This window comes from Oryctolagus cuniculus, chromosome 2 (assembly GCF_051225735.1).
Source record: "Oryctolagus cuniculus isolate XC-2025 breed Fujian yellow rabbit chromosome 2, ASM5122573v1, whole genome shotgun sequence".
NCBI lineage: Eukaryota > Metazoa > Chordata > Mammalia > Lagomorpha > Leporidae > Oryctolagus > Oryctolagus cuniculus.
The window spans coordinates 198,355,326-198,424,538 of NC_142868.1; the positions used below are offsets into that span (position 1 = coordinate 198,355,326).

The 69,213-nt window shown below is 60.9% G+C and overlaps 1 long non-coding RNA gene across 8 annotated transcripts; it reads left to right on the top strand.

The window, feature by feature from the left end:
* The first annotated feature begins 4,581 nt into the window (after positions 1-4,581).
* LOC149128211 (uncharacterized) lies at positions 4,582-40,501 on the top strand. 8 transcript variants are annotated; one of them, XR_016230630.1, is made up of 3 exons: positions 4,582-4,756; positions 38,377-38,636; positions 40,244-40,501. It is a non-coding gene; the product is annotated as an uncharacterized LOC149128211 (long non-coding RNA). The 8 variants fall into 8 exon arrangements; XR_016230629.1 differs by having other exon boundaries at positions 38,377-38,515; positions 40,045-40,501; XR_016230626.1 differs by having other exon boundaries at positions 38,377-38,515.
* Positions 40,502-69,213: the final 28,712 nt, after the last annotated feature.

Sequence of the window (69,213 nt, forward strand, 5' to 3'; positions counted from 1 at the left end):
TGTCCCTGGGGAGGCAGCTGGAGGGCTGGAGGGTCCGTGGAGGCACACGCGGGGCTGCAGGCTGGGCCAAGCTGTCCAGCGGCCTGGACACCAGACGATGGCTCTGTCTCCTGCACGCCGAGCTGTGGGGCCAGCCTTCGCCGAGCTCCAGTCCTTGACGACCTTGAGAGTGCGTCCCGGCCCCGAGTGAGCACAGAATCCAGCTCTTTTGAAGTCACCCACGATCTGCTGCCCCTTTTGGGCACAGCTCCTCTCGGCTTTGAAGCTGCCTCGCTTAACAACAGGGCTCCACGTTATTAATTCCTCCGCACAGCAAGGGGCCGCTTTATGACACAGAAAGGGGGGCAAATATAATGACTATCTTGAGTAATCACTCTCCGACGGCTGGGAGTAGAGCCTTTAATTAATATTTCATCTGTAGCCCGGGAGGGCAGCTTGAATGGGTCCCTGTGCGCGGAGAGACCATGGGTGCGAGACACGGAGCCAGGGCGTGCTGCTTGGTTGTTTAGATGATTTCTAAAATTAAAAATCCTTAACCCATTAACCCATTACGAGTGGGAGGAAGAGACTCGAGGCGACACAGCTCTTGATGGAGGGGACAAAGGGCAGGCACCGGCTGTCACCCGTCTCAGCGGCCCTGATCGGAGCACGCTGGGCCACCTGCTCAAGGCAGGAGTGCGGGGCCCCGGGGCTGCTGGGCCAGTCACTGATCAAAGCTGGCCCCCTGGTCGTGGCCCACATGCCCGTGTGGCCGGCCCGGTCTGTACAGGTCGCTGGGTTTCAGGCTGCCACGGGAGGCGCCGTCTTTGATGTTTTCTGGAGCAGGGCCCTTGAGATGTTCCAAGTGCTTCTTGGGAGGGAGATTGGCCGAGAGACAGGCTGGGGGAGGGGGATAGGACGGTGGAGGGGGGAGGCCAAGGGCGTACGCCCAGGGCTTCCTCTGGGGAGGGCACGGAAGTCCCGAGTGGCCTGCCTGTGGTGTAGCGTGCTAGTCTGATGGTGGTAACACCCCTGAGACTGATGGCAGCCTGTGAACAGCACGGGCCCCTGCAGGTGCTCCTGGGCGCCTACCACGAACCTCCCGGAGCCCGATCCTGCTGCTAACCCAGGGGGAAGGCCGTGCGGGGGTCCCCGCGGGCGGATGGTGGAGCCTACTGACCCCCACCCTCTCCGCTCTTTCTGGATCCCACTTTAGACCCACAGGAGCCCTGAGCCTCCCCCAGGACATACCCACGCCCACGAGTGAATCACTTCACGGTAGCCGCCCCCGGGGATGATTTTACATATTCCTTCTCTTTCTGCTCCCGGAATGCTGTGGTTCTCTGTTCCCGGGCAAAGTGAGTTTTTCTTGAAAAAGAAAACGAAAAAAATCTCCGCTTAAAAGGTTTATCGCTGTTACGGACCACGAAAGAGGTTGCCTCGACTGGCACTCATCTTGGGATTTGTGGACGAGGTCCGCAGCCACGGTGCTGTGGGGAGAAGGGCCTGGGGGTTTGTGAATGGCCTGAGTCCTGCCCAGCTCCCTGGCCCCTGGACAGGGCTGGGGGGCAGCCGGGCAGCCGGAGGGGAGGCCAAGTCCATTCTGTTTCCTTTCCCTCCCTGCTGTGGGCCACGTCCAGGGAGCGGGCGGGCGGGAGGACGGTGACAGCAGCCCTCTGCAGTCCTGCCCGCTCCGTGTCGCTGGGATCCCTGGCCTTCCCACCTGCCCGCAGGGACACTGAGTCCAGGGAGATGAGGGGACGCCAGGCCGCTCAGGTCAGCCCAGGAGCCAAGGCCAGGGCACTGGCCCCTCCCCCAGGCACCGCCCGGTGTCTGCCTTGAATTGTTGGCAATGCCACCTGGTGAGGGCTTAGGGACTTGGGGCATCTGTGGGGCAGCCCTGGGCCCAGACCCTGCTGGAAGCGTTCTCTTCCATCTTTATATGTGCCTGGCGTGTGTGAGTACAGGCGTGTGCGTGGGCGGCGTGGGTGAGGTGTGGGGGACTGGTGTATGTGGTGCGTGGCCTGTGAGTGTGTGAGCGCCTGCACGTGCCTGTATGTGATGTGCTATGATGCGCTGGCACATGTCTATGGCAGAAGTAGATGCACACGCGTACTGCGTGGTGTGTGAAGTGTATATGCATACGCGTGAGTGTTCATGTGTGGTATATGACATTGCATGTGTGTGCACGCGTGTATGTTGTATGTGGAGTGTGTGTATGCTGTGGGTGGTTGATAAGTGCTTATATGAAGTGTGAACATGCGTGCACACGTAACTGTGCCATAGATAAGCATGTACGTGCGTGTGAAGTGCATGCATGCACATGTGTGTGTTGTGGTACATGCACTTGCATCCATGAGTCTTCACAGTGTGGTCCTGTGTCCCAGTGGCCAGCCCTGCTTATGGCGCACGGCTGGTGCACACCCGCGTGGCCGCCCCCGTCCGGCTGGGATCTTTGGCCACGAATTAGCCTTTTCCGTGGAGACGGCAGAAGGGAGAATGTTCTGCTCTGACCCGATCCACTTGCTGAGTCCCCTGGGGAGGGGGCTTCTTGGGGGGAGGGGAAGGGGTGGCTGGAGGAGGGAGGGCCCCTGCTGGGGAGCCGAGAGGGGTCGGCTCAAGCCGGTTAGCTGCCTGGGACCTGCGACGGCTCTCTTGGCAGAGAGAATCCGTGCAGCTCTGGGTTTGCTCTTTCTTTCCTGTCGGGGCTGTTTTCCCCGCGGGCACAGCCCCAGCCGTCTGCCTGGGGACTAGGCAGGTGGTGGCTGCAGGGCAGAGGTTCAGGGTGCCCCAGAGCTGGGCGTCCCCTCTGCAGGGGCCGTGTCTTCAAATCTGCAGGGACAGGGTGCTGGCGGCGGAGGGTGTCCGGCCAGGCTCTGAGAGGGTGGGAGACGGGCGGCCCAGAGTCAGGGCGCAGGCAGGAGAGGGCAGTCAGGTCATGGCTGCTCCTGGGCGGCTGCAGTGCCCCTTGGCTGGCCTCTGGCCTTCGCCAGTCCAGCTCTTGGCTGCCCCTTCCTGGGACAGCCAGGCGGCCTTGCCTTGTTCCTGCAGTTCCTGTCACACAAGCTGTCCCAGCAGGAGGGTTTGCAAATCAAGGGCCCCCAGCCCCCACCTGGGGTGGGGCAGGGCTCTGTTTGGGGAAGTCCTAAGCACAGCAGATAATCTCCCTGCTCCACCTGATATGTGGGGGCTGGGGAGCCTACCTTGGGGGAGGGGGACCCGGCCTGGGCACCGCAGCCGGCCAGCTCGGCACACTGCTTCCGAGGCGCGAGGTCCCGTGGGGCAGGCGTTGCGTCTACACGCTTAGGGGTTTGTGTCTGAAAGGGGGCAGAGGCGTGCCAGGTGGCTGTGCTGTCTCCTGGAGCCTCCTCTGGCTGTGGGCTGGACTGGCGGTCGGTGCTTCCTCTGCGGAGACGCCTGCCTCCTCCTCCTCCCGGCTGACCTCCTGCCTGCCTGGCACTGGCCTGCCTGCACACAGCTGGCACCTGCTCTGCTGGGGGTGGGGGTTGGCTGTGGTCGTCTGCACAGAGCTGTGCGCGCCCTGCCTGCTCACTGTAACTCAGACCGGGGGCCTTGCTTCCTGTGCTCTGGGGGTTCCCCAGCGCCTGGGCTTGGGCCCTGGCCTAGAGGGCGGCTGAAGCCGGGTCCCAGAGTGCCCGGAGCACGGCGGCTGCATTTCCGTGCCGCTGGCCTCAGGGAAAGTGCTTGCACTTGGGCCTGGCTCTGAGTCCTGGTTCTTCTGGTGCCACGTGACCCTGCGCTGGCGCCCGGAGCTCTCTGAGCCCTTGTCCCTGTGCTGCCTGCATGCCCAAGGGCCCCAGTGATGTGGACTGGGCAGGGCTCTGGGGCTGGTGGCCTTGTAGCTTGCAGCCCAGACAAGTGGCCTTGGGGCTCCCTTGAATTCTCCAGGGGCCTGTGACTGGACAGGGCGTTGCTCCCTCCTCCCTGGAGCCAAGAGGGCGCCCCTGTAGGAAGCAGCAAGGAGGCCCCGTAGGAATAGGGGGCCCAGCTGGCTCAGAGCACCATGAGGGGTGACCCCGGGGCCCAGGTTTAAGGTGGTGCCATTGCGGATCCCAGGCAGGGAGGGGAGGCAGCGCGGAGGCCTGGGCCAGCTGTTTCGGCCGGCGCCCGAGCTCACGCCCGAGCTCACCAAGCTGCTCACGATCCATTCAGCGTCTTGGGCAATGCAGAAGGACCAGGTGCAGGGCGCGCGGGCAGGGTTTCCGTTTCTGTTACCTGGGGCTTTCTGTCCAGCACCCTCCCCCCACGCGGCTCTCGCACAGGCCGGCGCATCCAGGTTCTTTCCAGAGGCCTCCAGCTGAGGAATGCTGGCGCAGGGGGGCCCAGCTGCCTGCTGCAAACCTTCCACTGGAAAGGCAGAGCCTGGGACAGTTTGGGGAGCAGGGTCGGGAGGCCCTGACCCGTGTGTCACCTTGGCCTTGGGGAAGTCCACGCCTCTGCTCTCACCCGACCTGGGGACAGCAAGGCTTCCTGTGGTGCTGGCATGCGGATTAAACCCAGGAGGCTGCAGGGTCTGGGCGGGGCCTGAGCAGGGGCGGCCCCTCTGTCTGACTCTGTGGCTCCCTCCCTGAAACAGCCTGGCACTCCGGTCACACTGTGTGGTCCCCGTCATCCCCTTTCACTGATGGGGGAACCGAGGCACGGAGCTGTGCAGTGCAGCACTCAGGACCTCGCGGCTGTGGCAGGAAGAGCTGGGGTTTGACTCCAGGCCGCCGGCTGTGGTGTCCTGTTCCATGCACTCTGCTCGCCCGGGCGGGTATGTGTGTATGTGTGTGTGTGTGTGCGCGCACGCGTGTCACGCCTCTGCACCTGCTTCAAGCGCCTGGCTGAGCTGTGCACGTCTGGACTTCCCCGGGTGTCTCAGGCAGCGGCACAACCCACAGGAGGCCGGGTCAGCTGCGGGAAGCCAGCTCCGAGCCTGCGGCCCGTTCTGCAGGTGGGCGCAGGGCCTGGGGGGCAGGCTGTGGGCTCACCCGGCGGTGCTTCCCAGCCCTGGCTTTGTCACGGGTCGGAGTAAGACGACGAGCTCCTGCTGCCATGGTGGGGTCAGCACTGGACGCTCAGACCTGCCCAGACGCTCCTGATCTGATTCGAGAGGGAGGAGGAAGCCAGGCCCAGCGCCCAGCCAGAGTCAGAGCTCCCACACAGCCAGCCAGCAAGGGGTCCCGCTGGGCCTTGTTTGTCGCAGGCTGGGGACGCAGTACGGGGTAAGGGAGTTCCTGGAGCAGGGTAAGGGGCCCGTCTGTGTCCCTGGCCCTGTCAGTGATTGGGGAGGGCCAAGATGAGGCTGTGGAAGGGCTAGCAGGCTGCAGGATGGGGACCGACTGGGGGGGGCAGGCAGGCCCTGCAGTGTCCCTGGCACTGGGGCAGGACTTCGGCAGTGCCCCGGAGTCTCCAAGCAGGTGTGCGTGTGGGGAAGCAAAGAGTAGGGGAGTCCAGGGCGTGCAGGTGCCGTCTGGGGAGGCGCAGGTAGGGGAGTCCAGGGCGTGCAGGTGCCGTCTGGGGAGGCACGGGTAGGGGAGTCCAGGGCGTGCAGGTGCCGTCTGGGGAGGCACGGGTAGGGGAGTCCAGGGCGTGCAGGTGCCGTCTGGGGAGGCGTGGGAGGCTGTGCGAGGAGCTTCCACACGGGGATGTGAGAGTCTACTGTTGCCGGCAGCTGTTGGCAGAGGCAGAGAGACCGGCTGCCATGTGGGGGCCGCACACTGGGCTTTCTAGGGTAGCAGTGCTCAGTGTTCCTGAGCTACAGGTGCGGAGTCTGGACCCCGCCCCCACCCACCCCAGACCAGTTCGGCCGGGGCCCAGGAATGTGCATTTTGGCATTGTAGGCATGCTTTTGGCACCCCGGGACACTCTGACACTTTGGCAGAAACACCTGTCTTAAAGCCTTCCAGTGGCCCACGCGTGACCTTGGGCTTCAGCAGGCACCCAGGAGGCACGGCTCCCACACTGGCCATTCTCGCCTGGCCGGCTGGAACTGGAGGCCGCCCCGGGAGCCGTGCAGGAGCACGGTGCCGGATCAGGTCCTCTCCTGGCTGAGCTGTGCCTCCTGCAGTTCGTTTCCTTTCTGTACTTCATATCCTCCCCTGCTCAAGGGAGTGTTTCAGACGGCTCGCGAGGGTGCAGCACAAACTAAAAGCAGGGTGAGAAAAAGATGGCAAATCCAAGCAGGGGACATGATGGAGGACGGTGACAGCACTCGGTTATCCGAGCTGCCACTGCGGTGAAATCCGTCCTGACTGCTCCCGGGGTTTAGGGCTACTCCGCGGACTGTGTGACAGCTGAGGGCCAAGGTGCTGGCGCTGCTTCCCAGCTGGCGTCGCTTCCGTGGCCAGAGCACCGGATGCACGGCTGAGCGGTGTAGCGACATGGCGTGCTCCTTAGCAGGCGTGCGGCGTCGCGGGGGCGCAGTCTGGCCGGCGCTGCGGTGACTCTGACCGCCCGAGGACGAGGGCCCCTCGGTCGCTGCCTAAGCCAGCTGGCTGCAGGGTCTTTGTCCTCTGTACCTGATCAGAGGTTCCCAGGCCCTAGTGGCTCACGGCCTCAGGTCAGCTCTACGGCGGCTACAGCAGCCGGAGGGGGACTTGGAGGCCCTTGAAGGGAAGGGGAGGCAACCATGGCGGGCTTTACCTTGGCTTTCGACAGAGAGAGAGGAACTGTGTCAGGAGCATTCCAGACAACAGGCCCCTGGAACGCCCATGCTGCGCACCTGTCCCCACACAACCCCTCCTGTCTTCCAGGCGGGACGAATCCTCTTAGGAGTGAGTGCAAGTAGAACAGGTTGGACGATGCCCACCACGACAGCAGACCCAGCCTCTGGGGAACCGGGGGGTGGGGTGGGCAGGAGCCATGGTGCGTCCTTGTCTTTAGAACCCCACCCGAGGGAGCCCGGTTCCGGAAGTCACTGCAAGACCTGTTGCAGCACAGCCAGGGTGTGGGCATGGTGCGGTCCATTCGCTTCCTGTGTGCTGTGTCTTCTCCCCACTGCTGGAGTCCCCTGGGAACGGGGTTCACCTGCAGCCCCTGGGGGCGAGGTCCCGACCTCTCTGAATAGCAGTCACTAAGCAAAGCCCAGAGGGCCCTGTGAGGATGGTCTGAGGTTGCCAAGTGCCAGGATCTGAGCTCCTTAGTGAGCCAAAGCGAGGGGTCTGCAGGAGGAGCAGCAGCTTCCAGCGACGCGTGCCTCCCCCACGGGCCCTTCTCTCCCAGGGACTGTCCTCCCTGTTCTCTCTGCCTCTCTTCCTCTCTCATGGCTCCCTCCACCCCTCAGGGCTTTGCACATTTGGTTCCTGTTGCAGGGTCCGGAAGCCCCTGGCCCTTGGCAGTGGTTGGAGCGGCAGTTAGGGTTCACCTGCCTGTGGCTTAGGGTTCACTTGCCTTGGGGCACGGGTGCTTGGAGGCACTGCCGGCTTTGAGATGCACTGTGACACCACGGCCCAGCAGCCACGAGTGTGCGGGCCTCTGTGCAAGGCTGGGTGGTGCACAGCCGAGTACTTTGGGGTGATCAGGGTTCACCAGGGATCTCCTGGGAGAGGGACCCTGCAGGAGGGGTGCATGTGTGTGTGCACATGAGGGCACTTCAAACAGTGCAAAGTGGGAAAAGTTCCCGAAAAAAGCACATTATGAACCAAATATGCATAGACTTCAGAAAGTGCTTTGCCCTAAAACATACTTATCTTTTCCCTCTCTGCTTGCTTTGGGAAGTACCCTCATATACACAGACAGGCATCGACACACACCTCTGTCTCTCTGTCCATCTTTCTATCTACCTATCCACCCAGAGATTTGTCTAAGGATGTGACGCACGGTCATGGCGCAGTCCAGAATGTGCAGGGTGGGGACGGGGGGAGGGGCCGGTGTTCCTGTCCCTCCTGGCACAGTCCCCGCTTGCTCAGCGCAGGTCAGTCCTCAGCCGCTCAGGCCCCCAGCCGACTGCCCCGGGTCCACCCGCACCTGCTGCACTCAGAGACTCTGCTGACTGAAGCAGAATCTCCTTCAAACACGCCCTCATGGAAACACCCAGCTGCTGTCTGATCAGGTCCTGGGCCTTGCGTTCCAGACAGACTGACACATGAAATGAACCATCACGGCCCCTACAGTGGCATCTTTCAGGCGTTGGAAGTTTCTGTAGTTCCAGAAGGGCGGGCTGGGCCAGGCGGGGTTCTAGACCGTGTGGGACTGCAAGAGCCAGCCCGAGCACTTCCTGTCCGCTGGTCGGCGGGCAGGGGGCGTCTGCTCTGTGCACGTCCTTGACAAGGGAGGGCCCGACAGAGTCATCTTGCAAACAGAGCTCCGACCTCAGAGTCCTCACCGGGTGTCCAGCCCTGGGGAGTCAGACATGGGCGGACGCTCCTGCCAGCAGGGTGAGCATGGAGTGGCAGCAGGGCCTCAGGGGCAGGGGCCAGTCTGCCTCGGGTTTGACGCTTTCCTCTCCCTGCCCTGTGGCGACGGCAGCGTCTCACGGGTGGCGGCTGCCGTCCTGGGCTGTCCTGGGGCAGCGCTGCCCCTTTGGTTATGAGGCGCCTCTCTCCTCTGCAGAGGGACCTCGTCCCCATGCGCTGGGCATCTGCTTAGAAATGTAAGTGCTCAGGCCCCGCCCCAGACCTGCGGGTCCGAGCTTGCGCTTTAACAAGGTCTGCGGGCGATTCCTGAACACCTAGCCTCTTCCCCTGCGAAGGCACGGAACAATTTCCAGGTGGGATTCCGGAAGAATTGACAGCTCCACCAGCGGGCTGTCCCGCCGAGGCGGATTTCGGGCAGGTGTGAAAGGTGGCGATTCTTTCCCATGCCCTGCCAGGGAGGCCCCCGTGCACCCTGCTCTCGGGCTCAGAGTGGGGCGGTGTGGACACTGCTGGGATGGGCTCAGGTCTCTGCACCTCCACTGACTCCCGGAGGGACCCGGGCAAGGTGCTGCACTTCCCCAAGGAAGTGAAGAATGATTTAAAAAATGCTTTCTGCCGGCGCCGCGGCTCACTAGGCTAATCCTCCACCTAGCGGCGCCGGCACACCGGGTTCTAGTCCTGGTCGGGGTGCCGGATTCTGTCCCGGTTGCCCCTCTTCCAGGCCAGCTCTCTGCTGTGGCCCGGGAGTGCAATGGAGGATGGCCCAAGTGCTTGGGCCCTGCACCCATGGGAGACCAGGAGAAGTACCTGGCTCCTGCCATCGGATCAGCGCGGTGCGCCGGATGCAGCGCGCAGGCCGCGGCGGCCATTGGAGGGTGAACCAACGGCAAAGGAAAACCTTTCTCTCTGTCTCTCTCTCACTGTCCACTCTGCCTGTCAAAAAAAAAAAAAAAAAAAAACCCGCTTTCTTCCCGGCTTGCTGGGAACGTGAGCAGCGTGGCCGTGTACGTGGACAGGCACCCCTGGGCCAGCTCCTGTCCTCGCCCAAGTGTGGACTGGCCGAGCGCAGGTGGGGTTTGCATGCAAAGCAGCCGGCACAGCAGCTGCGATTTTTATGACTATTGGCTTGTGTGGCTGCCCTGGGTGCACAGCCAACACGAGGGCGTGGCTGGGGCAGCCCCGCTCCTGACTCATACCCAGAGACGGGTTGGGTGGGGGCGGGGGCCACCTTTGGCTGGGGCGGTGTCTCTTAGGCAGCCAGTGTTCCCGAGAGACTCCAAGAGGCCCACAGGAGGGTTGCCGTGGCGACAGGGGGCTGTCCCGAGGCCCTGTAGTGAGATGTGTTGCCGTGCTGTGCGGTCACGGGAGGTGGCCTCCCCGCCCCCGCCCTGGGACCCTGCACTGGGGCTGCTTTCCTGCCTGCACTTGGCTTTCCAGAGGGGTTCTGTCCTGTGCCCTAGTGGGCGGGTGGGTGGGGCACCCACGGCAGACATTCAGAATAGGCCATGCCCACCCAGGAGAGAGCCCATGCCCAGGTCTTTCCAAGGAGAGGAGATTTAAAAGCACTCGGGCCCCTGGGGAGAGAGCAAGGAAGCAGGAGATGGTGTGGGGGAGAAGCTGTCGAGGGCACAGTGGCGCCGGCGGCCAACTCTGTGGCTGTTTCTGCATGATGAGTCTTCGCTGAGTGCCTGCTGTATACGGCGGAGGTCACCTACTGGGGGAATGGAGGACGGGGTTGAGATGTGAAGGTGAGGAAGAGGAGCTGGGGGAGAGACAGACAGGCAGCTCGACTCTCTGTCTGTCTGTCTGTTGGCTGCCAGGGATGTGGGCTGGCGTGGGGGTGTGCGGCGAGCAGGGTGCACGGTGGGGCTGGGGTCCTGAGCTGGAGGCTTGAGCAGGGACCCCAAGGAGGAGCTGGGCCCCCAGGAGGTGAAGGTGCAGGGTGAGGGGTGACGGGGGCCTCTGGGCCCCGGGCTGCCGTGGGTGGGTCTGGAAACCTCTGCTGGGGCCGGGTCTCTGGGAAGTTCGTGTTCTGCCCCCTGCAGCTGCCTCCCCAGAGGTGCGCCTGGTGGATGGGCCCATGGCCGGCAGCAGGAGAGGGGCCAAGGACTACAGAGCGCTGGCCGGTCTCCTTCGGTGCCCAGCAGGACAGGCAGGGTCCCCGCCAGCAGCCTGGGCATGGCTGGTTGCCCAGACATCTGCGAGTTTGCTACCTGCCCTGGGCCTGTGTCGGGCTAAGGCAGCCGGAGGGGCAGCTGCAGCCCCCAGACGCTCCCCTGGGTCTGCGGGAAGCTGTCCAGGAAGCAGCTGGGTTCCGGGCCGCAGCTCCCCCAGCTTCCGCTGGGTGCTTCCTCTTGCCCCTGGTCGCTTCTCTTCCTGAGGGTCCCTGGAGCCCAGCTAGCTCTGGCCAGGAGAAGTTTTCTGGGCTGATCCGACTCTACCTGGAACTACTGTGCAGAGACCCTGTGTTGCCTGTGGCTGACCCCAGGACACAGAGCTCACTGGATAGAGATGGTCAGGAGTGCAAGGGGTAGGAGGGAAAGAGGGCGTGACCAGGACACACTGGACACAGACCCCAGGAGCTCCTGGATGCGACCAGACCCCAGAAACAGGCCAGGAGGGGTAGCAGAAGCCTGGCAGAGCCGGAGGGGCCCGTGCTCGGGGGTCTCCAGCCCGGGAGGAGCTTGCCCTCCTTGGAGTCAGCATGGTCTGCTTCCTGCCCTCCTACCTGAGATGGGAGAGCCCAGGGCGCCCGCTGTGCCAGCCTGCAGCCCACCTGCACCGGCCGCCAAGTGGGCACAGCCGACCCCTCTTGGTCCCCTCCAGACCTTGTGGGTGACGGAATGCAGAAGCCTTCGAAGACAGCTGTGGTCGGACTCCATGAGCCTGCGAAGATGAAGCAAAATGTTCATGTCCCAGAATATAAAACGGGGGTGCATTCGCAGCGCACGCACGATTCGGGAGACAGAAAAAATAATAACAAGGAAAAGACCCGCTGTGCCATCACCGAGAGTAAATGCTGTTCCTATTTTGCATATTAGCTGCCATGCTTCTCCCTATGCCTTCATGTAAATACATTTCTGCCTTTATGTCCGTGGGCCAAAATCGGATGGCAGTGTGTGCGGCTTTGAAAACATTGCTTTCTCGTTTCACACTATCAGTGCATTTCCTCGACAGAAAACCAAGGGCGAGTGTTGTGGCACAGCCGGTTAAGCCGCTGCTTTGGGAAGCAGGCGTCGAGTCCTGCCTGCGCCTCCCACCCGGCTTCCAGCTCCCGTGGACCCTCGGGGGCTCGGGCGGTCCAGTATCCGGGAGACCTGGATCGGGTTCTGAGCTCATGGTTTCAGCTGTAGCAGGCATCTGGGGAGTGAACCAGTGGATGGAAGATGTCTCTGTCTCTGTCACTACATTTCAAACAAAACCCACTCCACGCACTGCTGACTGTGGGCACTGTGTGCAACAGTGCCTGGGGCTTGCCCGGCCTGTGTACCTGAGAATCCATTTCTCTTGACCATTGTCACCTTCTCACTGTCCCCTGCCGACCTCTGTTCTGTCTCTGCCTCTGTGAGTTGGATGATCTAATTCCTCTTCTGCTGTGTTGAAGTGTCACTGACGCACACAGCTTGCACAGGCTGGGGGCACGCAGAGCGTTGCCTTGCTTTGCGTGCCTTGTGCAATGGTTGTGACCCTCCGGCCAGGTCCCCCAGGCGCTTGTGTGCTGAAGTTTAAGCCCCACGGTGATGTCTCAGGGGCGGGAACTTCATCTGCTGTTGAGTGTTGGGGCCCTGGGGAGGTGACTGGGGTAAGTGACATCCCAAGGGTGGGACCCCACAGGGATCCCTGGTAGCTTTCTAAGAGGAGGAGGAGGAGTGGCCAGAAGAGGCCTCCCCGGCTCCTGCTCCGCTGCTCTGCCTTGGGAGCCTGCCAGCGAGAAGGTCATCGCTACACGCAGTCTTCGGCCTTGGCCTTCTAGAACTATGAACCAAAAATAAGCCTCTCTCTCTCTCTCTCTCTTTAAAAAAGGATTTATTTATTCAAAAGGCAGAGTGATAGAGCGAGCGAGTGGGCGAGATCTTCCTTCTGCTGGTTCAGTCGTCAAATTGCTGCCATAGCAGGTCTGAGCCTCCCTGAAACCGGGAGCCAGGAGCTCCATCCGGGTCTCCCGCACAGGTGCAGGGGCCCAAGCACTTGGCCATCCTCCTCTGCTTTCCCAGGCCATTAGCAGGGAGCTGGATTGGAAACGGAGCCGCAGGGTGTAGAACTGGTGCCGGAATGGATGATGAAAATGGGACCCGCATATGTACACACACACACACCTCCCGGAATGTTGTATATGCACACACACATACACACCAGGACATTGCACATGCATATTCACACACACACACACACCAGGACATTGTACATGCATACGCACACACACACAAACACACACCGGACATTGTACATGCATATGCGTACACAAACACACACACCCCCCCACCCCGGAACATTGTACATGCATACACACACACACACACACACCGGGGCATTGTACATGCATACGCACATACATACACACTGGGACATTGGACCCACACACACACACACACACACACACTGGGACATTGGACCCACACACACACACACACACACACACTGGGACATTGGACCCACACACACACACACACTGGGACATTGTACATATGCATATGCACACACACAGACACATCCCAGAACATTGTACATGCATACACACACACACACACACACACACACACTGGGATATTGTTCATGCATGCAGATGTACATACATACACACTGGGACATTGACCCACACATGCACACACACACTGGGACATTGGACCCACACACACACACACACTGGGACATTGTACATATGCATATGCACACACACAGACACATCCCAGAACATTGTACATGCATATACACACACACACACACACACTGGGACATTGGACCCACACACACACACACACACACACTGGGACATTGTACATATGCATATGCACACACACAGACACATCCCAGAACATTGTACATGCATACACACACACACACACACACACACACTGGGATATTGTTCATGCATGCAGATGTACATACATACACACTGGGACATTGACCCACACATGCACACACACACTGGGACATTGTACATGCACACACACACACACACCCGGACACTATTGAACCTTAAAGAAGAAAGAAGTGCTGTCACTTGCAACCACACGAATGAGGCTGATGGACATTACAGTAAGTGAAATGAGCCAGGCACAGCAAGACAGGCTCTCACTCACACGTGCATTGGAAAGGCTGACCTCAGGGGCCAGCGTTGTGGTGCAGTGGGTCAGGCTGCCACCTGTAGCACCGACATCCCGTGTGGCCGCCAGTTCGAGCCCCGGCAGCTGCACTTCCGATCCAGCTCCCTGCTAATACACCTGAGCAGGCAGCAGAGGATGGCCCAAGTGCTTGGCCCCCTGCCACCCAGGCGGGAGACCAAGATGGAGTTTCTGGCTCCTGGTCTCAGCCTGGCCCAGCCCCGGCCATGGCAGCCATATAGGGAGTGAAGCACTGGATGGAAGACCTCTGTGTGTCTCTCCCTCTCTCTCTGTAACCCTGTCTTCCAAATAAGTAAACAAATCTTCTAAAGCATAAAGTAATCAATTCACTAATTAATTAAAAAGTCACACTCGCGGCCGGTGCTGCGGCTCACTTGGCTAATCCTCCATCTGAGGCGCCGGAACCCCAGGTTCTAATCCCAGTCGGGGCGCCAGATTCTGTCCCGGTTGCCCCTCTTCCAGGCCAGTTCTCTGCTGTGGCCCGGGAGTGCAGTGGAGGATGGCCCAAGTGCTTGGGCCCTGCACCCCATGGGAGACCAGGAGAAACACCTGGCTCCTGGCTTTGGATCAGCGCTGTGCGCCAGTTGCAGGGTGCCAGCCGCAGCAGCCATTTGGGGGTGAACCAATGGCAAAAGGAAGACCTTTCTCTCTGTCTCTCTTTCTCACTGTCTAACTCTGCCAGTCAAAAAAAAAGTCACACTTGCAGCAGCAGAGCGCACAGTGCTGGTTATCTGGGCTGGGGCTGGGGCGCTGTCGTCACAGCGGGCAAAGCTTCTGTCCTGCGCTGGCTCCAGAGTGTGGGGTGGTAATGTGCCCTCCGATTCGCTAAGGTGCTCGGTGGGCTGGCCTCAGGGAATAGCTGTCTCTCTGCAGCTGTTTGTCTGTTTTCTGTCACCAACAGCAATGCCACAGGCTGGGAGAGGTGTAAAGGGGCCCGTGTTGTGGTACAGCAGGTTGAGCTGCCGGTTGCGACAACTGTCAGCGGCTGTCGTGAGCAGGAATGTACAGGTGTCTCCAGGACCCCGTTCCCGATCCTGTGGATAGACACTCAGAGCTGGGGTTACTGGATCATAGGGGAACTCTGTCTTTCGTGTTTTTGAGAAACCTCCATATTGTTTTCCACAGTAAACATCAACTTGCATTCCGCCAACCCTACACACCAGTCGCCTTTTCTCCTCATCCTTTCCGACACGTGCTGAATGTGTGTGTCTGTGTGCGTGTGCATGTGTGTATTCTAACACGGACGAGAGATAGCTCACTGTGGTTCTGATTAGCGTTTCCCTGCTGATGGACGGTGTTCAGCCCTCGTATACCTCTCCGCTCTGCATTTTCTTTGGAGAACAGTGTGTTTAAATCACTTGTCCACTTTTTAACCAGGTCATTTTTTTTTTTTTTTTTTTGCTATGGGGTTGTAGGGGTTCCTTACGTATTTTGAATGCTAACTCTGTATCAGATATAGGCGAATGGTTTGCACGTGTTTTTGCCCGTTCTGTGGATTTTCTTCTCATTCGGCGACTGTATCCTTTGTGGCGCGGAAGTTCTTCCCCTCAGTTAGCGCTGCGGCTCCAGCCTGCCGTCTCCCTCTCGGCTTTCCCTCAGGATATCTGCAGTCCAGCCAGAGGCTTGTTGGTTTTGTGTTTGTGAAAACGCCAACTCTTAATTGTGTTGATTTCCCCCCATTCTCCATTGCATTTATTTGTGCTCTGATTTGGACCATCTTCTTCCTTCTCTCAACTTTGGGCTTGGTTTGTGAATCTCCGTGTTTGGTGAGGTGTAAGGCTGCCTTGTGTATTTGAGGTCTTTCTTCTTTCTCAATGGAGACATCTGTGGCTAGAAACTTCCCTGAGTTTTGGGGTGCTGTGTTTTTGTTTGTCTGTAGATTTTTTCTAATTTCCCTTTCGAATTCTCTGACCCAACTTTACCCTCACGCATATGTTGACTTCAGCGCACTTGTGAGTATTCCTGTTTTCCTCCGTTCCTGACGTCTAACTCTGTTCCTTGGTGCCTGCGTGATTCCGGGGCTTGGAATGATGCCGAGGGCTTGCTCTGGGAGTGAGTGCGGGGTCTCCACTGGGAACGTGCCGTGTGTGTCCGTGGCTGTGGAGAGCCATGTTTGGTGCGCGTCGGGTGCACTGGGCCAGTCGGCTGCTTCCTTGTTGATTTTCTTTCTGCATGATCTGTCCATCATTAGCAACACAGCACTGAGTTCTCCTACGGTGCTTGTGTTCCGTCCATTTCTCTCTCAGCTCTGTAAATGTTTGCCTCTAGTTTCGGATTCTCTGATGCCGGCTGTGTACCTATTTATAACTGTCAGATCTGCCTATGGAATTGACTCCTTTGTCTTTACATAAGGACCTTCTTTATCACTCGTGACAGTGCGCAAGTACCTGTTGTGTGGAATAGATACGGCTGCTCCTGCTTTTTCTGACCATGATTTGCATGGCATATTTTTCTGTCCGTTTACTCTCAAGTTATGGGCGTCCTTAAACCGAAAATGAGTCTCTTACAGACTCATTGGATTTTTTTAAAATAAAGATTTATTTATTTATTCGAAAGGCAGAGTTAGAGAGCCAGAGAGAGAGAGAGAGAGAGAGAGAGGTCTTCCATCTGATGGTTCACTCCCTAGATGGCTACAATGGCTGGAACTGTGCTGATCCGAAACCAGGAGCCAGGAGCCTCCTCCACGTAGGTGCAGGGTCCCAAGCACTTGGGCCATCTTCCACTGTTTTCCCAGGTCACAGCAGAGAGCTGGATCGGAAGTGGAACAGCCAGGACTTGAACCAGTGCCCATATGGGATGCCGACACTGCAGGAGGCAGCTTTACCCACTACGCCATAACACTGGCCCGGTTCATTGGATCTTGATTTTTAAAAATCCATTCATCCACTCTGTGTCTTTTGTGTTGAGTCCATCTACACCTAGAGGGATCATTTGTCGTTAAGGAGTTACTGTTGCAAGTTTGCTCATTCTTTTCTGTCTGTTTTGCGGTCTCCTGCTCTCCGTCTTCATGATTCGATGACGTTTTTTGTGGTGATACACTGTGACATTTTCTCTTTATCTTTATTGTATCTACAATAGGTTTTCCTTGTGGTTATCATGAAGTTTCCATAAAACTTCTTATAGTTATGACAACCTATGTCAACTTGCTAACAACTTCAATTGCATACAAAAACCACACCTTCGCTCCTCGCCCTCAACACTGTGAGCTACTGATGTCAGATTTACTTCTTTTTCTTCTGTGTATCCACTCACACATTTTTGTGGTTACAGCTATTCTTAAACTCTGCACCTGACTTTTATCGCAGGGTTAAAGTGTGGGGGTCAAGTGACTGAGCACTGCCATCCAGTACCGTGTTGTTCTGCACGTACCTGCGTCTTCACCTGTACCTGGGATTCCTACTCCAGACGATTTTGTGTTGCTACTTCGTGTCTTTCCATTTCAACTGGAAGAACTCCCTGTAGCGTTTGTGCAAGGCAGGCCTGCTGGTGGTAAGCTTCCTCAATTTTGTCTGGGAAAGCCTTTCTCTCTCCTTTAGTTAAAGAATTTATTCATTTATTTGGAAGGCAGAGTGACACAGAGAGGCAAGAGAGATCTTTCATCTGGTTCACTCCCCAAATGGCCGCAGTGGCCAGACCTGGGCCGGGCTGAAACCAGCAGCCAGGAGGTCCCTCTGGGTCTCCCACGGGGGTGGCAGGGCCCAGATACTTGGGCCAACCTCTGCTGCTTTCCCGGGCACATTAAAAGGGAGCTGGATGGGAAGTGGAGCAGCTGGGGCTCGAACTGGCGCTCAACATGGGATGCAGGTGTCACCAGCAGTGGCTTATCCCGCTGCCCCCCAGTGCTGGTGTCTCTCCCTTCTTTTTCTTTTTTTTTTTTTTTAAGATTTTATTTATTTGAAAGTCAGAGTTACACATAGAGAAGAGAGGCAGAGAGAGAGAGAAAGAGAGAGAGATCTTTCATCCACTGGTTCACTCCCCAATTGGTTGCCAAGGCCAGAGCTGCGCTGATCGGAAGCCAGGGGCCAGGAGCTTCTTCTGGGTCTCCCACACAGGTGCAGGGGCCCAAGGACTTGGGCCATCTTCTGCTGCTTTCCCAGGCCATAGCAGAGAGCTGGATCAGAAGAGGAGCAGCTGGGACTAGAACCGGCACCCACATGGGATGCCAGCGCTTCAGGTCAGGGCTTTAACCCATTGTGCCACACCACAGTGCTTGGTTGGCAGATTTCCTTCCGGAGCTTTGAATGTGTCATCTCACTCAGCCCTGGCCTGGGAAGTGTGACAGTGCGGGGTGTGACAGGGAGGGGTCCCAGGACTGGGACGAGCCGCCGATCTCTCTGATGTCAGCGCAGCGCGTCTCGGCACAGGCCTCGTGTCCTTGGGCCCTCATGAATGTGCACGTCCCTTTCTCACCCAGGCGCGTCCAGGGAGGCCCGGAGCTCTCTTCCCTCTCTGCTCCCCGCTCCCCTCCCTGCTGCTCGGCCTGTGTAACTGCAGACCATCCGTGTTGGAGTTGGCGGGTTCCGGAGCTCGCTCCTGTCCACTGTCGATGCTTGCTGGGCTGGCTGCTGGGGTCTGCGGGCTGTCTGCAGGGGCCCTCGGGGGTCTGAGGCACGTGTGGGCCATCCTTGGGGACCGTGGCCCGTCCAGCTGGCTGGGGAGCTGTGGCGATCTGCCGCCAGAGAGCACTGCCCCTTCACCTTAGCGTTCTCTGACCTCGGAGATGGACTCACACCGATTCCCTCTACCTTTGTTCATCAGGCGGGCCCGGGTGGAGTCCGGCGGGGCCGGGCTGCGAGCGTCTGCCCGTGACTCCGTCCGTGCGAGGGCCTGGCGCAGACCTGCCTGGCTTCCCGGTCTGCCCTTTGCCCAGGGTGGGGCCCTGACCCCAGCACGAGCTATTTGAGGGGCAGAAGCGGGTTTGTGAAGCTGGAAGCTTGTACGTGGGCAGGCTCGTATTTCACAAAAACGGTGGGGGGGGGGAAGGCAGCACAGAAGCGCAGAGGGAAACGGGGAGGGGAGGGAAGCTCACCTCTGACTGCTGCGCCCCGAAACCTTGCGCCAGGAGCGGCTCGGGGCACCGCTCCAGGCGCTCTCCTCGGTGTCTCCGTGCAAACGCGCCCGGTGCCCCGGCTCTTTCACAGCGATGCCGCGATCCGCCGTCCGCCAGCTCAGGCTCCGTTTGGCCAGGGGCTCAGGGCTGAGTGTCTGGGTTTATTTCGCCCGTCATCATCGTACGTTTATCTTTCGTACCCAAGGGGGTACTTCCATGGACTAGATGACTGGAGATTTCTCCCTGGGCAGAAGGTGTGGAATTTAAAATCTGTGAGCGGAGCAGTCGTGGTCCCATCACTGATGAATGTGAGCACACCCCGGGTGCGGCTGCTTCTGCGCGAGGGTGCGTGGCGGCGTGTGGCATTGGGCATCTTGTTACATTTCCATCCATCGACGCTGCTTCCTGGAATTCCCTGCTCACAGAATTCCTCCCCGTGTCCTGGTTTGCTGCTTCCTTCGAACGTCAGGTGCACCCCACCTATCCCCATAAATTCCTGCTTCGGCTGTTTGGATGCTGAAATGCCGCAGTCGGCCGGTTAGCGTCGCGGTTTGTTTGGAGAGCTTCTGATCACGGTTTTCCTGTGTATGCGCTCAGAGCTGCCAGTTCCTTTCTCCGATGTCACCTTGGTTATTCCTTGGTGGGGGACACCACGCTCAGGAGCTGCATTTTTGAAACATTTCCTACCTACCCTAGGTTTAAAAATTAAAAAGTATTTTACTCCAACACTTTTTTTTTTTTTAAGATTTATTTTTGAAAGCAATACAGAGAGTGGGGTGGGAGGGGAGAGAGAGAGAGAGAGAGAGAGAGAGAGAGAGAGAGAGACTGGTTCCAGTGCTGGGCCAGGCTGAAGCCAGGAGCCAGGAGCTTCTTCTGGTTTCCCACATGGATGGCAGGGGCCCAAGCACTTGGGCCACATTCTGCTGCTTTTCTTAGGCTATTAGCAGGGAGCTGGATGAGAAGCGGAGCGGCAGGGACTCGAGCCGGTGCCCATGTAGGATGCCGGCACTGCAGGCAGTGGCTCCACCCGCCGAGCCACAGCACGGGCCCTGCGTGGCTGTGCTTTGCAGCAGCTTCACCCGCTGTACCGTAGATTTTGTTTCTCTCTGCAGTGGACTTGCTGCTGGACTCGGGTCCTCCCCACTGGACTGTCTGTGCTGGTGCCAGCAGCCCCGTTCCCATTCTGCTCTCGTGTGTGCGAGGGCAAGTCCTTCCTGTGGTTCCCTTTAATTTTAAAGATTTTCTGAACTCCCTGTCCTTTTTTCCTCCGGAAGAACCATCTTGATAAGTTCCGTGACAAGTCTCCCACGGCTTTTGGCTGGAGTTCCATTGAATTTATAGATTACTTGGGAGGCACAGTCACATCTTTGAAACGGGAGTCTTCTTACCCAGGAACAAGGTCTTTTTAAAATAAGAAAAGTTTGCAAGTTTTCTTTAAATGGGTCTTGTCCTTGTTTTGGTTAGTTTATTCTTATCTTAAAACATTTTTTAATGTGTTAGTTTCATTTATTTGAAATACAGACACACATAGACAGATACATAGATGGAGAGATCTTCCATCACGTTGTTATCTCCCAAAGCCTGCAACAGCGGAAGCTGGGCCAGGCTGAGCCAGGAGCCAGGACTCCATGCAGGTGTCCCACTTGGACGGCAGGAACCCGAGTACTCGAGCCACACTGGCTGCCTCCCAGGTCATGCGGGAAGCTGGACTGGAAGCAGAGCTGCATTTAACCCACGCGCTCTGGTAACGGAGGAGGGTTTCCCAGGAAGCAATGTGGCTGCTGAGCCGATGCCCCCCACGACGTAATCTTCACGTCGTATGAATGGGAGGGTTTAAGTGGTTCCCAACTGTTGCTACTCTAGGAAAGGTTTTTCTCCCCTGACATCCTAGTTATGCCTTCGTTTTAAAAGGATTCCTTTGTGTCACACACCCTGGAAATAATGATCGCTTTTTGTGTCCGTTGGGGTCCCTGGGGTTTCAGGGTGAGGGTATGTGATGCCATTTTTTGCGGACGTCTCCTAATTATGTCTGCACTTGGGTGAAATTTTAGACTATTTTGTAGGGCAAGGCACTGGCGGCCGGCACGTGGGAGGCAGGGCTGGGCCTGGACCCTGGGTCCCCCAAGCCTGGCCCAGTGCCTGCCTGTGTGGCTGGCTGGGCGGATTCTAGCACACAGCCCTCGCTTGCACCTTGTGCTACCTGGCATTGCCAGTGTATGTGATGCCTACACGAAGTCACAGAGCCCATGCGGCTTCCTATTGACTCCCCATGGCCCTCTCGCAGAAGGAGGCCTTTGGAACTGACGCGTCTGTAAGAGAGGGTCACAGGTGAGTCCCAGGTTCCCCGAGATTGTGGGAGACGGTGAGGTTATATCCTAGCCCGGGGTCCACGCTCCCCCGCCCCCTCCCCTTTGGCTTATATGTCTTCTATCCCTGACTCAGCCCGGCCGACTTATCCCTTAGTTCCTGAGACTGAAAACATCACTGGCAGTGTGGACACAGGTCTCCTGGGTGAGGAATCGGGGTTGGTTCTCAGGTCATCGAGGGTCACCAGCGTGACTGCAGGGGGTGGGGGTGTGTGACACCTTGGGTGGGCGTCGACTAGAACAGCCTCACCGTGGGGAGCAGGTGGTAGCTCCCTGGCTGCACCTACGCGCCCTCACGTGTGCCGTGTGTGCTCTGGCTCTGGGTGTCAGTGCCTGTGGCAAGGCGTTTCCTGCGTGTCACCTGTGCGAATCCCTGGTTCTGTGCAGAAGGCTGAGGTTGGAACAGCTCTCGGCTTGTCTTCCACCCTCTCGCCTCTCCTCCTCCACACCTGTCTTGGGGGTGCCGTAGCTGGTGGCGCACGGTGCAGGCCTGGGCCCAGCTCTGTAGTGGTTTCCTGTCCCAGGGGAGGTCTCCTACAAAGCATTCTCCAGGAAGTCAAGGGACAACGCTGACTCAGCCCTGCAGTGGGACCGGCTGGGGGAGCCCCGCTCCTGGCCCTGTGACCCCACCGCCACCCCCGCCCCGCCTGGCCAGGCACAGGGTGTCAGGACTGAGGGCTGCGCTGCGGCGGCCAGGTGGGAAGTCATGAGCACTGTCCAGGCGCCCTGCCTGCCACCTGGGAGGTGTTGGCCCCTGGGGCACCTGCGGAGGAACCACAGGTACTGGAAAGCCTCCCAGACCGACAGGTACAGCAGGCGGGGCCTTTTGGGGAGGGGCCTCCTCTCACTGTGGGTTAGTTTCCACGGATGCTAGGGCGAGCTGTCTCCTGAGATGGGGGCCATGTGCTGCTTGGCTGGGGGCCAAGTGCTGCCTGCATTCCAGGGACAGGAGTGTGGCCCTGGCCCCTCGGTCCAAGGTGGCCCCTGGCCATCGGCACGGGGCCAGGTTTCTGTGACTAGATCTTTGCACAAAGCAGTGGTGTTGGTGCTCGGGGCTGGGGTGGGGCTGCTGGTACCCGTAGGTGGTCCCGCAGTGCAGGGGGGCTGGGCAGCTGTCCCCTGGGTCCTGGCCTGCAGTTACCCAGGCCCTTACTCACTGCCCTGTTGCCTGCAGAGTGTGTGGGGCTGTGTCTCAGTCCGCTATCTGATGCTCTGAGAACGGCGGACCGGCAGATTGATAGGGTCTTTGAGTGGCGACTTGGACTCCCCGGCAGCAGAGAGTGGGGGCTCTCGGGTGAGGCCTGGAGGTGACAGGGAGGTGGTGGTCATCCTGGCACATAGACCAGTGCGGGGCAGGAAGCGTGGAACAAAAGGGACAGGGTTGGCCCTGAGTCATAGGCAGGGCAGTGACACCAGATCTGACACCAGATCTGCGAAGACGCGCGTGGGTCTCTGCCCGCTGCTGGGCGACCGGCCGCTCTTTAAGTGGCGTTCATCTCACGTGGCTCTCGATTTCCAGGGAAGCCTGGGGGGAGAATGGCCAGGCTGGGGGTCAAGTTCCAGGTCACCTTGAGGCATTTGTGGGGTGCAGGGTCAGCCAGAGAGAGCGGGGCTCTGCCTGCGGTCTGGGGGCTCCTGTTCGCTCCAGACACAGCCCCATGGAGCCCAGCCTGGTCTGTTCATCCTCACTCGAGGGCGCCTGGACCCGGGGCCTGGCGCATGCACACAGGCCACAGCAGGGGCGACCAGAAGCCCTCCAGAGGCCAGGCTGCGTGACGAGCGGGGGACTGTCCTGCTCCCTCGCTCGCTCCGTGAGGAGCTGTCACGTTGCGAGAGCTGGGGAACGGACATCTGTAGCCAACGTCCACTGACTGAGCTTGGACTGAGCCCTTGCCTCCCAGGAGATGGCCACACGCTGTCCCCTTGACGGCGGCTTGTGAGACGCCTGAGCCAGAGGCCCCTGCTAGCCAGTCCCAGATTCCTGGGCCCTGGGAGCGGTGAGGCGGCTCCTGTGTGCTGCGTCAGGCTGCTGAGTCTGGGGACTTGGGTTTTATAGCCCTGGGCAGCCAGCGAATCGGACCCTCTCAGCTGTGTGTGAGAGCACGGCCCCAAAGCCAAGTGCACCGACATCAGGAAACTTCTGTGGGTTCAGATCCTCACTCTGCCGTTTACAAAGCTGCACAGCCTTAGGCAGGTGTTAACTCTGCAGGCCTCAGTCCCTTCATCTGTAAAATGGGGACAAGAACAGCCCCCGTGTCCCAGGGCAACTGTGGGGATGAAATGAGGCAGGCCCCATGAGTGACTTGGAAGAGCACTAGCACTCGACTGTCACCACCGTCATCGTTGTGGTCCGCCCGTGCTAATGCTCCCACAATTCCTGTTCACCAAGCTCACCTTTCCTCCTGCACTTTGCACCTCTGTCCTCCATTAATTAATTAATTAATTAATTATTTTTTTTGACAGGCAGAGTTGACAGTGAGAGAGAGAGACAGAGAGAAAGGTCTTCCTTTGCCCTTGGTTCACCCTCCAATGGCCGCCGCGGCCAGCGCGCTGCAGCCGGCGCACCGCACTGATCCGATGGCAGGAGCCAGGAGCCAGGTGCTTTTCCTGGTCTCCCATGGGGTGCAGGGCCCAAGCACCTGGGCCATCCTCCACTGCACTCCCTGGCCCCAGCAGAGAGCTGGCCTGGAAGAGGGGCAACCGGGACAGAATCCGGCGCCCCAACCGGGACTAGAACCCGGTGTGCCGGCGCCGCTAGGCGGAGGATTAGCCTATTGAGCCACGGCGCCGGCCTTAATTTATTTTTTTAAAGAAAGAGTTACACAGAGAGAGAAGAAGAGGCAGAGAGAGAGAGAGAGGTCTTCCATTCGATGGTTCACTCCCCAAATAGCCACAACGGCTGGAGCTGCACTGATCAGGAGCCAGGAGCTTCTTCCAGGTCTCCCACACAGATGCAGGGGCTCAAGGACCTGGGCCATCTTCCACTGCTTTCCCAGGCCATAGCAGAGAGCTGGATCGGAAGTGGAGCAGCTGGGACTTGAACCAGCTCCCATATGGGATGCCGACACTGCAGGCAGCGGCTTTACCATCTACGCCACAGCGCTGGCCCCTGCCCTCCATTTAAAACTCTCTGGCTGGTTCACTGCTGGTATCAGAGCTGTCAACTCTTGGCGTCCCGACTCTGTAGGGGGTCCAGGCAGGGAATCAAGGGAAGTGGGCAGGCGACGAGAGACACAGCGCCAGCTGTGAGCTCATGGAGGCCAGGGCCACGTGGACTGATTGGCTGCTGTGTGACCAGGGCCTGGCCCCAGCCCAGCACACCACACACACGCACACACACGCATGCACGCACAGCTGTCTAGTGAAGCTGGCGGCAGTGAGCCGAGAGGGGACCCCAATAGATCGCAGGTGCAGATGTCGCTTGGCAGGTTCACCCTCCCCGCGTGGTCTGGACAAGTCAGAGGGAAGACTTCATGTTTTGAGAGCGAGGCGAGCGAGCGAGGACGCTCACATTGCTTTTGTTGGAGTGCGTGGTTCTGTTTGATTCCTAGCTGCTGGGTTCGTCTCTGACTGTGCCTCATTTATAAGCTGATCCTTCCCGTGGGGCATCTGTGCAGGACAAGACGCCTGTGTCGGGGGCAGGCGCTGGGCGTGGGGCCGGTGAAGGGGGCGGCAGGACAGTGAGAGCTTGGCTGAGCGAACAGAGCCCAGAGCCCACAGGAGCTCCGGCTGCCCGGGGCGCGTCCCCTGCCCTCACGTGGTTGGACTTGGAGGATGGGGCCTGAGGCTCCTGCTGGGTGAGGCAGAGAACAGAGGAGAGCCGGCGGGGAGGGCTGGCCGGAGGTCCAGTGCAGTGCCGGTGCTGGCGTGTCGGTGACACCCCCTTGTCGGTGACACCCCCTTGTCGGTGACACCCGTAGGGGCACTGCTCTCCCAGCCAGTGGCCTGGCTCCTCCTTTCTGGCTGCGCAGGCCTGCGTGGGAGGCCGCCCACACAAGGGAGGAAGCTGAGGTCCCTCCCCCCAGACAGAGGCCTGCGGCAGCCCGGATCAGCCCGAACTCTGGGATGGGGCCGAAGGTTGCAGCCCACGGCGGCGGGCAGCCGGCCAGCGCACACACCCTGTGGCATGGCTAGGGCAGGCAGAGCGGCTCACTCCTCCAGCTGACCTGCACCTGCCAAGAGGCCCTCACCTGTGCACCAGACCTGGCCAGAGTCCTGTGCCTGAGGCTCCCGGCTCCTAGGGCAGGAGGCCTCCTGGGGGCCGGTCCGGCTGCGGTGAAAATGCACAAGGGCATTGGACGCCTGTCACGGTGGCTGGGGGAGCCGGACTGCACCCGGCAGAGAATCACCCTTCTACAAGGTCGGCAGTGGAGGAGTGGAGTCTCACCTGGCCGCACCAGGAAGCGAGCGGTGGCGCGCGGGGTGGCTGCAGAGATGGGCACAGGCTCTCAGAGAGGCCCACTCAGCAGCTGTCCCCACTGGAGGCCCAGGGAGGTTGTCCCAGACGGAGGCCCCAGCACTTCCTGTGGTCCCAGCGGGAGGGGGTGGCCCCAGGAGGCCTGCAGTGTCAGCCCCAGGGAGCCACCTGCCCGGCGCGTTTGGCGTGAGTGTGTGACCGGGCCACAGAGGCGTTGGAGAGATTGCCCGACAGAGAGCAGAGGGCAGGAGGAGGCTGGATGGGACCTCCCTGCTTCCCAGAGGTGGGGCTCATGGGGCTGGGGTCCTGGGATGAAGATGGAATGGGAGGGGGAGTGGACACCGGGAGGCTGGGGAGGACGGTGCCACCCGGTCACAGCCCCTGGGAGTGGGAGCTCTGTTTCTGTTGAATGGGACCTGGGGGCCCCGAGAGGGGCGTGGGGGCTGTGGAGTGGACCCCGGGCACAGCAGGAGCTGGACAGGAGGCGCAGGTGGGCAGAGGCACTGCAGGCTGCAGAGGGAGGGAGCGCCAGGCGTGGGAAGCAGTGGGACTGGGGGGGATGGGAAGGCTGGGTGGGGGCGGGGCCAGAAGACAAGAGGCCGAGGGTGTTGGGGGGGGAGAGAGCCGGGGCACTGGGGTGGGGGGGCATTGGTGATGCCAGAGAAGACTCTGGAAACCGTCACCCAGATCTCCTGTGACCCCCCTCTGACCTGGGAGCCCCAGATGGTTGGGGAGCTCACGGGATGCCACACAGCTGGGAGACAGTTGAGATACAAGCAGTCGTCCGCCTCCTGACCCCCCGTTCTTCTGTCCCGAATCCTGAGGCTCTGTGGTCCCATGGGCGGGGCCGCCTCCTGGTCACTGAAGCCCCCGCCCGCCTCTTCCCAGCTCCGGGTTCAGAGGTGAGGCTGGCATGGGGTTGGGTGCAGGCTGTGTTTCACGAGGACTCCGGGCCCCCAGGGGCTGGTGGACCCCAGGCTGGAGGCCGTTCTGCTCATCCGAAGCTCGCAGAAGCGGACACAAGGGAGAGCCCTCCTTGGACGGGCAAGCCCCCGGCCTGGGCTCCCCTGCAGCTCTCCCGCCTCTGTCCAGAGGCTGCCAGACCCCCGAACCCCTTCCGTGGTGATCGGGCCTCTGATCCGCCCAGCTCTCCAGGGGGCGCCGAGTGGCAGGAGGGCACCAGGGCCTTGCAGCCCGAGTGGGGCCAGCCATGCCGGCCCTCCCACCTGCCACAGCCTCCGGTTCCTGGTCTCCCCTGGCTTCCCGGTCTGCACAGCAGTGGCAGAGGTGCAGCATGGGAACAAGACACCCAGAGCTGCCACTCTACTTGCCAAAAGGCAGCATGGTTTAAGCCAGGGCTGAGGGGTTTTTGCAAAGGGGAGCACAGGCCAAGGCTCCCGCATGCCTCGGAGCAGCAGGCCAGGGCTCCCAGGCCTTTTGCCTGGCACCCAATGTTGCTGGATCCTGCCCTATAGAGGATCCGAGGCGCACAAAGAGGAAGCCGTCTGCCCCAAGACACACACACGTCTCCAGGGCGGCGCTGTGTCTTGCTGCCCTGTTGCCCTGGGCCCAGGCACAGGGAGCTGACTCGGGACCACTGGTGGTCCCCGTGGCTCCCCCACTCCTCGGACAGTGAAGGAGGATGTTCCCCGCGCTGGCCGTGAGGGCTGGGCATCAGGCCATCTCTGCTTCCTGCTGTGCCTGGGGCCTGGGACTTCCCTGTGGTCACGGGGAGGTCCAGGGCTTGGGGGGCTGTGGCCACCACCTGCCTAAGGCAGGCCAAGCCCCAGTGGGTGCCGAGGCTTCTCCCTGCACCTTCCCCACCTTCGGCCGGGGCACCCACTCCCACGTGAACGCTGGCTCGTACATTTCCCCATTCAGCTGAGGGTGAGTGTTGCGCTATTTTCAGCTCACATGGAAGTGTGTTTTTTTTTTTTTCATGAGGACCATCTGCTGCCGGCCCCAGCCCAGATGATACAGTTAGAGCCTGCCCACAGCATCCTCCCCGCTTCAGACAGTTCCAGGAACAGGCGTGAGTCAGGCGCAGCTGAACCCCGCCTGGCTCCCCGAGACGCAGGGGCAGCGCACGCGCCTGGGGCAGGTGCGTTGTGCCTCTCGGAGGCAGGAAGGGACCTCACCCTGCCCCATCGGCGCCCATGCCCCTCCTCTCCACGGGGCCCCTCCTCCCGGGAGGGCAGCCGCCCGGTCACAAGCTCAAGTGCTGATGCTGCAGCTACTGTCACCCAGCTTGTCACGGAGAAGCTGGTGGCTCACAGGCCCGGTCACCCCCTCCTGGCTGACTGCTGGGGCTGCTTTTCGAGGCAAGGAGGGTGGGTCCCTTATGAAGCTGCTTGGGGCGGTGCCCTGGGCAGGGCCCATCCCAGACCGACACTGACTGCCTGGCAGGGGAGCAAGGCCCAGGTAGTGGGAACCCACTACACGCCCTTCCCTCCTCTTCCCTTCTCAGCACCTATGGCCGAGGACAGAGGGCACATGACCCAGTGGATGGGAGGAGGGGAGGCCACAGCCTGGCTCTGAATCTGGGCTGTGGCCCAGGGTCATGCGTACCTAATGCCCAGGCCAGTTAGGGACGGTCAGACCCAGCTGCCAGGACACCTGCAGGGGTGCCTGGGGCGGTGGCCGGGGAGGAGCCTGTGCACCGCTTGTTATTTTCTGAGTCTGCCCTTAGAGTCGGCGGAGAACAGGGGAGGCTTGGCGGCTCGGCTTTTGCTGTCCCCACAGGCCGTGGGGGGCCGGGGCCCCTCCCTGCTGAGAGCCGCTCACTGCAGGAGTGGGGGGACCCCGCGGGACGGCCGGCTACCCCTGCTCACTGCCGTGTCACCGCAGCCTGGGCCTGGCACTGCACCGGGGTCCTCGGTCTGACCTCCGCCTTCCCTCCAGGCCGTGGCTGTGCTGTGGGGCCCCGCCCCTTGCTCCCACTGCTGCCGGCCTGAGGCCACGATCAGGCGGTGCTTGGGTGGCCCCGGCCTGGGAGTGCGACTTCCTGCCCGTGTGTCGCGGAGCCGCCTCGCTGGTGCCCACGGTTGATCTGTGGTCAGCGTTCTTCCCCATTTCCTGCCAGCTGGGGCTGGGGCTCCGCTCACCAAAGGCCGAGGCTGTGCCCCAGTGACTCACGGGCTCTGCCTGGAGCGAGGCACTGGGGACGCTGGGGCCTGGGGCAGCATGGGCGAGGCGGGGCCGCCCCTCGGGCCCCGTGAGCCACCTGCGAAGTCCACTAAGGGGCACGCCCACTGTGAAGTGAGAGCTGCCGCTGTGTGCATGCCGGTGTGCACATGTGTGTGCCCGTGTGCATGCACTTCTGTGCATGTGTGTCTGTAAACATGTGTGTGCCCGTGTGTATGCACTTCTGTGCATGTGTGTCTGTGCATGTGTGGGCATGTGCCTGTGTGCTCATGCATGTCCATGTGCGTGCATGCATTCCCATGTGTGTACATGTGCACACACACAATGCATATACACTTGCGTACATGCACATGTTCGCACATGCGAGCATGTACGTGTGCCCATGTGTTCACATGTATCCATGCATGCCCATATGGTCATGTGTGCACATGTGTTTGCGCGTGTCCATACATGCTTGTATGGTCATGTGGGCACATGTGCACGACACACGGTCATATGTGTGCACGTGTGTATGCATATGTGTAGGTGCATGCATGCCATGTGTTCGTGTGTGCCTGTGTGTCCATGTGCACACACGTGTTCGTGTGTACCTATGTGTATGTGCATGTATGCACATGTTTTCATATGAGCCAGGCTGAGCTGGCCCCGCTCTGGGGACCCTGGGCTCTCTCTGAGGGCTGCGGGGAGCTCCCTGCTCGGATTGGGGGCACAGGCACAGCTCCCCTTTCATTTCCCAGCGTCTCCAAAGATAAAGAGGAAAACCCCTGCTGCAGCCAACCACTCCGCCAAAGAGAAAACTGAGTGTGGCTGTGCATCGTAAAAATGCCTGCTTGTTTATTTACGTGCCAGGCAGAGCAGGGAGAGGGAGAGGGAGAGAGAGAGGAGAGAGAGAGAGAGAGAGAGAGGAGAGAGAGGGAGAGAGGCAGAGGGAGAGAGGGAGAGAGGGAGAGAGAGAGAGGAGAGAGAGGGAGAGAGAGAGAGGAGAGAGAGGGAGGGAGGCAGAGGGAGGGAGAGAGAGAGAGAGAGAGAAGAGATCTTTTTTTTAAGATTTACACTTTATTTATTTGAAAAGCTGAGTTACAGACAGAGGTAGAGACAGAGAGAGAGAGGCCTTCCATCCACTGATTCATTCCCCAGATGGCCACAACGGCGCTGATCTGAAGCCAGGAGCCAGGAGCTTCTCCTGGGCCTGGCTTGGTCCAGGACTTGGGGCCCAAGGACTTGGGCCATCTCTGACTGCTTTGCTAGGCAGGGAGCTGGATCAGAAGTGGAGCAACCAAGACTCGAACCAGCGCCCATATGGGATGCCAGCACCTAAGGCAGGGCTTTAACCCACTGTGCCACAGTGCCGGGCCCGGGACAGAGCTGTTCACCCACTCGTTCACTCTCCAGATGTCTGCACTGGCCTGGCCTGGGCCAGGCGGAAGCCGGGAGCCAGGCACTCCAGTCCGGATCTCTACACGGGTGGCTAGGACCCAGGAACTCCGGGCATTTTCCATTGCTCTCCCAGGTGCTTCAGCAGGGAGCTGGCTTTGACACAGAGCAGTGGGAACTTGAGCCAGCGCTCTGATACGGGATGCTGGCATTGAAAGTGGCAGTCTAACCTGCTGCCCCACAGGGCCGCCCCCGTTCAGTTTTGTTTGCCGTGAAGTTAGGAGCTACACTGAAGGTTGGTGGTCACTTAGTTGGGGCTTTCCTGGACTCCAGTGAGGCCACTGTGGGGGCTGCCGCGTGGGCTGCAGCGCCCCCTTGGGGTGCAAGCAGGACCAGCAAGCCTCTCAGGCCTTGGGCGTGGGGTGTGGCAGCCTGGGTTCTGCCGAGTGCTCCAGGTGGCCCTGTGGCTGCTCCAGAGTGACAGCTCTCGCTTTCTTTGGTGGATTTCCGTGGGTTGTGATGAGGACCCTGCAGTGCAGAATGAGTGCCGTTCTCTGAGCTCTGGCTACACCCGCACCGGGGGCCCCAGTGCCTGTCCTCAGGGTTCCCTGTCTGAAGGCGGCAGACCCAGTACAAGGGTGGATGGGGACCAAGCTCCCCCATCGGACCTGGGCCTGGCTGCCAGCAGTGCTGAGTGCCGGGCCCAGGGAGGTGGCCGGGAGGGGCTCCCTGGAGCAGTGAGTAAGACCGGAACTGTCCCATCAATGGGTGGGAATTTGGAGAGGGGCGGGCGAGTTGGGGGATGGTGGTGCAGGGGGGTGGGGTGCTGAGAGTGGCTGTGGCTCCAACATTGTGCAGCACAGGAAGCTTGGACCAAGCCCCGAATCTCTCGGCCTCAACGTCTTCGTCTACATAATAGAGTTAACGGCATCTCCTTTTCTGTTTGCTGTGGGAGTGCTTAGCCCGGAACTCATCAGACTTGGCGAAGACGCTGCTTAGGAGTCTGAGGGCAGGGGGGCGCTAGTGGAGGCTTCTAGCTGGCGGGGGACGGGAGCAGAATACTGCAGCGAGGCCTGGAGGAGCTGCGGGCGTTCAGGACAGCAGAATGGGCAGAGACGCACACACGAGCCGTACGCCAAGTTACGGTCAGGTTTAGACTGGAGAAAGCCGTCCCAGCACAAGTGCCTTCTTCCAGCACTGCACGCGTGCATCCTGCAATCAAGCCCGTGTGGAATTGCCTGGCCCTTTGCATGGGGAGCGGAGAAACAGGGTCCTCGGTGACTCTGCACGGGGCCTGGCCAAGGCCCCGCCTGATGCGAGGGCCCGCAGAGCAGTCCCGAGCTGGGCCAGGCCTTGCCTCGCTCACAGGTGGAAAACCCCGGGGGAGGGGAGCGCGGCGGTCACCGGCGTGTGAGCCCGGCCGCGCTGTGCAAGGCTCCACGTTCCGGGGCTCCGGGGAGGCTCCCAGGGCAGCTGCAAAGCTTCCTTCTTCCTGTCTTTGCGTCTCAGGGTGCGCACAAACCTTTTTCTTGCTGAGCAATTCACTCTGTTGGCGTGGGGGAGGGGTGGTGTCTCACGCGGGGCCTGGAGTTTGGAGGCCATGCGGCCACCTGGTGCATTTGCAGGAAGCGGCGTGCAGCTGCTGCCCACATCAGAGGCTGCGGTCCCGGGAGGAGCCCAGGGCCATCGGGGGCTATTCCTGGCACAGGCGCCAACAAACTGTGACCAAAGCACCCCCCATCTCTGCAGTGCAACAGGGTCTAACTTAAGGCAGAGTTACAGAGAGAGAGGTAGAGACACACAGAGAGACCTTCCGTTCTTCCATCCATTGGTTGGTTCACTCCCCAAGTGGCTGTAGTGGCTGGGGCTGGGCCAGGCCTTGAACTCTGTCCCGGTCTCCCACGTGGGTGCAGGGGTCCAAGCACTCGGGCCATTTTGTGTTGCTTTCCCAGGCGCATCAGCAGGGAACTGGGTCGGAAGAGGAGCAGCTGGGACTGGAACCAGCCAGCGCCCATGTGGGAAGCTGGGGGCACAGGTGGCTGCTTGATCTAACTTTCTGATTCCACGAGAACTCCTGGGCGAACCACCTCACTGGTGGGGAACGCGGTGCACCTGCTGTGCCGCGGTGTCACGGTGAGATGTGGTGCAGCTTCCTGGAGTCAGACTCGGCAGCTGCCCTCCCCCGGGGCCTCGTCCACCTCCTGCTGCTATCCCTGCCCTGCGGCGGGACTCTGCCCCGTCCCCCCGCCCCTCTGCGTGCCTTTCCCCTCTGATAGGCTTGGCGAACCCCTCTTCACCCTGCCGATCCCAGCTCTGCGGTCCTCTCTGGGAAGCCTTCCTCGGCTCCCGTGGGCCCCTGAGGGCAGGTGGCCCAGTGTCAGGGAGGGGGGGCACCCAGGGTCCCTTCCTGGTCACTCCAGCTGGAGCACTCTGCTTTGGGGGCGCAGGGGTGACTCTTCTTTTACCCACTGCCCTGCCAGCCTCCTGTGCCCCCTAGGGAAGCCTGGAGTTCCTGCTGCAGACACCTGGGCGCGGGGCAGCTGGTGGCAGCGGGCTGTCACGGAGCCTTGGGGCAGGTGCAGAGCCCCTGTGGCTGGGTGGGAGGGATTCTGGGAAGGGCTTAGCACAGCTCTGCTGGGTGGGAGCTTCAGGTCCCAATTCTGCACCCAGCAGCTCAGGGCTGTGTCTCGGAGGGGAGGGGAGGGGAGGGACAGGCCCCTGCTGTCACTCAGGCACAACCTGCCGGGCAATACAGCTGATCTCATGGCTCCTCGGCCCTTGCTGCCACCTTTGGGCGGGTGTGGCGTGAGAGACAAGAGGCCCCGGCAGCAGGAGGTCCTGTTCCTGCCCAGCCCCACCGGCGGGTGACATTGGTGACCTGTGCAGAGCTCCCCGGGCCGGTTTTTCCTGTTAGCGAAATCGCTGCAGCATGACAGTTCCTCCAGGTGAGGCCAGGAGTGGCAGCTGGGGATGTGTCCCTGTGTCGTCCCTCTGCTGAGAGAAACAGGAAATCCAGGATTCGGACCAGTGCCAGTGCCAGCTCGGGGGCCCACGCCTGTTTCCTAGAAAGGAAGGGGCTGCTACCATGGGGGCTGGGGTCTCTCTCCAGGGAGGAGACAGAGACACGGGGGCTGGGGTTCCCCAGGGAGGAGATGGAGACATGGGGGCTGGGGTCCCCCCAGGAGGAGAGGGAGACATGGGGGGCTGGGGTCCCCCTGGGAGAAGAGAGAGACACGGGGGCTGGGGTCCCCCTGGGAGGAGAGAGAGATTCCGGGGGCTGGGGTCCCCCTGGGAGGAGACAGAGACTCAGGGGCTGGGGTCCCCCCAGGAGGAGAGGGAGACATGGGGGGCTGGGGTCCCTCAGCGGGGAGAGGGAGACACGGAGGCTGGGGTCCCCCTGGGAGGAGATGGAGACTCAGGGGCTGGGGTCCCCCCAGGAGGAGAGGGAGACATGGGGGCTGGGGTCCCTCAGGGAGGAGAGGGAGACATGGAGGCTGGGGTCCCCCTGGGAGGAGATGGAGACATGGGGGCTGGGGTCCCCCTGGGAGGAGATGGAGACACAGAGGCTGGGGTCCCCCTGGGAGGAGAGGGAGACATGGGGGGCTGGAGTCCCTCAGGGGGGAGAGGGAGACACGGAGGCTGGGGTCCCCCTGGGAGGAGATGGAGACACAGAGGCTGGGGTCCCTCAGGGGGGAGAGGGAGACACGGGGGCTGGGGTCCCCCTGGGAGGAGAGAGAGATTCCGGGGGCTGGGGTCCCCCTGGGAGGAGACAGAGACACAGGGGCTGGGGTCCCCCCAGGAGGAGAGGGAGACATGGGGGGCTGGGGTCCCTCAGGGGGGAGAGGGAGACACGGAGGCTGGGGTCCCCCTGGGAGGAGATGGAGACATGGGGGCTGGGGTCCCCCTGGGAGGAGATGGAGACACAGAGGCTGGGGTCCCCCTGGGAGGAGAGGGAGACACGGAGGCTGGGGTCCCCCTGGGAGGAGATGGAGACATGGGGGCTGGGGTCCCCCTGGGAGGAGACAGAGACACAGGGGCTGGGGTCCCCCCAGGAGGAGAGGGAGACATGGGGGGCTGGAGTCCCTCAGGGGGGAGAGGGAGACACGGAGGCTGGGGTCCCCCTGGGAGGAGATGGAGACACAGAGGCTGGGGTCCCTCAGGGGGGAGAGGGAGACACGGAGGCTGGGGTCCCCAAGCATAGGTCAGAAAGGAAGGGGCACCCAGCTGTGGCCCATGGTGGTCTCCTGACCTCAGGGCTTCTGTTTCCTTCTCTAGAATGAGGTCGAGGACTCGTGCCTGCCGCTGGGCGGGGCCCGCTGGGCCGAGTGGGCGACTCCAGATGCTATGTCTGGCCTTGGCTGGATGTTCCTGTGTCCGTCTCTGTTCCGGGCAACTGTGGGTGCAGTGCCGTGGGCCTGGGGTCGGGGGGAGGGAAGGTGCAGGACACAGATGCCATGGCCCTCAGGACGGAGCAAGCGGTGGGGTCTCTCAGCTCCTCGAAGAGACACGGGTCACTGTGCCCCCAGCAGGCAGCTTCCTGCACACCAGCGGCGGCCTGGAGCAGCCAGGATGGTTCAGAGACAGATGGGTCCAGACCCATCTCTGGCCCCAGCCCTGTGGTCCCTCTGACCCCTGTGACCTTGGGCTTGGCGGGGTGGGGTGTGGGCCTGGGCAGGGCAGAGCAGTGGAGCTCAGCAGGCTCCCTGCCCCAGCCCCCGCTCAGCTTGCTCCACTTTCAAAAATAGCTAATGAGGAAACCCAGATGTGTTCAGTACAGACACGGAGGGAGGATGGCTAACCTCTGCACCGACAAGGTGTCCCAGATTAATGAAGGTGGTGTTTGTGGTACTGAGGGGTTCAGCGGGGGATGGGGCCCCACATCAGAGGCCTCTGCATTGGGAAGGGGGGTGAGGGAGGAGAGGGAGGGGCGGGTGGGGGAGGGGGCTTGGCAGGAGCTTGGGCTGTGATGTCTTTCATTCATGGCATCTACTCGCAGTGGGTGTGGGGCAGGAGAGGACAGACCACTTAAACGGAGCGCAGACCATTGGGCTATTTTCTTTTTTAAAGATTTACTTGAAAGGCAAAGTTAAAGAGACAGAGAGAGGTCTTCTATCCACTGGTTCACTCTTCAAATGGCTGCAATGGCCGGAGCTGTGCCGGGAAGAAGCCAGGAGCCAGGAGCTTCTTCCAGGTCTCCCACGTGGGTGCAGGGGCCCAAGCACTTGGGCCAACTTCCACTGCTTTCCCAGACACAATAGAGGGAGGTGGATCAGAAGTGGAGCAGTTGGGACTCGAACCAGCGCCCGTATGGGATGCTGGCACTGCAGGAGGCGGCTTTACCCACAGTGCTGGCCCCAGTTGGGCTATTTTTAAGAAGTGGAATTTTTAACCACTTGTCCGAATCTGACACCTGGCAGGGCTGGCTGATGGCATGGGTGTCGCTGGACGTTTGCTCCAGGAGCCACAGTTTCCCGCTGGGCTCCTCCCGCCCAGGCAGGTGCCTCCCTCACTTCCTCCCTTTGGCTGGGGCCAGCACGTCCAAGACTGCCCAGAGAAGGCCAGGCTCTGCCCGTATGGGGTCCTCTGCTCCAGGGCTGGGGCTGGGTGTAGAAGGGGAACTCCTGGGAGGGGCACACAGGTTAAGGGGTGCTGGCAGGCGGGGTCTCAGGGTGAGAAGGAGGGGCACACGTGGGCAGTGCCAGCTTGGGGGAGGCCCAGCCCACCTCGTGCCCCTGAGCAGAACCTCCTCTGGGCCTTTGGGGCTGTCGGGGGCCTAGGCAGGGGCCTGAGCGCCTGCTGGAGAGCCCGCCACCTCTCAGGCCGGCCCTTACAGCCAGGGAGCTTCCAGCCGGGCCAGGGCCGTGACGCGGCCGTGAGACCCTGGCCTCGGAGTCTTGCTCATCTCGCCTGATGACAACTGGGACACGCAACCATCTCCACTGCAAATCCGGCCCAACGGCCGCCCCTGGGAAGCAGGTGTCGCGACGTCTGCGGCCTGGTCCTGCTGAGTTGTGTCTTCCCCGGGCGTTGGCGAGGACAGGGGAGAAGGACTTTCAGACACCAGGGCTGCAATTGTTCCAGAAAACCCAGCATTAATGACGATGACGAGCCAGCAGGAGGGGAGGACAGAGCGGTGGCTGAGCCGGAGCCAGGCCTGGGCCACCTCGCAGGAAGCCCAGCAGCACCGGGGGAGGCGCAGGAGCTCAGGGGCACCGCGCAGAGAGGACTGGGATGGAGCGCTCGGGCCACTGGAGCCGCACTTGCTGATCCACAGGCCCTTACTGATGTCTCCTTCCCTGGCGGGGTGACCCCGGGCAGATGGCAGGGACCCGCCAAAGCCCCTCACCCCCAAACCAGGAAACACAGGGATTCTGGCCCACCCACACATGGGAGGGTCTCAGAGCCACCTCCAGGGGGCAGCGACCGAGAGTGGGAGGAGCCCAGCCTGGGTGGGAGGGGGCTCAGTGGAAAGGGGCAGGGCCAGGGTCTGGGCCTCCTGTGGAGCCCTGGCTGGGCCTGGCCCTGAGCCGGGGTGTTTGTCTTCTTACTCAGAGGCAGCCACCGGCTTTAGCTTGCGCTCTCTCTGCCCCCCACCCCCTGAGCCGCCTGGCCTGTGTGTCCTGGCCAGCCGAGGCCCCAGAGCTGGGCAGAGGTCTGTGGGCTGGGCAGAGTGTGTGGCTCTCTGCCTCGGGGGGCAGGGCCAGAGGCAGGCGAATCCCTCCCGGGACTGTGGGCCACGGTTGGAGGGAAAAGTGTGTTCTCAGCTCAGCAGGCCCACCCTGGCCTCCTGCCCTGCCTGCTGCGGTCTTGGCCGACCCCTCGGGCCACCTTGCCGCTGTGAGGGTTAATTAGCAGTCACGTAGGGCAGATGGGTGGTGACAAAAGGGGGAAAAGTGGGGAAGTAGCAGAAGTGGAAGAACTCGCTCAGACCTTGCAGCTGGGGCTCTAGTTCCGATTCTGTGGCCGAGGTGGCAGCTGAGGGAAGGCACAGGCCCCGCCCCCAGACCCATCATCCCTGACACTCCTGGCTCAGCTGCTTCCTTCAGGGGGCGGCCCAGGGGCCGAGCGAGCGTGCGAGCGTCTGGCCAGCGCTGGGTTGTACCGAATGCTTCCCTCTCTGAGAGCAAGGCCCAGAGGATGTCAGGTGACGAGCGGCAGGCTGTGCTCATGACCGGGGTGCGTGGGAGCCTACCGCAGCCTGCAGGTGGCTCCTGGCCGAGCGCTCTGCCTCGGAGCCCTGCTTTCCACGGGACACCTGGGCAGTAGTGGGGAGGGTCCCAGCTGGGAAGGCTCAGGCATGGCTGATTCTGTCCCGTGGGAGGAGGAAGGCAGAGAAGGGGCCCGGCTAGGCAGAGCCTCCCCGGGAGGCCCTGACCCCTTGGGCGGCCACTCATGGACCCGAGCAGAAGGGCGTTTGCACAGGGCAGGTGGAGGCGCCCTGCCCAGGTCTCCTCTCCCTTCTGTGCTGAGCTGGGGGCCTGGGAGGCTCTGCCTTGGGTCCTTCCTGGTCTACCCTTGAGTCTCTGGCTCCATGGCCGCCACGCTGGGGCTTGAGTTCAGAGGTCAAAGTCCCTTTCCACATAGGCAGGGCCAAGAAGGAAGCCCCCTGAGGCGGGACAGCGGGGCCCCAGGGGCCAGGGGCTGAGCTGATGTCCAGCGTCCAGCAGTCTCCAGGTGGCCACAAGCCCCCTCCCAGCCCTTCTCACTCCTCTGAGGACAGAGAGGTAGGCGTGTGACGTAGCTGCGATGGGGGCAGGCGCTTTGAGAGTCACCTCGCCACGAACACACCCAGTACTCAGTGCGGCAGTGGCAGTGCACTGTGCTGCTGCTGCTGCTGGTGACAGCATCACTTATTAGACGCCTACTGCATGCCACGGCCACCGCTAGCCTTGGAGCGCCTCCTGTGGTCGCCATGGGACCCCGAGGACACTGTCGCGTGACTGAAGTCCCACACTGCGGGGGTCAGAGCCCCACGCCCGCCCTTCCCTGTGGCTCACAGGTGCCTCCCTCTGTGAGGACGCCAGGGTTTCCCCGGGGCAGCATGGGTGTGGCAGCTCTGAGCTCTAGGAGAGACGAGTGGATTGCCTAACTCCGGTGGATCAACTGCTGCCCGCTGGCTCCCGGAGGGGGCGGGGCGAAGCTGGGGGCAGAAGCGGGAGTAGGAGTCTCTCCTACTGCACTGCTCGCCTCCAGCTCGTCTCGGCCACATGCCCGAGCCCTCGGCTTCTTCACCTGTGAAATGGGCGCAACCCTGGCCCGGGGCAGGCATGGTTCTTTCTTTGGGCGGCACTGCTGTTGTCAAATCGCTAATTGTATATATTTATTGGGTGCTGTTTTGGTTCAGGTTCATCCTGTGGAACGGGCACACGACGCTGATTAACGGATCCGGTACCGCACAGACTCGCTGAGCTTTGCAGAGCGTGAGTGCAGTGGGCAACCAAGCATGTGCGTGCTGTCGCCAAGGACAGTCGTCGGTGAAGCTGGTGGGTGCGCTGGCAGGAGCCAAGTGACCATGGGTGCAGGTGGTGTCTCTGACTCGTGTACTTCCACCGACCATCGCGCCCGTCCCACGTGTGCGGAATGTCACCACAGGGGACAGAGCAGGTGCGGAGCACTGCAAGAGTGCACCATACATGCAGCTCTGCTCTCTGCACCGAGGCACAGACATGGCCCCTGAGTCCCTCTCAGCACACACACGCACACACACACGCACACACATGCACACACACGCACACATGCACACACATGCACACAAGCACACACGCGCACATGCACACACATGCACACACGTACACACACGCACACATGCACACGCACACACATGCACGCATACGCACACACGCACACACATGCACACACTCACACACACATGCAGACACTCACACACGCACACACTCACACATGCACACACACACAGAGCTAACAGCAGATGTCCCCCGGAAGTGGTGCCGGCTGTGCACTCCGCTGTGAATGGGGACACTCAGATGAGCCCTGTGCTGGGCCCTCCCCCTGCACTGGGTTCCAGCCGTGAAGTCTGGCCAAGCACAGCGGGCTGAGGCTGTGGTGAGCTGTGCTCTGTGCACCCCTCTAGACAGGCAGGCAGAGCTGTGGGCATCCCAGTTCACCCCCACGCTGCAGCCTCCTAGCAGAGCTGCCGTGTGTCTGCTGTGTCATTTTGTAAAGTAGGACGTGAGCCCCGTTCGAGGGAAGATGCCGGATTTCAGAGGGATTAGGTCCCTGCTGTGGTTTGGATGTGTTTGTCACTCACAGGTCCACGTGTTGGAAGCCTGGTGCCCAGCATGGCGACGTTGAGGGGCAGAGTCCCTCAGAGGTGGGGCCCCGTGGAAGGTGCCCCTGGCCGTGCCATCCTGGCACTGTGGGCTGTTATGCATCAAGGCCACCCCACTGGCACGTGGCTGATTCCTTTCCACTTCCCTGCAGGATGGCGACACAGCCAGGGGTCCCACCAGAAGGCTGCTGCCATGCTGTTACTAGGATCAGGAGCCAAGGAAATCTCTTGAAACAAAGTATAAGGGGCCCAGTCTCAGGAATTTTGTTAGAGCAACTCAAACGCAGACTAAGACACGGCTGTAAAGCCAGAGGGGTCTGTCTTGTTCTTTGAGGAGATCTGCACCATGTGTGGTTTCACACTGTCGTGTGAGAGATGCTGGGTTATTGAGCTACGCAGGTCTTTCACGTGTGGATCTGTGGCATCATGCAACATGCGGGAGCTGCCTCCACTATTACCACCATCAGCAGGAGTCTGGGGTGTTCCCATCACGCACACGGTGATGAGTAGAAGTTTTCCACGATTCTAATTTTCACTCCAAATCTCAGATTTTCTCCTTGACAATGAATACTCTTCCTTTAGTTAACAGACTCACTTTTCGAGAGAATGTCTGCTAAGGACCTAAGTCTGACGAGCCATTGCTTGTCAGTGGTCAAGTAAACGTGATGGCTCATGACACAGTGGCTAGTTTAGCTTGTAACTCACATGCATTTCCTCCGACAGCTCCGCTCTCCAGCACACAGCACAGAAGGGTTCACATGTCCCTCCCAGTTCAACATACAGCATGTGTCAAAAATGCAAAATCAAAAACAGAGATGGGATGGTACCAGTGCTGTGGCATAACTGGTAAAGCTGCCACCTGCCGTGCTGGCATCCAATATGGGTGCTGGTTCCAGTCCTGGCTGCTCCTCTTCCTATCCAGCTCTCTGCTATGGCCTGGGAAAGCAGTGGAAGATGGCCCGAGTCCTTGGGCCCCTGAATCTGTGTGGGAGACCCCGAAGAAGCTCCTGGCTCCTGGCTTTGGTTCGGCGCAGCTCTGGCCATTGCATCCAGTTGGGGAGTGAACCAGCAAATGCAAAACCTCTCTCTCTCTCTCTCTCTCTCTCCCTCTCTCTCTGCCTCTCCTCTTTCTGTGTAACTCTGACTTTCAAATAAATACATAAATAAATATTTAAAAAAATAGAGAAGGGATGACACTGGTTATGGCAGCCGTGTGTGCAGGTGTGGGCTGGGGTCGGGGCGCATCACACTGTGGCTGCAGACGCCGCAGGAGCAGGTGTCAAGGCCAAGGGTGGAGCACCGGGCGTCTCACTAAGGAGTCTGGAGCTTGTCGTGCAGGGCACAGGGAGACACAGCAACTTACGAGGTCAGGAGTGTGTTTGGGGCTCTTAGTCAGAGAGCAGCTTGGAGCATGGATTTGGAAGTGGAGGAGTGAGGGGGACCAGAGAAGGGTCCCAGTTAGGGGCCACTGCAGAGAGCCAGGAGGAAGCTGGTGGTGACAGGAGGGGGCAGGTGGCTGCAGTGGGGCACGGGAAGCTGAGATGCAGGAAGCGGAACCTCCAGGCTCAGGGCAAGGACTGCCTGTGCGGCTGGGGTGGCGCAGTGCAGAAGTGCCTGGGCTCTGGTTGGCGCGCTGTGGGCACCACAGCCCTTCCCCCCGGGAAGGCATCCAAGTCCCAGTGTCTGCTCCACTGTCCCACAGCAGAGGAATGCGTGAGCACCACCCAGTCCCTGGTGTGCAGTGCTCCTTAGGAGGCTTCTTAGTGCAGAGAGATTGGAGGGCAGGCAGAGGGATGGCCCACAGGATCCGGTCCAGCTCACAGAGCCGGCCCTGGGAGCCAGGAGTCCGGGCAGGCCCTGGCTCTGAACTTGACTGTGGGTCCTGGCAGCCAGGCTGTGAGAGGGCAGTGGGAGACGCCCACCTGGGTGCTGTGGAAGTGGCTCTGGAGGTGACGGGCTGCTTCTCAGGTCCTTGTCGCCGCGGCTGACGCATCCGATTAGTCGTGTTCTCTGGCTGCTGCGACTACAGGACGGCTTCCCAGGTGCACCCCGCTGGCACAGCTCAATATTAATCACCCGCCTCGATTTCCTGATTATTCAAGGGCACGGGTGTCACTGCATCGCTGACGGAGATGGGAGACGGTGGCAAGTTGTGGGAGCCACAGAAGGCCCTGCCACGTGGTGAGGTGACTGTGGCCAGCAGCCGTGGCCTGTTGGTCCCTGGGTGCCCCGTGGCCGATCCAGGTGAAGCCGCGGGGTGGGTGGGTGGGATTCACCTGCACCCTGCCTGGGGACACATCCACGTGCCTCTGCTTTCCACACCGGAATAGACAGCTGTAGAGGACCTGGGAGGCATCACGCAGAGGAACCCACGACAGAGAACCGCCCGCCGTGGGTGGGTGTGCCTGAGCGTGAATGTGTATGTGCACGTGCACAAGTGTCTGTGGGTGGTGACCCTCTCAGGGCTGTGGTTCCTGGGTGTAGCCCGCTTCCTGCTGGCCCCCTGCTCCGTGCGGGGAAGCCGGCGGGCAGGGGCCCACTTGCTCCTGTCTCGAGCCGTGGCTTCCAAGGGCAGCTTGGATGGAAGGCAGTGGGGGCGGCCGAGCTGTGTGAGGCTCGGGAGGGAGGGAGCCCAGCCAGGCACCCTAGTGACTTCCAAGCCAGCCAGCGGCTCTGCAATTAGCATATGAGGTCATCTTAATTAGAACGGCACGAGAAAAGGTCTAATTAGACAGCATCCCATCCTTCGGAGACTTGTCATCATTCAGATGGAAAACCTTCCAGCTTCTCAGTGCACTGTTAAATCCTCCCTCCTGGGCAGGCATTTGGTGTGGCCGTTAAGCCACTGCTTGGGATGCCCACATCCCATATCTGAGTGCCTGGGTTCGAGTCTCAGCTCCGCTTCCAATTCCAGGTTTTTGTTAATGCAGACCCTGGGAGGTACTTGGGTTGCTAACTACCCACATGGGAGTTGCGGATGGCGTTCCGGGCTCCTGGCTGTAGCCTGGCTCAGCCCTGGCTGTCGTGAGCTTTGCGGGGTGGGGGAGGGGGGAGTGAACCAGTGGATGGAAAGCCTTCATCTCTGTCCCTCCCTCTCTCTTTGTAAGGTCGAGTGACACAGAGGGAGACAGAGTGATCTTCCCGGGGCTGTTCCAGATGCCCACATGCCGGCAGCAGCCAGTGCTAGGCCAGGCCGAAGCTAGGACCTCCATCTGGGTCTCCCACATGGGCGGCAGGGCCCCAAGCACTTGGGCTATCTTGCACTGCTTTCCCAGGTGCGTTAGTGGGGAGCTGGATTGAAGTGAAGCAGCTGGGACTCGAACTCACACACACACGGATGCCTGCATCATAGGTGGTGGCTTTACCTGCCACCACGCTGGCCCCCATGACTTTTTTAGATTGAGAAGTGGTTGAAGCCTGGAGCGGCACACACACGAATCCCACAGCCTGCAGGTCGTCACCCCTTGCTCTCCTCCCGGGACTTTGACGCTTTGCTGCTGTCAGTCCCGAGGGCACGACCCCATCCATGAGGCACTGGCTGGGTGGCAGCTCCGGGATTTCAGCCGAGTGAGTCTATGCTCCCAGGGGTCCCTCAGAGAGCACGGCTGCTCCCAGTGTCACCACGGGAAAGCCCGTGGGGCCCTTTCCAGTGTGTACCGGCTGGACACGGGCGCTGGTGTCTCTACTTACCGTCAGGTGGGAGCCCCCCCCACCCCAGGAAGAGGAGAAGGGATCTGCCAGTCACATCCAGAGAGTGGCTGCCACCCGCTGTCCCTGGCAGCCCAGGGCCAGCCCCAGCCAAGCAGGAAGTGGGGAACAGGCCGCATCCTGCCCGAGCAGGTGGAAAGTACGGAGTTAGTCCAGCCGCGGAAACGTGTGCAGGTGAGGCCGGCCTGCAGCTGGCCGCTGACCTCCTGGGGTGAAATCGACGGGGACTCTGCACTTGCCCCGGGGCCCCAGGGCCCCCGCTGCGGCAGGAAAGTCCCCGCAGGTGTGAGCCCAGACCCACAAAGAGGCTGGGAGGTAGCAGCCCAGAAGTCGGTCCACCTGTAAACACCTGTGTTAACAAGGGCTCTGTTTGTCCAGCTATTTTCTTGTTCAGACACTGTTTGCACATTTAGTCTCTTACCTGCTCAGGTGTGTGCTGCCTGGCATCTGGGGACCTGCTGGCCGGGGGCCAACCTGCCCATCGGAAATGCCTCCGTCCGCTGCCCGGGACGCGGCAGCGTGGGGGTGGGGGGAGGCCAGCCTGTCTGTGGCCCGGCTGCTGGCTGCCCTCTTGGAGTTCAGCCTGCGACCTTGGCGTGAGGGGAAGGGCCAGGTTGGGGCCCCTTAGGGGATGTTGACCCCAGCCGGATGAAAGAGAACACCTGTTCATTTCCTGGCCACTTTGCATTTTCATACCCAGTGGAGATTTGAGCCCCTGAGCTACCTGAGCACCAGCTGCCCCGAGATACGGAAGTGGGGGGATACAGAAGTGGGGGGATACGGAAGTGGGGGAGGCCCTCAGAGACGGGGAGGGAGGAGCCGGCTCAGGGCCACTCTGGGACTCTGGAGCTGGCTGCGCGCAGTTCCACCTGACTCCTGGGGCCCTTGGCAGGAGCTCCTGTCCCTGCCCTGGCTGCTGACCCCCACTGAGGGGCGGAGCACTAGCTTCGCAGTCCGCACTTGGTTCCTGGGGGGGGGGGCCTCCTGTTCACCCTACGGGGGCGGAGCCTGGGCCCCAGCGCTTTGAGGATCCCCTGTGTGGGCTGCTCCTGTGGCTGGCTGAGAAGGCCCAGGCAGCAGCCACGTCTGCACCCTCATCTGCTCCGGACTCTGCTTGAGGAGGGCTGTGCACAAGCGCTGTAGAGACGGCAGGGGGGCCCCCCGTGTCTCTGCACTGAGGACCAGGCAGAGCTGTTCCCAGCAGCCGGACCCCACGGCTCACGTGGGTCTCCCTGCGGCCTCTGTCCCGGGGTCCCTGTGGGATCGCACATCACACTTGGTTGTCTGGTCCTCTGCTCTGTTTCTCAGGCTGCACGGCTGGGGGGAGTGCGAGGCAGGCATTTTGTAGGATGGGCTTGGCTGATGGTCACTGAGGGTCCGACTGGGGGCAGGATGACCTCACAGGCTGGACACCACAGGTCATGGTGGGCAGAGCCCTGGCCCACCTGGCTGGGTGGAGCTCCCAGGCATCTCACTCCCGCCGCACTTCCCTCAACCTGGGCAGCAGGTGGCTGAGCACAGCCCACGCCCATGAGGTGTTGAGGTCCGGGGTGGGGGTGTCAGGCTCCATCTCTCGCCTGGGGCAGCCCCAGAAACTGTCTGGAGTTCTGCCGGCAGTGGCCTCTGCTTATCATTCCTGGGCATTTGTCTGATGTGGATGTGGCTCCGTGGGCGAGGAGCTGGCGCTGGCCAGTTCTCGCTCACTCTCACTGTGGAGGACTTGGAGCCGGCTCAGCCCCCGCCCAGGGGCCTCCGCTGTGCACCTGCCCAGTGTCTGAGCTCCTCCCCGCCAGGAGAAAGTCGCTCTCACTGAACGCCTGCCGGCTCTGCCCTGGGTCCTGCATTTGCATCTCCGTTGCTTGATAATCACCGCCCCCTTCGTGGACAAGGTCTGGGCTAGACACTGGTTCCTAGCTCTCACCTTCGGTCCAATGTGGCATCGCGAGTTGGGGGTCGGGGGTCAGAAGGAGCCGTTGCGGGAGGGTGGGCTGCTCCCCCCAGCTGTGTGCCCTGCAACCAGCCTGCACCTCCATCAGCCTTGGCTTCCAGTCCCCTGCCAAGACAATGCTCTGAATCGGCAGGTGCACGGTGAGGGCGGCACACAGCCAGGGTTGCCTCAGCGTCCCTGGCCTTGGCATTAAGTGGCTGCATGAGCTCATTGAACCTCAGCCTCCTTGTCTGCCAAAGCAGGGGACCCGACAGTCTCGGCAGACCCCTCCCCTACCTCGATGGTCCTGGGCCCAGGCGCAGCTGGCTGGTAGGGCTGGGAGGCTGGGGGGGGGGGAGCTGGGTACGGGGGTTCCTGGCCCCCCGCTGGAGTCAGCTTTGCGAGTCTGCCAGAGATTGCGTTTGGCTCACCGAGACAGCACGGGACACTGAAGGCGTGACCGGGCGTCTGTGCTGAGGCCAGCCCTGGTAAACAGCCTGGCTTTCGTGGGAACGGAAATCCACGTGCCCCTTCCACGCGCTCTCAGATGTCTGGTCCCCCGCCTGCGTGGTTCCTCTGCCCCCAGCAGCGGCTTCCGTCAGCTTCTGCTGCCAGATGGGATTTGGGTTAAGGTGTAAGCTTGGGTTTCTGGTGTGAATTTCCGAGGTTGGTTACAGGTGTGAAACCAGGGGCCGGAGCCTCCGTAGCCGGGGTGTGGCTGAACACGCCATTTCCTGTGGGAGCCCACTCGGCCTCTGTCAGCTGTCAGCCGTATGTGGGCCAGTTCCCCCGAGCGGGTTCTGGAAACAGGATGATGGTGCCAGGCTGCGTGGGGGGAGGGGCGGGCTGAAAGCCAGCCTGGGGTTCTGTCCCAGAGACCACTCACCCAAACTGGGACACAAGATGGGGAACCCCAAGGCTCTGGCCAAGGCAGCTCCAGTTTTGGGACCAGCAGGGGAGTGAGTGGAGGAAAAGGGGTGTCAGCGGGGGCTCCCAGTCCTGCGGGGCCCTGGAGACCCAGGGAGGGCTCGGCTCGCCCAGTCCGTGGGGTGAGCAAGGGGCCAGGGCTCTGTGCACACTCACTGAGCAGTGCAGCTCGCGGTGCGCACAGAGACGTTTGCAGTAGGAGAGACCCCTCCGCAAGGGGCCTGTCACATTTATTGTCTCTGTGTCTCTACAGAGGAAGCAGAGAGACCCGCGAGAACAAGCGTGGGCACCAAGCAGACACGCCCCTGGTGCAGAAGGTGCAGTGCATGCCAGAGTCCCCCACTCCCGCCCCGGAATAAAATCTGCTGCTTCATTCTATTAGGGCAGGGGCAGGGGCGGGGGCAGGGGCAGGGGCAGGGTCCTGGCCGACACTGGTGCAAACCGCAGCGGCGCCTTGCCTGGAGGTGGCAGTGGGGCCTCTCCTTGCTCACCCATGCATCAGGGGTCGGGTCTTGCTCTGCCGCCCTGCCGCCTGCTCCCGCATCTTCCTGCCGTAGGCCGACTCACCTGCAGGCTTCACCAGCCAGGACGGGGTCAGGGGCCCTGTCCGTCAGCCAGGGGGGCGGGAGAACACGTGAAGAGAACCTGCAAAGCTACGCAGTTAGCTCTCCTGCCTCAAGCCTGGGTGCAGAGGCCACCTGCCGGGGAGGGTCCCTCAGGGGTGTCGGCAGCAGCTGGCTGTGCAGGGCAGGGCATGGGGTCTGACGGGGAGGGATGGAGGAGGCGTGGCTTGCTTTTTTATGAAATAGCCTCTCTTTTGTTTTGTTTTGTTTTGTTTTACTGTGTATGTCTGACTCCATGAAGAAGCTTCGTTAAGCGAACAAACACGACACCAAGGGGCGGCCCGGTCCTCTGGGGTGGCCAGCACGCCTGGCCTGTGTGGGCCGGGAGGCCTGTCCAGGACCTGTGGGACCCCGCTGTAGGAAGATGAGGGGCAGAGGCAGGGAGCTGGGGGGCCCGGCCCCGGCTCCCACGCCTGCGCTTGGTGCCCGTGGGTGATTTTCCTGCCGCCGCAGCTCCCCGAGAGCAGCGTCAGAACCACCTGGCAGGAAGACCCCTCCCCGTGCCCCGGAGACTGACGGGCGCCACCCAACAGGGCATGCGTCTGACGCCACGACATGAAGCAGAAATGGGAAGATGATCTGAAATCGGAGCCTGAATAAGATGACTGGGATGGAGGTTGAAGAGGGCTAAGGGACACGTGATGCCGCTTGTCCTGGGGCTGATCTGCTGACCGTGGCCGTGGGCAGACATCTGCTCCCCTGAACGCGTGGGTGGAGTTGAGGAGGAGGCCAGGGCAAAGGGCCTGCTTGATGCCACCCCAAGTCTCCCCACTCAGGGAGGGACCAGGGAAGACCCCGCAGGAGGGGACATGAGGGCGAGTTCTGTTGACTGGGCACGAAGACCTGGGCCTCGGGCTGCAAGACTTGGCGGAGGGAGCAGGTGCCCCGGCTCTTCACGAACCTGCAGGGGCCCCCTCCTGTCGAGGGCTAAGGTGGGGTGTGCCACAGATGGGGTCTCTGCCGCTTCTAGCGCAAGACCAAGCCACATCGTGTGTCTTGATTCGTCTCGGGTGTTCGAGGGAAGGCCCGGCACAGACTGAGGCTCTCTGGTAGACAGGCCCGCCGAGCGAGGGTGGAGCTCCGGCTCTCGCCTGCAGAGTCTGAGGAGGAAGTTAGAGACCTGCAGGGTTCTCAGGCAGTGACTCCTTAACCTCCGGAGCGTGCACACTGCCCAGCTCCGAGAGCCCAAGAGTGAGTGCGGTTAGTCTGAGCTCCTCGTGGGCGGGAGAAACCATTCTAGGTGTTTTAAGCAGAGAGGGGGGCTTGGATACAGGGAATCTGTTCTTTACAAAATCAGTGCGGAGCGGGGGTGGGGAGGGGAGGCTGAGGGAGCAGGCTGTAAGCCAGGGCTCTGGAATCCCCCCTGGAAGGATCTAGAACTGGCCCCGGGGAGAGCCGCTCGCGCTGAGGCTACAGCTAAGACTGGGCTGGGAGCAGGAAGCTGCGGCTGCCTCTGCTTCCAAAGGAGATGGGCACCCACGGCTGCCACCCAGCGCTGAGGACGCCCGATCCAGACCCCCGGGAGCTGGAGGATGGCGCGGCACCGCTGTGCTGAGAGTCGGCACACCCGCTGTGGAATCCGCAGCAGCAGCCACCAAGCCCCGTGGAGGGGTCCCCCCCACCCCGTGCATCTGCCTCCTGGGTGCACCTGCGAAGGTGCCCTCCGACTTCCCTCTGAGAAGGGAGAGGGCGCGTGGCTCATTCCAGGGAGCTGGGCACCTGGAGGCAATGCCAGTGGGTGCTCGGATGGCTGAGCCAATTTGTGCACCGTCACCTCTTCAAGGAAAGCTTGAGTCAGATGTTAGGTTTTGGGTGGGCGAATTCCTGAAAGCAACCATTTCTCTGCACTTCAGCGCGTGACACTAGAAGCTTCTGACCTCGGTTCTAGCAGGCTTCGGTCTGTGGGCTGGAGGAAGCCTCAGCTGCCCCCACCACCAAACGAAGGCGGGCTCCCCAGGGCCCTTGGGGTCCCGCTCCGGGTCTTGGGCTAAGCACTTGTGTGAAGAGCGTCTCTCTGTCGCTGGGTTTGCCCTGCTCGGAGCACACTTCACCGGGTGACTTCCTGAGAGCTCGTGAAGATCAAAGCCAAAGGCACAGGAGGGAAAACGTGTGGGAAGCTCGGGCAGCACAGGCGCCAGTGGCTGCTGTGCACACGGCATGTCTGGGGCTGTGCACACAGCGCGTCCGGGGCTGTGCACACGGCGCGTCCCGGGCTGTACACACAGCGCGTCCCGGGCTGTGCTGGGCTCCCCGCCCCGAGGCCCGTCCTGCGTGGCCTCCTGCTGCAGACCAGGAGGGCTGCCGCCTTGGGGGCCACGTGACTGCACAGTGCAGGGGTGCACACTCCTGTGCCCCAAGACCAGTGCAGCGAGGGCACTGCCCCTCTGGGTGTCCCTGGGCCTGGCTGGGCTCGCTGGTGTCCAGAGGAGGCCGGGAGGTCAGTCAGGGGCCTCGGATGGGGACAGTGACATCGCCCTCCGGAGGGGCGGGCTGAGGCCGCTCTTGCCGACTCATCTCTGCAGCAGTGTTTTCTAGTCTCCCCAGCAGGGATCACCGACGACTCTCACCCAGCGCCAGGGACCCCTGCACCCAGCATGTGCCGTGGGCCCAGGCCCCTGCCTCCCGGCTCTTGTTTTCTTGGAGGCCTGGTGAGCGTGGTGCTCGGTGCTCCTGGCCCAGCGCTGTGGGTAGCACAAGCAGAGGCTTGGAAGGGATCGGCGTCTGCTCCTCTCCCTGCAGGGAGCCCACCCTCTCTCCTGCAGCCCCGGGCAGGAGCCGGACGGAGGAGAGGGCAGGGCGGGGGCCAGCAGGTGAGGGACAGTCAGGGACACCACCCTGGGGTGGTGACGAAGCCCTGGGAAGCCCCTTGGCGTGTGCCATCAAGGACCCCAGCAGGAAATGACTTCACAGCAGGTGCCCTGGGAACAGACTTGCACCTCACCCTTAATCACAAAAAACCCAAGAGACCACTGGCGAGAACACAGCTGGCACTTCCTGGGTGTGTGGCCCTGTCCCCGCCAAAGTGCTGATGATGTGTTACGAGCGCCGGTCATGCGAGGCCCGAGGAAGGCAGACTACATTAGCCCTGTGTGCCGGGAACCGCCGCTGGCCGTGCCCAAGTCCCGCGCTAGCTGTGACCCCAGCTCTGTGCACGGGAAGCTGGTGAGCCTCAGGCTGGCTTCAGCCTTGGGAGGGAGACTGCTTGGCCTGGCCTCTGGCACGGGGGTGCGCAGACCGCCCCGGGCTCCAGCTCTGAGCCTCCCGGGCATCGCGCCCTGGGGAACTAGGGCCTCTGCCTCCCAGCGGGCACGCACTGAATTCCAGCCCCGCCATTCACCGCTCTGCGGCGGCAGCAGCTTCCTTCCTGTCTCTGAGCCCCGGTGTCCTCTCTGTGGTGATGGAGTGAACTGTCCTGACTGATGTGTGCTCCGTGAGCACTTATTGAGCGCCTCCTGTGTGCCAGGCTCTCGTCCTTGGGCGTGGTTCTGAGCCCAAGAGAATCTGACATCTGTTGGGGAACGGATGTTTAAGTCACCGTTGACTGTCACCAGGCTGGGTGGCGCAGCAGTAGGGGCTGGGCGGCTGTGGTGGGATTTTTGACGGCCAGGTGGGTGAGGTCCTCAGGATGTGTTGTGAGTGGGGTGAGAGGAAGGCAGAGGTGAGGCGAGTGCCCGGGGCTCAGGGGGCCATGCAGTGCCGGGCGCTGTGTCTCATGGCTCATGGCAAAGTCTCTCTCCATGCTCAGTAACCCTCCGGGGAGACACAGGCTTGGCGACCCAACGGGCAGAGAGTAAGATGAGGCTGGAGGCTATGCACGGCTCTGGGACCCTGAGGCCCCCAGGTGCAGGATGAGGCCCTGCCGCCTCCCCGGGGCCTCCCCCCTTTCTGTCCTGAGCCACCAGGCTGCAGCCCCTGAATGGACCCTTTCTTCCCCGGGGACAGGGGATGCAGGAAGTAGGTGACGGCAGGTGCAGGAGACTTTATTTGCTTCTTGGTTCTCAAGTGTTTCCTGCGATAACATTCCAGGAGAGCAGCGCTGCCCACCTGACTGCCCCCCGGGGCCCCAGGCGCCCCGGAGCGGGAGCGTGGGCGTGGAGAGGAAGGAGGAGGGGGCGCAGGCGGCGGCAGCCCCGGCCCCCCCCCCCCCCCCCCCGGCCTGGGCGGGACCTGAGCCTGCTGTTCTGCAGCCGCTGAGGTCCGGCGTTCTACACGCAGCTTCCTTTGCGCGAGGAGCCCCTGGCACGTAAAGGGCGGCCGGCCGTCCTCCGTGACGCAAGGGGTGCGATAGCATCGGAACACGAGTAGATTTCGCAGGCAGGAAGTGCGCCCTGCGCTCGCCCTGGATTCCGCAGGCGTCTCAGCCCTGTGAGCACCCCCCTCCCCGCACGGGCTGAGGCTCCGGGGCCGGGCCAGGAAATCACTCTACTGTCTGCCCTGATGTGTCGTCCTCTGCCCTTGGCCTGGGCCTCGCCGTCTCTCTCTGTCTCTCTCTCTGTGTCTCTGCTTCTCTCTGTTTGTGTCCTCTGTGGGTTTGCTGGGGTTGTCCCGGAGTGGCCGGGGAGAAGTGACATTTTGGTAGGAGCTGAGGCATTCCCTTGGATGTTTTCAGCGGAGTCCCTGGTTAGGAAACCCGTCTCAATTGCGGGAACACGCACGGGCTATTTTCATAATTCCTAGAAGAGACGTCCATTGCTCTTCTCGTCTCGGATGCAAACACTCAGCGTGTGTTGACCTTTAGCAGGGTAGACTTGCTGAGTATCAGTTTGCTCATCTGTGAAGTGGTGCGAACCCTGCCTGCTTTGCAGGGCAGAGGGCGCGGCGAGAAAATGAGCTCGCGCTGCCCGCAGGTGGGGAGCCCGTGGGGGTTCCGGGTGCCGACAGTTCCTCCTGTTCCTTCTGATCGGCCAAGACCATCCCCAGGGAACAGGGCGAATCCGCCCTCCCAGCCTGCGTGCTAAACGCAGGTGTGTTTATCCATTCAGAATCCACCTTCGGTCGGTTATTAGGGGAATCAAACGGAAACTCACACTTAAATCATCAGCCGGGGGAAACTTGGCAACTCCTGTTCCGTAAATAAATGTTTGCCAAGCTCCCCCATCCCGGCCTGGCTCCAGCAACTGTTGGGAGGTGGCGTCTGCCCAGAGCAGGGGACACAGACACCAGTGAGGGGACAGAGACACCTCAAAGCAGGCCCCGGCACCCAGCTCCGTTGCGGGAGGTTAGGAACCACTTCCTCCTGCAGCTCGCTGGCCACCACTGAGTCAGGGGCTGGCCCGATAGGCAGTAGGAGCCTGAAGCAGGACAGTGGTGAGGAATTCTTACAGGTTTTCCCAGGGCAGAAGCGCCGAGGCAGGGTGTGTGTGTCTCATGGGAACGCCCTCTCCTAGCTGGGTAGGGTCAGCTGAGTGCTGCGTGCTGGGTGCTGAGTGCTGAGTGCTGGACATGGTGCTCACGCTTTGTGCGTGCTTTCTCATTCGGTTTTCGCAGCAGCTGTGCCGGCCAGGTGCCCTTCTCATCTCCAGCATGCCGTTGGGGCCACCATAGCCGCCCAGGGCCGGGCAGGTGCGAGGCAGCAGAACCAGGTCTGAGTGAGGTTTGTGTGGCCTGAAGTTGGCTGGACTCCGCCTCCGGGCTGTGGCTCCCACCTGCAGGGGGAAGCAGCCCAGCTTCTCTGGTCTCCCCGCTACCACATTCAAGCAGTTTCAGTTCTCACCTCCACACCCCTGCGAGACTCCCCACCGCCCAGGCTGCTCCAGGCCCTGCCCCTTCCCTCCTGGCCTTCTATAGCAGCTTCCTGGCCAGAGTCCCCCTGGATGGCCCTCCTCCGTGCTTCTCAGGGATGCTCTACAGCGTGGTGGCACCCCCACCCCCCCAAGCTCCTCCGCCCTCAAAGGCCACATCTCCCCGCATCGCCGCCACCCTGCTCCCCGCCTGCACCCCCAGCCTCCTGCGGCAGGACCCCGGACCCCCGCCTTGCGCCCTTACTCTGCAGGGCTGCTTGGGTGCCCCTGCTCAGGCTGGGCCTGTCTCCTCCCGCCCAGGCACCCCTCCCTTTGCCCGCTCACCTCCTAAGAACCACCACCAGCACCCTTCCTCCAAGCAGCCCTCCCAGGGACAGGAGTTGACACAGCCCTCGGGACACCTGCACCCCGTGTGAGGCGCTTGGGCCCAGATTTGCTGCCAAGTCCAGCTTCCTGCTAATGAGCGCCCTGGGGGGCAGCAGTGATGGCTCAGGGAACTGGGTCCCTGTCACCCACCTGGGAAAGTGGGATTGCGCTCCAGGCTCCTGGCTTCAGCCTGGCCCGACCTGACTGTTTTGGGTATTTCATGCAGTGGACAGGAGTTGTGTCCATCTGTCTCTCAAATAAACAAGCAAGTGAAACACTAAAAAAGCAAGCCGGGGGAGCTCTCCTCCCAACCCGGGAAACAGCACCGCTGCTCTGCGCACCGCGTCGCTCAGCAGCCTGCGACTTCCGTGAGCCAAGCCTCTTTCTCCTCACTGTCTGGCGCACGCCCCCCGCGGGAGACGCGGGAGACGCGGGAGACGCGGGAGACGCGTTTGCTGGAACCAGCAGGTGAGACAGACGCAAGCAGCAAATGGGAAGAAAGCGCCCTCCTCCCAGTGTGGCTGTGCGCAGCCGAGAAGGTGCCGAGAGTGGCATTTGCGGTGCCTGGCGTGGAGCTGGCACGCTCTGTGTGCCGGAGTCGGGGGAGGAGGACTCTGGGCCTTTTGTCAAAACCTGACTAACTGCACCGCTCTCCTCCACCACTGCCTCACTCTGCTGTCAGCACGGCTCCTCACACACAAGACAGGCCACGCCCGGCGCCCCTGAAGTGCCCATGCTGCACGCTAGGTGAGGTTGGACACCCGTGCCTTTGAGGAATCGCTAAGGTTAAATGAGGTCACCAGAGACCCTGATCTGCTAGAGACCCCGATCTGATTGATAGAGACCCTGATCTGCTAGGATCTCTGTCCTCATATGCAAACACCAGCGCTCTGCTGCTCTCTCCTTCCCCCTCCCTCCCTCTCTCTCCCTCCCCCTCTCCCTCCCCTCTCCCTCCCTCTCTCTCCCTCTCCCTCTCCCCTCTCCCTCTCCCCCTCTCCCTCTCTTTCCCCTCTCTCTCGCTATCTCTCCTTCTCTCTCCCTCTATCTCTCCATCCATCTCTCTCCCTCTCTCTCTCTGTCTCTCCCTCTCTCCCCCTCCCTCTCCCTCCCTTTCTCTCTCCCTCTCTCTCCTTCCCTCTCTCCTCCTCTCCCCCTCCCTCTCCCTCCCTTTCTCTCTCCCTCTCTCTCTCACTATCTCTCTCTCCTTCTCTCTCCCTCTATCTCTCCATCCATCTCTCTCCCTCTGTCTCTCCCTCTCTCTCTCCCTCCCTCTTCCTCCCTTTCTCTCTCTCTCCCTCTCTCCCTCCCCCTCTCCCTCTCTCTCCCTCTCTCTCTGTCTCTCCCTCTCTCCCTCCCTCTCTCCTCCTCTTTCCCTCCCTCTTCCTCCCTTTCTCTCTCCCTCTCTCTCTCACTATCTCTCTCTCCTTCTCTCTCCCTCTATCTCTCCATCCATCTCTCTCCCTCTGTCTCTCCCTCTCTCTCTCCCTCCCTCTTCCTCCCTTTCTCTCTCTCTCCCTCTCTCCCTCCCCCCTCTCCCTCTCTCTCCCTCTCTCTCCCTCTCTCTGTCTCTCCCTCTCTCTCCCTCCCTCTCTCCTCCTCTTTCCCTCCCTCTTCCTCCCTTTCTCTCTCTCCCCCTCTCTCCCTCCCTCTCTCTCTTTCTCTCTCTCCCTCTCTCTTTCCCCCCTCCATATCTCTCTCTCTTCCTCTCTCTCTCCCCCTCTCTCCCCCTCTCCCTCTCTCCCCCTCCCCCTCTCTCTCCCTCTCTCTCTCCATGCTGAGGGAAGGCTGTGCAAGGACACAGGGAGAAGCACCTGTCTCTAGGCCTGGAACACTTCCTTCCCCAGCAACCACATGGACCAGAACCTTGACCTTGGAGCTCCGGAGCTGTGAGCTTGAGCCCAGCCCCGCCCGTGGTGCTGTGGCCCAGCCGCCCCCATGGGCAGGGCATGATGCTGCACAGGTGGTTGTGCCTGTGGGTTTTCCCTAGGGGAGCAGAGGTTGGGCGTGTGCACTGACCACTTCTCGTCTCAGAGGTCCAGCCTGTGACCTGTGCCCTGGACAGAGACGACGTTGCTCCCCGTCGGCGTGGATGGCGCAGACCCCTCCTGGCCCCTCTGACGGTGGAGGTGGCCGAGCAGACAGGGGCACTGTGCTGTGTGCGCTGCCTTTGCCCGCATCTTCTGGGCCACACTGCACCGCGGTGCTGAGAAGGGGCGGGGTTACCGCGGCCGCCAGAATGCAGTGGAAGCCTCAGGGCCCGTGAAGTCGCTGGCTCCTAACGTGGCTTCCAGTAGCTCAGGTGGCAGCTGGGACACAGCAGGAGCCAACACTCACTTCCTGGGGAGGCCACCAGGGGTGGGGGCAGGGTAACAGGCACCCGGGCAAGGGGGGGCACCTTGCTTAGCACCTACTGGGTGCTGGTCTCCTGAGCCAGGGGCTGTTTACTGCCCTGATTCTACACATACCGTGTCCCCGAGAGGGATGGTGCCCATTACACAGAAGGCAAAGTGAGGGCAGAGGAGCACTGAAAGAGCAGGTAGGGGCCTGGCGGTCTCCGAGCCTTGCCTGCTGACCGACTGACTCTGGCCTGAGTCCGAGGCAGCGGCACAGGCAGGAGCAGGGCCAGCTCTGCCTGGGGGCGCTCCTTGCTCTAGCAGGTTCAGCTCCACTTCTGTACCTCGACCGTGAGAAAGCTGAGGCTGGGTCAGCAGTCGGGGCTTGTGCAGGGTGCAGCTCCTCCTCCTGTGTCCAGCTGGGGGGTCCCAGCAGGGCGGCGGGGGGCTCAGGGCATCGGGAAACCCTGTTTGTGCCTCGAGGTCCCCATGCGTGTCCGGTCTTCCCACAGCTGGGGACTGCGGGGAGAGATGTTGAGACCCTTTCTGTCCTTGAAGACTGCGGCTCTCCTCCCAAACTCAGGCCCCTGCCCTCGTGCCCCTAGTCCCAGCTGCCACCGCGTCCTGCCTTGGGGTGGGCGGGGCTGCCCCAGGCCTGTGAGCACCAGCTGCAGCCGCGTGGCCGCGTGGTCCTGTGGTCCTGCTACGGGAGCTGCCAGCCTTGCAGGAACGCTGTGGATTCTCCCGGCGTTGGTTTAGATGCTGAGACGAGGGGTGGCCAGGCTGCTTTGGGCTGGGTTCCCCTGGAAGCAGCCACAAGGAAGTCATGGAAGCAGGACATGGGGGGGGTGCTCCTGGGTGCGTGTGTGTGGGAGGGGCATGAGGAGGAAGTTAGGTGGGGAGACCTGTGGAGACCCTGACAGCACCACGGGCTGAGGGCTCAAACCACAGACCCTGCTGTCCCCCGGCCCCAGAGGCCCCCAGGTCTGAAGTCGCCTTGTCCTTGGCCTCTGCTGGCTTCCGTGGTCTCGCAGGCCTCGGCTTGTGGGCGCGTCTCTCCAGCCCCCAGGCTCCACATGGCTTCTGCCTGTGCGTCTTCCTGCCGCCCTCCTGGGTGCATGTCGGTCCCTGTGTCCAAGTCCCCCCCCCATTTGTGTGGACATCTGTCCTGTCTGGGGCCCACCCCAGGGCCCTCATCTCACTAGGGTAACCTCCAGGAGGACCCCACATTGTATTCCAAGGTACTGGGGGTTAGGGTTCCAGAGCCTCACTTTGGGGGACACATTTCACTCACTAACAGCAGGGAAGGAGGCAGATAAATGGTTTGCTATCCCCGGATTGGGCGGCCAGATCTGTGATCCCCGAATTATCTCAGCCGAGGACAAGGAGGCTGGGGTATTCATGGGCTCAGAGCCCACCTCACCCCTCGGGTCCCCGGTACAGGTCCTTGGCTCTCAGCCCTCCGAGTGACGGACCAGAGCCTCTGCTGTAAGACAACCAGGAGGCTCACCGGGGAGGCGCCGGGGACAGGGAGGCGGCATTGGCCTCCCATGGAGCGTGCAGCGTGCAGACCTGAGAACACTGTGCATAGGAGTTGGGGTTGCAGTGTAGCTGGATGCGTGGTCTCACGCGGATTTGCCTCTCGCATGCACTGGAACGCACGGCTGGTTCATTTCAGCTCCGAGATGTTCCAGCCGGCGGTCAGGATGGAGCTCAGATGATCGCGGTCGCTGCCGCTTCGTCCTCTCCTAGAAGGAGCCTATGGTGACCTCGATATTGGGGGTGGCATTTGCACACCCAGACCAGACGCCGTGGTCCAGGACACGGGTGAAACCTTGGGCCTGGGAGCCCTCCCCAAGGGGTCCGCCTGGGCCTCTGAGCACCATGCGATCTTGCCTAGTGTGCGTTTTTCTTGGCACGTGAAGAGAAATTGTGTTCCTCTGTCCAAATCGTCTACTGGCAATGAGGATGTGAAGCAGTGATGGCCATCAGCAGCTCGGAGCAGGGCTCATGGGGTGGGGGCAGGGGCAGGACTGGGGCAGGTTCTGCTCTGCACCGAGGCCCATTGGGCCCACATCAGCCCTGGGTTCCCCGGCATCTGCCCTGTCAGGGCCAAGTCTCCTGTGTCAGCGCTGGGAGCAGAGGGGGCGGGGTGGGAGTGGGGCAAGGCTTTCCTCTCGTCCGGCTTCTGTCCAGTGGGTGCTGTGGCTGGCGAAGGCCTGGGAGCGCGGGTCCAGCAGGTCCAGGGTGCCCGTGGCTGTGCAGATGCGGTTGGCGGTGAAGGAGGAAGCTTGAGGATGGGCAAGTACTAGACCTGGGAGTGCACCTGACCTTGAACGCCGGCTCAGAGGCCTGGACAAGCCACCGCACCTGCCTAGAGCCCCGAGTTTATCCTCTCTCAAATGGGGCTACCGTTTTGCCCCCTAGGATTGCAGGAGCGGATGAACCCCTGGAAGTCTGTGCATGAAGTTCATGGCGCCTGGCACACAGAAGGCGGGATCAGCTGATGATATATTGCAGTGGCTTGGAGTAGCGCACTTGGCTTGCTCTGGGGGGCTGACTTGGAGAGGCGTCTACACCCTTCTGAACTGTGCTCATGAGACGACTAAATTCCTATTTACACGCAAACCTAAGCCCCCTCATTCTGCCTGCGCTGTCACCTTAAAGGATTTGTTTATGCTTTCGGCTGGGCTGTGCACTAGCAGAGTGATTATGTTAATGAGCGTAAGGAGTCTAACAAAGGCACTGAGGCCACCACCCATCCATTTGAACTACGCTGCGCAAATAAGATGTTATCTTAAATAAGCTGCTAATTTAACTCGGGAATCCCCATCATGCTTTTTGGTGAGGTTGCAGTGCTGTTACTGAATTTAGCTACCGAGTTCCAAATATACAACCTTTGCGCACAAAAACCAGTGGGGCCTGGTTGCTGAACTCCTGGCCCCTGGAGCTGGCCGTGGCCGTCCTTGCAGGCTGGACAGGGCAGAGCGGGGCCGGCATCACGTGGGAGGTCCCTGGGACCCACGACGCCCACAGCAGGCGGCGAGCGAGGGCAGAGGTGGCACCTCCCCAGTGGAGTCCTCCTTATCAGCAGCCTCATCAGAAACAGGAAGAGGAACTAGGCTATCAGTGTCGCACAGCTGTCCACCGGGGACAGCCGGGGAAGCTGGCAGGCCGGCCTGACCTGCGGTGAGCGTGCACCTGCACCTGGCGCCCCCTGGTCTGCAGACCCCGCCTGCTCTGCCTCCCCCCGGCCAGTGGTTGGGCTGCAAAGGGGCGGGGGGCACTTTTGGTGTAGGTGGACTTCGTTTTCACTGCCCAAGGCTGAGAGCAGCACTCAGTCCTTAAAAGGGATACACTCGGTTTATCTCTTATCTCATTAAAGAACCAGGAAATAGAAGGTCAAGGTGAAAATCTATTGTCCCAGAATTACCCGGGACTTAATTTGGATTGTCCTGTAGAGTCCAGCTTGCACAGCACGTAGCAAGTGTAGCAAGTGCATCCGCGGTGGGTTCCCCAGGGGATGAGCTGGCTCCCGCGGGCACACCTGTGCTGACGCACGGACACCACGGCTGTGTGAGGTCTTTCAAGAGGCGAATGACGTCAACGTGAGCCAGCCCCGTGGGCTGTGGTCCAGTGAGACTGGCGTCCTTCTAAGAGGAGGCCTCGCACAGACACGCACGGAGGGAGGATACATGAGGATGCGGGAGGCACCAGGAGGGGCCCCGCGGGAGAGCTGCCCTGCCCACGCCGAGGGCTGGGGCTTCCACTCCAGCACTGGGAGATGACAAGCGTCTGCCCGGCGTGCAGTGCCACTGCAGTGAGGCCGAACGAGGAGGGGCTCCCGCGTGGAAAAGCCACAGCCGAGGTGTGCGGCCTCGTGCTGTGGGGGACCGCACACCAGGGCAGCATCTGTGGGTCGCACTCGGGTGTTGAGGCTGGAGCCTGTGGTCTTGGAATCGGGGTTCAGGGGTCACCGTCTGCTCCCCCCTCTCCCACCCACCTTGAGTGCCTTCACTGAGGCTCGCAGAGTCCCGCAGGGCTCCTCACTCTGCGGCTCTGTCCACCGGGCAGCAGATGTGGCCTGAAGGGTGGAAGCACAGTGGCTTGTGGTGACACTCAGAGAGCTGAGAGAAGGGGACAGCCACGGCCTTGCCACGGCCAACAGCCAGGCGCCAGGCTTTGTGGGGCTAGAAGTACTTCTGGTCCAACTGGTGGCTTAGCAGGTGGAAGGCGTTGGCAGGGAAAGTGCCTGGGCCCCACGGCCCTGGACGTGGACACCCACCTCCCTCCCAGCTGCCGCCCTGGCGCTGGCACCGGGTCCTGCTCACGTGGGAAATGGCAAAGGCAGGCGAGGGTCCTCTTCAGACTCACACATGTAAACCCCCGGCGTCTGCCGGAGCGCGGTGGCTTCTGGGTTGGGCTCATCCTCTGCTCCTTCTTTGCTGTCCGTGGAACTGTGGGAGCAGCTAAAGGCCATGGCCTGCTTGCTAAATGGGACCTGGGGGAAGGTCAGAGAGCCTCACCCCCCGCATTGGCTGTGTCTCCCCGCAGAGGAGCAGGCGGCGGGTGGGCGTGGCATTTGCTGGCCCTGGGAGCCCCAGCCCCGCCCCTCGCACTGCAGCATGTCCCATGGAGGAGCGGCCGGCGCGGGGTCTGCTCGGGGGTCTCACCCCAGCCACGCCAGCCTGTCCATTACCCTTAATGAATCCTTGGACTTCGTGTTCAGCCTTGGAGTCACTCAGAAGAGACACTCGGAAAACGGGGCTTCGTGGCATCTTCCAGCTGGGCCAGGACAGCTGCTGACGGTGACCTGGGCTCTGGCAGATCACAGCCTGCATGAATGAGGCGCCTACTGTGTACACTGCATCTGCGGTGTCTGCCCTGCTCTGCAGGGGTCGTTCACCCACGGGAGGGAAACTCGGGAGCAGGTGGGGGACAGGGGCCCTGCATGCCAGGCCACACATCCAGGAAGGGCCCCGGCAGGATTCGCACTCACAACCACCCTTGTGCAAAGCTGCCCCCTCTTCCCAGGGCCCCCGTGCCGCTGGTTGGGGATGTTTGCTGAGTTCCGTGACCTTGCAGGGACTCGAGTGGCGCCCACAGCCGGGCCCCCAGGGACGGTGGGAGCAGCTGGGTGGCAAAGCGGAGGGCAGGTCAATGAATCAGAGTCTGGGCCTTGGTAGGCGGGTGCAAGGGGAGAAAACATAAACACCTGCATCTGCACAGCTGGAAGGCAGCCCCTATTGCCTTCTGGAAAGTTCTGTGTCGGTCAGGAATGGCCCGTCTGGACGGCTAACAGGCCGGAGGGCGGGCATATTTACTGCACATGTGTTGGGGATATATACATGCTTTCAAAGTGCGGGCCAGCTGGTGCGCCCACCAGCAGGTCGGTGGCCCAGGCAGACGCTGGCTGCCGGAGCCTGGGCTTGCGTGCTGGCTCCTCACCTGCTCCCCGGGGCTCCGGGGTTCGCTGCGGCTTCCTGGGCCCCTACTTCCTCATCTGGACGCAGAAATGGCAGCACCAGCTCATGGGCGGGGCTGTGAGGAGCAGATGAGCAATGGCTGGGACGGACCTTCCAGACGGCCAGTGTCTGTGGAGCGAGTGCTCCGGCTGTGGCGCCTGCTGTCAGGTGGGCGTGGAGCCCGTGGCTCCCTAAGACTCAGGAGCAGCACCCAGGACTCGGGTGTGCCTGCCTGGGCTCTGGAGTTACGCCCTGAGCACCCCCGGTGTGATGCTCCCGTGCACCCCCCAGCCCGTGGAATTCCAGCCACAGCTTCTCCCGCGTGGCCGTGGGAGAGGCTCGGGGCTGCTCTGTGACTCCTGGCTTCCAGAAGCACTGGCAAGTGGGCAGGGGTTCCTTGTCTGCTTGGACGTACCAGGGTCAGAGCCTCCCGGGCCAGGGGCGAGGCAGCAGTCTGCAGTGTGGCTGCTGGGGCATCAGCGAGAGGGGGACGGCCCCTGCTCCCCACCCCTGCCCCCACCTCGCCTCTCTGTCCCTCCCCCAGCAACCCAGATCTGTGCCGTTCTCAGACCTCTGAGTGCTGCAGAGAACTTGTGGATTACTGGCTCCCGCTCTTGGGGGCTTCTGGGTCAGGGGGAGGGAGCTGGCAGGTGTTTAGGAGCACAGAGATGGCTGGGCTCCCCCACAGGCCACTTGGGGTCAGATCAGGGACCCTTTTAAGCATGCAGCCTACTTTGGGCAAGGGACTGAACCCCGAGGGAGGCGAGAGCCATCTCTAAGCAGCAGGTGGGCTGTGGAGAGCGAGCAGGGCAGGTGCCTGGGGGAAGCGGGGCGTCAGCGGTCAAGGGCAGCCCCAGGGCCCTGAGTGTGCTGCTGGGGGCGGAGCCCAGCCGGGAGGCCCCGGGCTCAGCAAAGCCTGCAGAAAGTCTCCATGAGATCCTTCTGCGGCTGTGCCGAAACCTGCAGCCGTTTCCAACCTGCAGGAGGCAGTTGCGCGGCTGCTCCGGTGCCATCCGCTTCCTCACGGCGGGAACAGCGCACGACCAGATCCGGGGACTCCTGCTGCAGGGGCTGCCTCCCAGCGCCCAAGCGTTCAAGCGTGGGCTGCAAGCGACACTTCTCTGCTGGTGCTCTGTGAACACGCAAGCTGTCGCATGCCACATGCGTGCGCTGACAGAGTCGTGTCGAGGGCTACAGCACGCTATGAGCTTTCTGTGTGCCCAGCACTGGGCTTGCTGACCACAAGTGCCCAGGAGCCACAGGCCGGGGACCAGAGCTGGCCATCTCACAGGCAGGACCCCCAAGCTCGAAGGCATCAGGGGACGCAGGTGGTAAAGGGAGAGCTGGCTGCTGCTTCCAGGTGGCCTGGTTATGGGCACAGCCGAGTCTCTCCGTGCACTGCTCCAAGGAGCTGGCACAGCAGCGTGTTGTTTGTCCAAAACGGGGGCCCGGCGAGGAGAACGGGGTCCCCACATCTCTCCTGGGGGACTGACGTTTTTCGTGTCGGTGGGTGAGAAGTTACAAGGCACAGTGTGGGGTTTATGAGTCCTGGAAGGTAGAAAGTGGAAATGGGGGGCCGGCACTGCGGCGTAGCAGGTAAAGCCGCTGCCTGCAGTGCCGGCATCCCATATGGGCACGGGTTTGTGTCCCGGCTGCTCCACTTCCGATCCAGCTCTCGGCTACAGCTTGGGAAAGCAGTGGAAGATGGCCCCAGTGCTTGGACCCCTGCACACATGTGGGAGACCTGGAAGAAGCTCCTGGCTCCTGGCTGCTGGCTTCAGATTGGCTCAGCTCCAGCTGTTGGTGGCCATTTGGGGAGTGAGCCAGCAGAGGGAAGACCTCTCTCTCTCTCTCTCTCTCTCTGCCTCTCTGTAACTCTGCCTTTCAAAGAAATAAATAAGTAAATCTTAGAAAAAATTTTTAAAAAATGGAAATGAACTCAACCGAAACAGAGTGAGAATTGTATGGGGGAAAGTAAACTGAAGGCGAAGGTTAAGGCGCCCTCTGACGTTTGCGGGTGCCGTCTGTGCGCCCCGGGGTCTCTCGTTTCTGGAGGCGGCTGCTCCAGGTGTTTCAGGAAGATGCTGTTCCAGTACCCGGAGACAGCAGCCGATGGCCGCTCGGGCCCCGCGGTGTATCACCCGTGGGAGAACGGGACCTGGGCACCCCTGCATGCCGGGGGCACTGCACCCTTTCACCTGGCCATCGCCTGACTCCGGGAGACTCTGGGGCTGCCTGAGGCCACGCAGGGCGCCGGAGAGTCCAGGCAGGGACTGTGTGCGGCTGCGAAGCCAACCAGGGCGCTTGTTCCGCCTGCACCAGCCACGCTGCTCTCGCATCGTGCTGGGCACACAGCGGGAGCTCGGTCTTCATCGGTCTCAGTGCAGGACTGGAAGAATCGGATGAATTCAGAGTTCGCAGCACGGCCAGGTGCTTGGAGCGCCCTGGAGTCCCGCCGAGAGGGAGCTTCCGGCTGGCAGCAGGCCCCCTCCCACCCCGTGAGCCAGACCAGAGCCTGCGGGTGTCTGAGGGGGCAGTGAGGCCCTCAGGGCCACTCGCAGGTGCGGCTGTGTGTGCTTCCTCACTGTTGGCTGCTGCCCCCAGGCCCTGAGGGGCCCCGTGGCTCACAGCGGTGGGGGGCGAGCTTTGGGCTGACTGTGACCTCGGGAGTCTTGAGGGGACCCTCCCCGAGGGGGCTGTGCAGCGTCGGCGTCCAGGACATGCGTGAGCCGTGGCAAGGGCACAGGGAGGTGGCACGCCAAGGAAGTGGCTGTGAAAAGCCAAGCTCAGGGTGGAGGGTGAGGGCTCAGGCAGGTGGGTGAGCTGCTCGGATCTCCCAGCCTGCCTTCATCTGACCCAGCCCGGGGCTCCTCCCCATGCCCGGGGGCTCAGGGGCCACCCCCAGGCTGCACCCAACGGCCATGCCCACAGCCACCTCCTCCTGCCGGTGGGGGAGCTCAGGGGCCGGTGGCCACAGATGGCACCTGGAGCTGGGTTAGAATCAGCTGCTCGGAGGCCAGTGGCTTCCTTTCGGAAGGTGGTGGGAGGACCAGAAGGCCCCCCACCCCGGAAGTCTCTGGTGCCTCAGGATTCACAAGGGCCCGTGCAAGGGTCTCCCTGTCGGGAGTCCATGAACCACGAGCCGGTACCCAGCCAAGGGCCCCACGGTGCAGCCAGTGTGCCAGTGCTAGGCAGATGCTGGGAGCGTGAGGTTGCCCCAGCTCTGCCTCCTCTCCTGCCTCCTCCTCTTCCCACCACCGTCTTCTTCCATCTGCAGGTGTGCCAGTGCTAGGCAGATGCTGGAAGCGTGAGGTTGCCCCAGCTCTGCCCCCTCTCCTGCCTCCTCCTCTTCCCACCACCGTCTTCTTCCATCTGCAGGTGTGCCAGTGCTAGGCAGATGCTGGAAGCGTGAGGTTGCCCCAGCTCTGTCCCCTCTCCTGCCTCCTCCTCTTCCCACCACTGTCTTCTTCCATCTGCAGGACACTTACTGGGTGTCAGATCGTAACTTCATTCATGAGCCAGCTACTTTTTTTTTTTTTTTTTTTTTTTTTGACAGGCAGAGTGGACAGTGAGAGAGAGAGACAGAGAGAAAGGTCTTCCTTTACCGTTGGTTTGCCCTCCAGTGGCTGCTGCGGCCAGCGCGCTGTGGCCGGCGCACCACGTTGATCCGAAGCCAGGAGCCAGGTACTTCTCCTGGTCTCCCATGGGGTGCAGGGTCCAAGCACCTGGGCCATCCTCCACTGCACTCCTGGGCCACAGCAGAGAGCTGGCCTGGAAGAGGGGCAACCGGGACAGAATTCGGCGCCCTGACCAGGACTAGAACCTGGTGTGCCAGCTCCGCAAGGCGGAGGATTAGCCTAGTGAGCCGCGGCACTGGCCATGAGCCAGCTACTGAGTGTCCCCAGCAAGGACTCGGAGAGCCCAGACCGTGCACTATGGTGATGCGAGGGCAGATGTCGGTCCCTAAGACAAGGTGAAGTTCAGGTTTCTGTAGCTGAGGCTGGTGGGGCAGCTGCAGGAAGCAGAGGGCGTGGAAGCAGGATTTAGCCTGCAGTCAGGGTGGGGAAGGGCATCCTGGAGACAGGCACAGCATCAGCAAAGTGCAGAGGGGGACTTGTCAGCCCAAGGAGCACGCCTGGGAGTGGCCTGGATGCGTGCCAAGTCCTGCATGCATGGGGTGAAGAGAGACGCCGCGGAGAACGCCACGGGGCGGCTGAGGCCGAGACGGAGGTACAGCAGCTGTGAGCCCAGGGACCATCAGGCACTAGAAGAGGCAGGAGGCCTCGCTGCCCGGGAGCCTGCCGAGGGAGCAGGGCCCTCAGACACCTGGAGAACTGCACGTGGGAGCCCCCGTCCCGCTGCGCTCCTGCACACGCTCCGGGGTGCTCAGCTCCGGCAGCCCCGTGCACCGCCGTCTGACCCCTGAGCCCTCTCCTGGCGTCCGGCCTCGGCCGGGGGCCCTGCGCTGTGGACCTGGCTCACTTCTCAGCTCCCTGCCCGCCTCCTGGGCTCCCCCTCTCAGGGGGCTGCCGGCTTCCTCCTCCTCCCCCAGCTGGACCCCGGGTTCCGATAACCCTGTGCATCGGGTTGTCCGAGCTTGTTATCTTTGTTTTTCCTTTTTCCGGGAAGAGATGCAGTCTTTGGAAAGAAGTGCTCACAGAGAGCTCTGGGGAGCAGAAGGCAGGCGGTCTGAAGCGGGCTGTAGGCTGCAAGTCCTGGAACCCAGCCGTGGCCCTGAGGGAGGGGACGCCAACGCAAGGTGCTGTGTGCTTCCTGCGGCTAAACCTCTGACTGTGTGGATGCTTGTGCACACGCTGGGAAAAGCAAACAGACCAAGGCGCCGGCTCCAGCCCGTCTCTGCCGCCTGCCTCGCCCTAGCTTGGCCAGCTTTGCGCCCGGCGGAGGGCGGCGCTGCTACGCTGGACAGGAGGGTCGCCATGGCCTCCCCTCCGCGAGTCCGCTCTCCCAGCCCCCAGTCCGGCTTTGCTCAGCCTGCTTGCTCGGGCGACCTGGAGGTACACTGGCCCTGGCTGGATGCGGCCTGCGCCTCGCACACTGAGCACATTGTTTAAGACGCCGTCAGCTCTGTGAAAATATTGGTTCTGTCGCGACGCCAAGATTTCCGAGTTATCTATCAACCAGCGCTCTTGTACAAACTCAGTCTGCCTTCTGACAGGTCCCGTCAGCAGGCGGTCCTCTCCAGAAAGCACTCACGGGTCGGCGTGCGTGTCCTGGCTGTCCCCACCCGCCACCCGCAGCCACTGGGCTCACAGCTCCGCGCCCTCAGGGGCAGGACGGGCGAAGGTGAGACAGGAGAGGGCACGAGAAATCCCCTCCGTGGGCCGGGCTGGAAGTCGTCCCGGTCACACCAGCAGTCTTCAGAGTTTATCTGTAGCCAGAGATTAAAAGCCAGGTCTCCCTGGTTGCTCTGGCTAACCCATTGCCTGCACTTGAACCTGCAGTGTTTAGCTGTGGGATTTTCATGGAAGTCAACGCTTCTAGCCGCAGGCGTCCACTGGCTCAGCGCAGAACGCAGAGGCGCCGCCTTCCGTGCAGTCCCCGTGGAAGGCGGGTGCTGCAACCCTGCGGCTGCGCATGGACCGTGCTGCCTGCTTGTGTGACTCCGTTCTCGGCAGGACGGCAGAGCGACAGGTGGAATTCAGCTGTGGATGGGGTTCTGATCTCTGCCATTCAACTGCTGGGGTTAGAAAAAGTTGTTTTTATTCTGAAAACCAGAAACTCAAAATTTGCTGAGACATTAGATTCACAGTTAGAAAAAAAATTAAACATGGCCAGAGATGAATAATGATAAATATAATGAATAACAATAGCATGAATAATGATTAAATCAACAATAAATGAATATAAGATATAAATAACATATAAATTATTAATGATAAATTAATAGACAGTTAATTAGTCTGCCCTCCGAATAATGAGGATAATAATTAATAATAATAAAACATATTGGACAGTTGAAGTAACAGATTTGATGCATGGACTATACAGCAATCAGCATTTCAATAGAATTTCCAGTCAAATGTCTGCCTTCCTCACCCCCGGTGCTCTGTAAACGGTGGGTTTAAGTCATGAGTTTGCAGGAGGGAGAGATTTATACACACGAAGCCGTAGGCTGGGAGGTTGATGCCGAGGCCTGTCGCTTCCTCTCGGCTCTGTACTTCCTGTGTCACGTTGGCTGACACAGTAAACCTCCCGGGGCCCAGCTCCTCGGTCTGTAAAAGCAGAATATCGCTTGTCCACTGTCCTGGGGGCCGAGGCGAATGGGCCAGCGCTAGGCGGGTGAGAGAAAAGGCGCAGAGAGTCTGGCAGTGGGGAGGAAGCGAGGTTCCCTCTCCTTCCGGGCCCTGATGCCGGCCCTTTCTCAGGGCTGAGGTTTGTAAGCTGCGACCTGGATACCAAGGAGAGCGTCTGATTGAGAGTGACGGCGTCCACGTCCCAAATCAGAGTCCTGGGTCACAGCGGTGATGGCTGAGCTCCTGCCACCCACGTGGGCCACCCAGACTGAGTTCCTTCTCCAGGCTTCGGGCCTGGCCGTTGTGGGCATCTGGGGAGTGACCAGCTGAGCTCGTCTGTCTGTTTGCATCTTTGTCTCTCTGCCTCTCAAACAAAAACTTTAAAAAAGAAAAGGTGAGGGGCAGGAAGTGAGGTGCAGTGCGTCAACCCCCTCTTAGGATGCCCATGTTCCAGGTCAGAGAGCCAGTGTTAGGCCTGACTGCTCCACTTCTGATCCAGCTTCCTGCTAACGCACACCCCGGGGCGGCGGCAGACGACGACTCGAGTCCTTAGGCTGCTAACTGTCTGCTGGAGGTCTGGGCTCCTGGCTGTAGCCTGGCCTGGCCCTGGCCGTGGCGGGCATCTGGTGAGTGGAAGAGCTCTCTCCTCTCTATCTCTCCCTCCTCTCTGTCGCTCTGCCTTCCAAGTAGAGAAAAGCAAACATTTAAACATATTGAAAGCAAATGTTGGGACCAGTGCTGTGGCGTAGTGGGTAAAGCCACTACCTGCAGTGCCAGCATCCCATATGGGTGCCAGTTCAAGTCCCAGCTGCTCCACTGGGAGAGCAGTGGAAGATGCCCAAGTCACTGGGCCCCTGCACCTGCGTGGGAGACCCAGAAGAAGCTCCTGGCTTCGGATTGGCACAGCTCCAGGCATTGCGGCCAGCTGGGGAGTGAACCAGTGGATGGAAGACCTCTCTCTCTCTCTGTGTAACTCTGACTTTTGAATAAATAAATAAATATTTAAAATAATGAAAACAAAAGCAAATGTTAACTCAAGACAATGCAACATGAGCCGTGCAGAGGCGCCTGGACCTGGACAGGGGAGGCTGACGCCAAGGGCGGCGTGGGGGTGCTGCTCACAAACCCCCGCTCTGTGGCAGCCACAGGGGCGTCTGTACTCATGTCAGATCTGCGCTCGGCCCCCATTTGCCCAAACTCGTCACTGCTGATCAGGTGCTTGTTAGAGAAATGGGAACTAAATCTGTAGTTGGCTTTTGTGGAGCCAATTTACATGTTGTGCTGCTGGAGCTCAGAGCGAAAGGAAATGTGCCCGAAGCCAAAATTGGCTTTGCACCACCTGCCTCTAATCAAACTGTCCAATTACAGGAAACAATTGTTTTCTTGCTTTCTGGGAAGTGGAGAGATTCATTCCATAAGGGACTGACTGCTAAATTTTCTTCCTCCTCCTCCCCTGAAAAGAAAAAAAAACCCACAACAAATTCAAAACGTCCACGCAGTGTTGGGGAGAAAGCTCTCAGAGTCGGGGAGCCCGAGTGTGGCCCGGCCCTGGCTATGGGTGCTTGACCGCCGGCACCTGACCCATAATTACCTCTTCTAATAACGTTATCAGCCGTGCAGAAGACAAGCTCCCGCTTCCAACATGCAAGGTGGTAATTAGAGGCTGTGGCTTTCACAGGTGAAATCTTGCAGAAAGCACAATTTCCAAGTCAAATAATTTAGTGATCCACCTCTGCTTAATTAAACATTCTTCTCGAAATAAAATCTTGTATTTAAAACAATGAAATCGGGGCAACGATACTATTTATCTCGGAGCCCAGCTCTCGTCTCCTTAAAAGTCTAATTTACTTGCTCAAGCTGATTTTTCTGAAATGGTTAAAATAGCAGTAGAGAAGTTGGAAGGAGTGAAGGCCCAGGCCGCACGTGGATGGTGCTCCGCATACATTAACTACAGCGTGCTTGCCTCTGGCTGGTGATATTTTAGTGGAACCGACCCACAAGCTTCTCTTGACGTGTTTCTAACTCATTGTGTGGGTTTTTCTTTGTGAAAATGAAACCAGGACTGCTGAACATTTTATGATTCAATAAAAATGATGACCGCGTGGAAACCGCTCGCTGGCACTTTTCATGTCGTTCCAGGCATTTATTTCTGAGGCCATCAGCGAAAGCTTACACACCCAGCATGGACTCTGGGCTCCGTCTGGAGGCAGAGCTCCCATGCCTGGGACGTTAGCTTGTCCAGCCCAGCCAGGCCAGAGAGTATCCGCTTGGGTTTGCTCCTCCACCTGCAGGGCGGCCTTTGAGAAGATGGACTCGTTGAGGACAGCCTATTTCTTTTCTGTTTGCCATGAATGACGAGAGGGTGGTTTGATGCTGGGTTAAAGTGAGAAGGAAGATGGGTTTCCTCCTGCTTTTCTGGGGGTCTCCTCTGAGCTCCTCTGTTCTCTTCTCTGTGTCCCCTATGTGTCAGTGTCCCCACTGTTTATAAGTGTTTATAAGTGTTTCCTTATAGAGATGGTCTGCAGCATAATGATGGCACTGTGTAGGA